At 30.8% G+C, this 72089-nt stretch overlaps 7 protein-coding genes across 9 annotated transcripts in view; 1 reads left to right on the forward strand and 6 right to left on the reverse strand.

The window, feature by feature from the left end:
* LOC108457342 (serine/threonine-protein kinase D6PKL1) overlaps nt 1-2128 on the reverse strand; it is a 4427-nt gene extending 2299 nt beyond the window's left edge. Inside the window, exons 1-2 of one of the 2 annotated variants that reach the window (XM_017756354.2) lie at nt 1878-2128; nt 1-1207 (exon numbers count right to left, since the gene is read on the reverse strand). The exon at nt 1-1207 is cut by the window's left edge and continues 752 nt beyond it. In XM_017756354.2, the coding sequence (XP_017611843.1) occupies nt 1-1026 (1026 nt within the window). In that variant the 5' untranslated portion in view covers nt 1027-1207; nt 1878-2128. The remainder of the gene's footprint in view (nt 1208-1877) is intronic. The other variant, XM_017756355.2, reaches the window with a different exon arrangement.
* A 13543-nt stretch (nt 2129-15671) lies between these two features.
* On the forward strand, nt 15672-19606 carry LOC108457017 (monodehydroascorbate reductase). The gene is made up of 10 exons (XM_017755811.2): nt 15672-15830; nt 16428-16499; nt 17255-17306; nt 17462-17542; nt 17699-17817; nt 17900-18119; nt 18227-18345; nt 18439-18564; nt 18794-18934; nt 19037-19606. The coding sequence occupies exons 1-10, from the start codon at nt 15780-15782 to the stop codon at nt 19358-19360; spliced, it is 1305 nt and encodes a 434-aa protein (XP_017611300.1). The 5' UTR covers nt 15672-15779; the 3' UTR covers nt 19361-19606.
* Nucleotides 19607-19780: 174 nt separating this feature from the next.
* LOC108457018 (60S acidic ribosomal protein P2A-like) lies at nt 19781-20958 on the reverse strand. The gene is made up of 4 exons (XM_017755812.2): nt 20812-20958; nt 20605-20718; nt 20160-20386; nt 19781-20028 (listed from the first exon to the last, which is right to left on the reverse strand). Exons 2-4 carry the CDS (start codon nt 20690-20692, stop codon nt 20002-20004), a joined length of 342 nt encoding a protein of 113 aa, XP_017611301.1. The 5' UTR covers nt 20693-20718; nt 20812-20958; the 3' UTR covers nt 19781-20001.
* Nucleotides 20959-21963: 1005 nt separating this feature from the next.
* Nucleotides 21964-24070, reverse strand: LOC108456217 (histidine-containing phosphotransfer protein 1-like). Of its 2 annotated transcripts, XM_017754812.2 has the most exons (6): nt 23756-24062; nt 23510-23640; nt 23332-23400; nt 23057-23128; nt 22792-22864; nt 21964-22677 (listed from the first exon to the last, which is right to left on the reverse strand). In XM_017754812.2, exons 1-6 carry the CDS (start codon nt 23813-23815, stop codon nt 22636-22638), a joined length of 447 nt encoding a protein of 148 aa, XP_017610301.1. In that variant the 5' UTR covers nt 23816-24062; the 3' UTR covers nt 21964-22635. The 2 variants fall into 2 exon arrangements, with proteins under 2 accessions (XP_017610301.1, XP_052875248.1); XM_053019288.1 differs by lacking the exon at nt 22792-22864 and having other exon boundaries at nt 23756-24070.
* A 26357-nt stretch (nt 24071-50427) lies between these two features.
* On the reverse strand, nt 50428-53733 carry LOC108455516 (subtilisin-like protease SBT4.15). The gene is made up of 11 exons (XM_017754065.2): nt 53615-53733; nt 53408-53502; nt 53210-53307; nt 52956-53099; nt 52774-52879; nt 52157-52667; nt 51963-52063; nt 51665-51889; nt 51477-51585; nt 51179-51392; nt 50428-51077 (listed from the first exon to the last, which is right to left on the reverse strand). Exons 1-11 carry the CDS (start codon nt 53693-53695, stop codon nt 50530-50532), a joined length of 2232 nt encoding a protein of 743 aa, XP_017609554.1. The 5' UTR covers nt 53696-53733; the 3' UTR covers nt 50428-50529.
* A 7664-nt stretch (nt 53734-61397) lies between these two features.
* On the reverse strand, nt 61398-63462 carry LOC108454817 (cytochrome P450 94C1-like). The gene has a single exon (XM_017753398.2). The coding sequence runs from the start codon at nt 63318-63320 to the stop codon at nt 61782-61784; it is 1539 nt and encodes a 512-aa protein (XP_017608887.1). The 5' UTR covers nt 63321-63462; the 3' UTR covers nt 61398-61781.
* A 4618-nt stretch (nt 63463-68080) lies between these two features.
* LOC108454717 (uridine nucleosidase 1) lies at nt 68081-71311 on the reverse strand. Its single transcript, XM_017753265.2, has 9 exons — nt 70969-71311; nt 70267-70382; nt 70106-70165; nt 69576-69758; nt 69386-69490; nt 68939-69035; nt 68732-68839; nt 68477-68612; nt 68081-68391 (listed from the first exon to the last, which is right to left on the reverse strand). Exons 1-9 carry the CDS (start codon nt 71087-71089, stop codon nt 68283-68285), a joined length of 1035 nt encoding a protein of 344 aa, XP_017608754.1. The 5' UTR covers nt 71090-71311; the 3' UTR covers nt 68081-68282.
* Between the last annotated feature and the right edge of the window lie 778 nt (nt 71312-72089).

A 72089-nucleotide genomic window follows, 5' to 3' on the forward strand; every position in this document is an offset into this window, starting at 1 on the left:
AGAAGAGGAGCCCTGCTTTATTTTCTTCTTGCCAGAACTACTTTTGTTCCTAACAACTATTTTGGCCACCCGTGGTACATTTCTTGTCATCCTGCTTACTCTTTTGCCACTAATTGAGCTAGAAGAAGAAACAATTTGCGACCTGCCTTTTCGTACCGACTTTGGCGTTGATGCTCTTTCTGGCAACTTGTTTGAACCAGGCAGAGTATTTTCAGGTTCTAACATATCATCATCACCATAAGAACAAGATGGAAAAGATGCAGATGAATGCTTCTCTTTCTGATGCAACTCTGCCTTTGGTGCTTGACTTTCAACTTCTAGTGGTGCAGAAACATCAGTTGGAGTTGATACAGAAGTGTCAGTGCTAATTTCTGGTCTTGCACGAGCAAATCGAGGAGAAGAATTAGCACTTTGACTCAATGACTTATTCTGGGAAGCTTCATGTGACACAGCAGTCATTCTAGAAGTTGATTTGCTTTCTTCAGGCACCAAAGATACTTCAACCATGTCCCTCTTGTTTTCATCTCTGTGAAGACCAGATCCACCAGCAGGTTCAACTACAACTGAATTGAACCAATTTTTTATCCTTCCAGCTTCAGACGCCACAGGAGAACTAGTTGACATTGATAACCGTTTCATAGCAGCCATTTCCGATGCCTTAGAAATGCAAAGATCCCTAAGTGCCTGCTTCAGAGACAACGAATCTGAACCACCAATTCTAGGAGAGCGGGGCATCCCCACTGCAATTGGCTTCTTCATTGCATTTTTCTTTAAAGAGCTTGAGCTTGCACCTCCTTGGTATGAAACACTTAAACCTTTGGGACCTTTCAGATTGATAGCCTCAAAAAGCTGATTAATATCATCTTCTAGAGATTCCTTATACCCTATTTTCAGCGCATTAGGCTTTCTATCTTTGTCACGTGCACCCAATCCTGAATTTGGTCGGTACTGCCATCGAGATTGTTGTACTGGTTCCGACTCTTCGCTTGCTTCAACTATTTCGCAAGTACCAGAATATGAACCCATCTAACTGTTACACAGGATAAATTATTCTCAGCAGTATCCTAAAAGAAAAGGTACGGATATCACCCTCAAAATTTATACTAATTCATGTTTCTGTATCAACCAACTTCAAGGACCCAAATTCATAGCTACTTGTCACTTTAATTTCATCAAATCAATTCTGAAGCTCATACATCCCAACAACCTAAAAAGACATCCAATTAGAAAACCATTAAAACAAGAAGTATATAGAAAGGCCAAAAAAATAACAGTTAAGAAATATATATATAAATATATACTATATCTAATATGTTTATATGACTACATTGAACTATAAGCACAAAAAATCACATAAGAATCTCGTGATGTTTAAATTTAAAATTTCACAATGAAGGAAGCCAAATTAGCTAGAATAATTAAAGACTACTGCCGTTTTCACAGCTTTAATGTATCATGACTAGTTACAGGACCACATGCTATATTTAAACTAACATTAAATGGTTAACAAAAAGGGATTCAGACTAAAAGTCAAGCACAAATGTTAGCTCTATTTTTCATGTTCTTTTACATTAGTTTTTTTTTTCTTCCAGGAATTTTTTCTAAGAAACAAGTGAAGCTAAATCCAAGTGCAACTAAACTTTGGTCCATTCCCAGCTTATTAAAAAATAAAATAAAATCACTGATCCAACAAGGATACCAAGAATAAAAACACTATTAACTGTCAATCAAAGCCGAACACGAAAAAGAAAAACGAAAAACACAAACAAAATTAAAAATCAAACCCAAACACTCTAAGAGCTCCAACATACTTCAAAACGTGTTGCAATTTATCAAATCCAACCCCAAAACTTGAATTAAGAGAAGAAAAACAGTACCTTGAGGAAGATGAAGAGAAATGAAAGCACTTCAGAACGGATTCCCCGAGTAAAAGGGTGAAATGAGAACGTTTTTAGGGATCGGAAACCCTAAAACCAAAGACGATTTGAAGACACAGGAACAGAGAGAGAGAAAGTAAAATGGAACTTTTGTTTTATTTTATTTTTATTTTTTTTTAGATTTTACTGTTTGGGCTCTGATTTTTTTGAAGGACGAAAATGGGGCCACCATATATTGAAGTGGGTCCCCCGTAGCAGATTGGATGTGATACTGTTATATAGATTTAATAACCGAATATTTTATTATTATTTTTACTTTACACAACGTGTATATTAAATGAAGTCTCCTGTTAATAATTACAATTTGGTGGTGTTGTAAATATTTTCATTACAGTTTTAAACATTCAATATCTAAAATTACTTACATCCCCTGCCCCTTGAAAATCAACTATAAATAGAATTAAATGAGATGAAGAAAATAGATCCACTTGAAAAGCGGCATTATAGTTTTCATTTTAGAATACATTTTTTTGTTGAATCAACTTCACATTCAGATTTAAAATACAATAATTAAATAAGAATAAGAAAAAAACTCTACTTCAACACTCACAATATGGCTCATAATTTAGAGTACCCTAATAAATGCCTTTGTTAATTCTAAAAACAAACATAATGAGGGATTGGTATTCAAATAAAATAATAATTTAATCTGCTTGATTATGCAATTGAGTTGACGAGTCCTATTATATTATCTTAATTCGATTTGAAATTTTTTTGAATCGAATCGAGTTAAGTGAAATTATTCTAGTTAAATTTAAAAATTAAACATCTCAAATTAAAATCTTTTACAATATAATTAATTCTATGTTAGATCACATAAATTTGAAACTATATATATTTGAATTTTTTTAAAGCAAAATAAAATAATAAATACTCTAGTATGATAAACTTAAATCATTAATTAACTGATTATTATTCTAGACAAGTTTTAATTTTTAACTTTCTTTATATATTTTTAGAGTTATTAGAATTTCTTAAAAATATAAATTTTAGAATTTTTATAAATATTTTGAATTTATGAAAATTATTTTGAATTATTTTTTTCAAGAGAGGCCAATTTACTCATTTTCAAACTTGCTAGGGGCCAAAAGGGTATTTCCAATAATTTGATATTCGAACTATTTAAATTATAAAATTCGACTCGATTCAAATTCGAAACTCAAATTTTCTTATTTGAATTGGCTCGAATAATTCTAATAACTTATTTTAATTAACTCAAAGTTTGAATTTATTTATTTATTTTTCTAATCAAATCGCTTAAGTTGAATGATATTAACTTATCAACTACATCTTGACATAACAAAATAAAACTACATTTATACACCAATATTCAAAGAAATTTAAAAATTCATAATTTTTCTTGCAAAATATAAGATCTTTTATATATATATATATATATATATATAAAGAGATGGTAACCTTAAAAAAAAATAAACCACACTAAAATTGGTTCTAACCTTAAGAAATCAAAAGACACTAAAATGTAAAATCATTTACTTAACAATAAAACAAAAACGTAACTCTCAAGAATTAAAAATATTAATTTGATATAAATAAAAATCAATTTCTTAATAATAAAATAACATTAATTAAAATATATAATATAATTGAACCTAAAGTTAAAATTTTAAAGTTTAATCATATTTAAAAAAATAAAACTAATAATTTTTTATTGTAAACCATTTTGACATTTTACCATTTGTTAATTTCATTTATATTTTTGTATGAGCCTTAAATTGATAAATACTTTTTTATGAATTAATTTAAAAGAATGTTAATTTAGATATCTGTAATGTCTTTATTAACTCCTAACGGCTCATTTAAGAGTTGAAAATATATATTTCATATAAGTATTTAGAATAAATATTTATAATTACCTTAAAAATTATAATTAAAGCATTATAAAATCTAGTTAAGAAAAATACTAAATTAATATGTTCAACAATAAATTTTGAAAACTATTCATATTTCAACCTTAAAAAATTTCAATTTAACTTTTGCATGCACAAACTTTGTATAAAAATTAATTTTTTTAAAAATAAAATAGAAAAGCTAATAAAAATAATTTAATAATAAATGTGATATTTAAAATACAATTAATTCTAATAAATACTATAAAAGTAACTTCCAGCAAATTAAAAAAATCAAAAACACAAATAATTAAAATAATTAACTAGCTTTTTCAAAATATCTAAATTGTCATTAACTTTTAATATCTAAATTACTCCTACTCCTAACTTTTGATACCTAAATTACCCATATTTATCCCCAATAACTCTCAAAAGAGTTGGTTTTATATTATATATAGATTTATTTGAAAAAATTGACTTAAATAATTTTATAAATACATTTAAAAATAATGTTATAAACTTTTGATATTTTTCTACTTAAATCATTGTTACTAAGGTCACATTTGGTATTTTAAAAGTAAAATATGAATGTTGTGCTAAATTTATATACTTTTTTTCATTCTTTAATTATAAAATTATAAAAATATTATTTTTTAAACTATAATTAATGTTATTACCACACTTCAATCCTTTTACAACTCCATCAACTATTTTAATATGTTCTCCATTACCAAATGGGGACTTTAACTAGTTATTCTCCTCATCCATTGTCATCTCAACATTTTTAGTTCCATTTAAGTTGATTTCTCTTACACTGATACCATTTTCATTATTTTTAATTCCACCATTATTATCATTAGATCTGTCCAAAAGTTGACTAGCCCGCCCATCCTGATATGTTGGGTCTAAATTTAATTTAAATAATAAAAATATTTTTTAATTTAATTTAAATTTAATTATAAAATATATAATATCATTTCTAAAAAATATTTTTTTTATTTTTGTAATAGTGAAATGCACTTTTTGGACAGGCTAAGCTAGCCCGAAAATGGATATAGGCTTGAAAAAAAAATGGAATCGAGCCTCGACCTAACCCAACCTAAAGACATCTCTAATCATCATCCTCCCCTAACTCTTTAATAATGTCAACGGATCTTTGGGCATCCTTCCCGTTGACACAATCTTTCTCATATCTCATACTAAAATCTTCAAAATATGACATTGTCATGTTCTTCAATGAGATTGCATTCTTATGGCTATGTATACAAATTAAATTAATCAATAAATACGATCAAATATAAAGACAAAAAATTCACTTAAATCAGGTACACATTTATTGAAAGATTCTTGCAACTAATTTAGTTTAGTTGATTCCATTATTTCACCTCCCTAATTAAGTAGCCTTTTCGCTCATTAAACATATCAATAGCAAGTTATTGTCGCCACATGATCCACTCATTACAAAACTCAATTCCAGAAATTAATATGTCATTCGTATCATCTCTAACTTTCGCACTACTTGAAACTTCATTATTCTATTCCAATGAATCATAAAACATTTCTTTGCAAATATAATTATGAAGCAAGCATCATACAAGGATAATTTAGTTTTGTGTCCTAGTTCAATAAAAAGATGGGCTTCTAAATACATACTTCCTTATCTTTAAGAGATCACACCTTTCAACTACAATTCTTATAAAATGAATTGATTCATGTTGAGAAACTCTTCAGCGTTAATGGGTTGATTGCCATGTCTCTACTTGTTTAAGTGATATCGTTGCCCCATAAAAAGGATGAATCTAGCATCAGTAAGATAACAACAACCAATAAGCTTTCAAGTTATTTCCTTTACTCAAAGCATCTCGAAGAACTCTCCCATCAATATTTGGTCATTCCCAACCAAATCGTGCATATGTAAATTGCATGTCAAGGGTACATGTTGCTAAAACATTAGTGGCTACATCATTTTTTTTTATATGATACTTAATTCTTTCTTCAAGTACTGCTTGGACTTTGATATGAGTTTTGACTAATGACCTAAGACAATTCTAAGAATTTATAAGAAAAATTATTTTCAAATTAACCTAATTGATTTCAGTAATATGTATAACAAATAGACAATATTATTTTCAAATAATTACCTTGAACTATTTCCACCTGTCATTGGTTGAAGCACTGAGAATACGCTCGAGCTTCCCAAATAGTAGGTCTTGAATTTTTATGACACTAGTAAAGATTTTATTGAAGTACAAACTAAATATTTTGTCTGACCTTAAAACGTATCACTACAAGTTTTATTTTAATCTTATAAGAAAGCATGAAAAGAAAATTTTCTACTTATTAACAAGATTTTGCATTCCTTAACTCTTTTTTTTTTCATACTAATTGGAACAATTTTTTTAAAAAAAAGCAATTTTAAATATTCTTTAACTTATCAATACAAATTTGTTCACCATGGACAAAAGCTATAATCTTATATTGTTTAGTAAAAAAAAATCCAAAGTATATAGGACTTTATTTTCGGCTTATAAAAGATACGCTTTTTTAACAATTAGGTGTAGACAATATCAATTTATTAATGTCATCATCTTAATCCAATGATTTGACACACCTAAAAGCTTGGTGACTAATTTTAGTGTTTTGTTTCAGGTTGAAAGTTTTCAAGTCTTTTTTGAACTCCTTTCTTATGTTGTTTTTTTTTTTTTGGGGGGTAGTTAAGTTTGCTCTTTCATAGTGAATGCTAACATATTGAAAAATAAAACATGAATAGTTGTCGGCACCATTAAAACCATTTCCTCAATAATTGCAATATCTTTTGATAAAACTATCTGTCAAACCTTTCTCTCCCTCACAAAGAGAAAATCAAACTAGTCATTGTTTAATTTGCTGCAACAGAACCCTCAATGAATCAAATTTATTTATAATTAAAATACTTTATAAATACTAATATTTATGAACAAGGAAATAAAAATATTTATATGTGAAAGAATAAATGACGATGATTGAAAATTTATCCTATTTATGACGGAGCAAAGAGCCATTTGACAAGGCGGTTGAAGCTATAGGAGAGATCTTATAAGAGAAAAATGTGGAGTGGCATAGAATGGGTTGACTCTAGTTCCAAGCTTTAAGCCCTGCATATCTTTAGCCCTTTTTTCAAGTTACCACATGTTAAGTTATGCTTGATGCATTAAGGAAAGTGGTCTATTATTATAGGTCTAGATAGAGTTGCATTATGATATGCTCTAGGTCAACTTGAATAAGACACTTTAGTTGAAGCCTGGTGTGATAAGTAATGCGTATGACCTACTTAATCATCAAGTTGAGGGGTTTCTATAAAGGATTTAACTCGAAAGGTTTGCTCGCACTATTTATAGTGATGATTCTTTAAATTGTTCACGCTATCTATAAAATTTATACTCAGGCTGACTTAACGGGTGTGTTATCTATTTTTTGATATTGGCGATAAATCAACACAAATAAAAGATGAAAATAAAAATTTTGATTGCCACAATCCTACATGTATACACATATGCTGGCCATGTTATCTATCCATGGACGATGCCGAGCAACCAAGGAATACAAGGAAGATTAAAAAAAGTGTTAATTTTTTCAGTATAAAGAATGATCTGCTTTAGCATATTTTTAGTTGAATTAATTATATTATTTTAAGATGTATCACCTCGTTTTAGATCCTCTTCCAATGATACCTTCTATTATTTATGCAAACGTAGTTTCTTTTCGTTTTCTCTATTTTGTTTTTTTATTTGTAAGTCAGTCATTTCAAACAATGTTTCAAGAACTAAAGATATTTTAGTAGCATTTAGACATTTATTAAGGTAATGCATGTGAATTATTATTATTTTATAGGTTTAAGTTTTCATTTATGATATTAATTTTTCAAAATACATGTGGCAATTCTTTAATTTTGTAAGCGAATTTTATTTCGTTAAAATGTGTTAAATCGATTTATATAAATAATTTAAGTATAGTTCTTTTATTTAAATTTAGAAAATGTTTAAATAAAAAACTCAAGAATGAAATTAATAATTTAAGTATAATTTTTTTTATTAAAAGAAGTTTAAATATCATCCTAACAAAAAGTATATAATTTAAGTTCAACTTACATGTCAATTTTAAAAATAAATAAATAAAATGATTAAATATATATAATAATTGGACCACAAATAAATCTAAGTAATAAACAAAATATTAAATAAAGTAGCAGAGCCATCGTTCTCACATGGTATCAGCAGCTCCCAAGAAAAGGATTGTTTGGGTGTTTTGTCTTTGCCTCAAAGCGGAAGGTATGTACATCACTTTTTCACACCAAATTCATTTAAAAATATCCCTTAAAAAACGGTGCTACACTATGTCCCTAAATGATGAAAAATATTTAATAAATAAGCACATAGGATCCTGTTCTTTTCCATGGATTTATAGCTTTGTTTTCTTCTTTCCCTCGGACAAATTTGCCCCACTTAACCAATATACCATTAATCAACTTACTCTATATTTTGTTTGGTAGGAAGACTCATTATATTATTTGCTCAATAATAGCTTGTAATCCAAAATTGTTAAATATGGACTTTGTCTATTGAATTTGTTTAAAAGTATATAATTAATACTTAAATTTTTTTGGACTTGAACTTATATTTCATCACTTAAATTAGTGGTACCTTTACATTAACACCATTAATTTAGGCTGACGTGGCATTAATAGCCAATTTAGTGGTGACACGTAGTAGCTTTTCAATATGCCATGTAACGAGCATAAATTAAAAAAATAAAAATATCTTTAAAAATAAATAAATTTATAAAAAGTATAAATTTTTGTCTAAGTTCATTCTCAATGTGGGAAAATTATACTTTTTTTATTAATTTATATTTTTGTAATTTATATTTGTCACATGGCATGCTGAGAGGTTGACACGCATCATTAATGAATTGGCTAGCAATGCCACGTCGACATAAACTAACGGTGTTAAAGTGAAGGTACCAACCTAGGTGAGGAATACAAGTTCTGTTGGATTTGATGCCCTAAGTGTAGTATTTTAGTCTATGTACACTTGTATTTTTTTCAAACAGATTGGTCAATTAAATTATTCATGAATTATATTAATACTTTTTGTATATTGTCATCACGTGGTTTTTGCATGTAAAGCAAAATAGAAACAAATATTGGCTCACTAGTTGTCTAATGTTTAAACTAATACTATATGGTATTACGTGGTTAGATCATAATACAGAAATATAACTTATATTAGTAGACAAACCTAAATATGTCCTTAGTCTAATCGGAAATGAGCAAACTAATTGAAAGACTAATATGTCGTTTATCAAGTCTAATTGGGGAGATGTCTTATCTTGAGCATCGGAATGGATGACTCCCAGAAGATAAAAATATAGAGGTGATTGACTGGACTGACAATACATCGGACTGAACCCAAGAAAAATAGATCTTGAATCTATTTACGGATTTATTCACTTGTGACGTTCAAAGTGTGATACCTTAATCCTGAATGGATGATGGACTATGTATACGTAACTCGTATATTTTGATGTAAGTAAAAGCCTGAGTTCAAATAAATAATAAACTAAAAGCTGGTGCATTAGGTATACAACTTCTGCAGTATGTAGCGTCATTCACAACAGTAGAATTCATAGCCCAAGACTCGTAAGATTCGTAAATGATATCCTCTCATTGGCATTACATGGTAAATGAAAAGTAAACGTGGTCACCAGTCGTTCGTCTTTGTGATGGATGACTTGATTACTATTTGATAGTAATTGACTTTTCATGAAGGAAGATGTATTGGTTACTGTGAGATAGGATAGGATCATATTGGGAGAATGAGTTTATCCTAGATAGATTAATGATATCCTATGAGGGTAACATACTTATGACAAGATCATTGGACGAGCATTGATTAAGTTGCTTTCGTAATGGTATGTTATTTGGGAGAGCTAATTCACGATACTATAATGAATGACTTCGTGACTAAATAAGTTTAGAATTAATAGGTGAAAAGCTGAAACTTAATTTTAAGTCATTTGAACCCTATTTACATATGTCCAATCGATTCATTCGCTAGCTTGTCAAAACTAGAAATGAATTGTGCGTTGAATCAAATGAACAAAAATAGATAGAAATGGTAAAGTTAGAGAAATGAGAAACATTTGGAAAATGAACGTGGTTTCCTAAATGGAAATGACCTAGAGAATAAATTTGTGGTTTTCAAATTATTATTTAATTAAGTGATTAAATAATTGAAATTCAAAAATTGAAATAAATTTATTGGTCGGATAAATCCTTTGAATGTAAATATATTGAATATATTTTCTCAAAGATTCTTTTACTGATAAAATTGTCATGATTTTAATGAAATTAGAATTGAGTTGAGAAAATTATTTAATTAGAAAACTAATTTATTTAAGATGTTTATTTTGGGAAATAGAAAAATAAATATCAGGTTAGATTGAATTATAAAGTACTAGGCTAAAAGTCCAGGAAAAACTTGTAATTGGGCCCGATATGGGAGAGGCCCAAAAGCCTCTCATGTTTAATGATAGGGACGACAAACCTTAGTTTGTTTAACTAGGGTTGTGATCGTCTCTCTTCGTTCTCGCAAACGAAGAGAGAAATAAACATTAAAACAAATATAACTATAGTGACTTACTGCAAGTGTGATTGGTTAGTTGTAATATTTGTAGTGTTACAATGGAACACTAGAGTATTACAAGGATCAAACCCAAGAGAGTTAGTGATTTAGTGATTTCCATTTAAGAATGCATGCAAGAAAGGAGTTTAACTAGCTACTCATTATTTTCTATATTACGGCAGAGCATAAATTGAAGTTGAATTAAACTAATTAATCAACTACAACAAAGAATGACTAAATTGTAAATAAAGAAAAATATAAAACTACCAAAATAACAGATCGTGGTTGGTTAATTTACATGTTGTTAATTAACTCTCAAATTAGGGATCTAAATCACTCGCACTCCTAAATTGGCTCCCTTTTACCTTCCGTTCTCAGCTTTACCAACTTAGACAAATTAGTCTATTTTATCTCTCGATCTCACTGGCTAACCCGAGACTAAAGAATTAGTGCTCAACAAGATCTCCTCTCGGTCTCACTTGCCTAGATGTTCCCTTAGGGGCATCAATCCTAAGTTTTGAGATTTATTTGATTTAGTCTAGTTTATTACTATTTGGTCCTTAATCCAAAAATTAACTGAACAACATTTCCAACAACCACTCACCTAGGGTTTAGTTACTCATTGTCATATTAAAGCTAACAAACATGACAGAAACAACTCTTGAAGCCATCAACATAAAACTCAATAAAAAGATGAAAGATCGAATTTTTACTTGAGAAATGTAAATGCAAGTAAACTAACTGCAAGGTAAACAACAGAAAGCAATAAAGTTAAGATTTTTGGCAAATGAAAATAAAGAAAACTAATGTAACGATTAAAGAGTGATTACAACTAAGTTTAAGGTCCTTAACATGTAAATAAAACTAAGCTATAGTAAAATTTAACTTAACTAGCTAAGAAAATACAAAGGAAATAAAGAAACAAACAAAGGATTAAAACCCAAGAAGAAAACCACCCTAAACCTAAACTAAAAGATGGAGAGAATCCTTAAACTACAACTCCCTTTTTTTCTTTATCCAATAGTGGCTTTTAATAATTGATTTCTGACCCAAATGTTGCCTAAAGTGCCTTTGAACATTGGCTTTTGGTTGGTGTTTCGAATGGACAAACCCTACTCTGATGTCATTTTTTGTCCTTACACGACAGTGATATGCGATACCCAGGGTAGAATATCGTAATATTTTTAGCAGTCTCCAAAACGGGACGCTTCAAGTGGATGTTGCAATACCCAGGGTTGGGAATCATGACATCACTATAGATGGTCCCTTTTCTTCTTCAATTTGAGCCTGCTGAAGGTGTTGTGACTTCCATGAATCGATGTTGCAATACCCCCTTTCTAGTGTTTTTGCTCATGTTGGGCTTCTGATGGCTTTCTACAACACTCAATCAACCATTAAGTTCTCGATGACACATTTGGCCATATTGAGTCTCAAAAATAGCGTAAAACACACAAAAACCATTTATTAATATGAAATCTGAAAATAACTAAAAAGTAAATAAATGACATTTAAATTGCTTGAGAATAAACTCATTAAGTATAATGGAGAGCCTAATTTGACATATCAAATTACAACAGATCAGGTTGTCACCCCACCTAATCCTAGTTAGACTAGGAGTTCGTTTTTCTATTGAAATAAACTTCTACAATTAAATAAGGGTTTCACCATTTCTCCCTATAAATAGATGGCGCCGGTAAGGCTAAATATAAAACTTTAAGATATTGTTATTCTACTTGAAAATAATGAGAGTTTATTCTTTAAATATTAATTATAATTTCCTGAATAACAATTTTATTGGTTTCTATTCAAAGAGAGTTTTGTTTTCTCACTGAAAGTAAAGTAAACTATTTCATGTTTTGTGTTTGATTCGAATCGTTCAAGCCCACGCTCGAAGTAATTCATGGTATGAGAATAGCAGAGAAGGTCATTCGGTTGAAAGCCAAGAACAATAAGGATTTGTCTAGCCGAGAACACATGTGTGATTTCAGTAAATGGTTTATTACTATAAATATCACAAGTAGGCTTGATTTTCAATTTTTTATTTTTCGCTGTGTAATAACACCATTTTCGAATTGAATTTTTTTCCAACAAGTTCAGGGATCAATTAGGACTAAAGAAATTCAGGTACCAACTATATACGTTTGGACAAGTTTAGGGGACAAACTACATATTAACCCTAATATCTAATGTTTCAACTTAAATTTATTCAACACAAACTGCTATATGATTTTATAAATTAATTAAATTAGATTTCAAAATTTTATTTTAATAAACTTTGTGATTAAATATTAATTTCAATATACACTTTTATCGGTTAAAGTACATGGCAAAACTTTGTATTATAGAAACTGGATCAAATTAGTCGCCCTATTATTAAATGGATCGGTTTAGTCACTATACTATTAAAAGAATCATATAAGTCCAAAATGTATCGAACTAACATTTACTATATAAAAATAAAGATTGATTTTATTTTTAATTATATCTTAATTAGTGTTAGAGTTAATCAATTTAAATTTAAATTTAGCTCTATTAATAATATCCATTAGCAGCATTAAAGAAAATCATCAGTAAAAAGAATGATGGTTGGTAGTATTAGTACCTTAGAAGTATCATTTTAATTGATGATGAAGTAATGTGGTAAGTTGCTTATATAATGCAAAATAAACATTGTTTTATTCTTTCTTCTTTTTATTGTTATTGTTATTTCACGCCAAGTTGTTAACCAATGAGAGAAAAAAACAAAATAGATTTACCTTATAAGATTTTAATAATTTTTAATAATTACTATTTAATGTGTTTACTAATTTTATGTAAATATTTTTCGTATTTATTATGAATCATCATTATAATTGTTGGATGTTGTTTTATCTAAATTTTTTATTTTTAATTTAATATTACAATTTATTCTCTAATATAATTCTAAAATTTTATATTATTTTCAATAATTTTATATATTAATTCAATGTTTAATTAATTTTTTGATAAATATTGATTTTACAATGACATTCAATGGTGTTGTGATAAAATTCAAAGTTAAATTATTTTGAAAGAGCATATGGATAAGTAAATAGGTATAAATTTATCATTAACTACAATATATTGGTTTTTTTACTTTCTATATTATATAATATTGTATTCTTTTACTTGGTATTTTATTTTGGAATTAACTTGAATAATGATTCCAATTTTATTTATAAAACATTATTTACATTTTATATTATTAAATTTTAATTTATAATAGATAATTGTGTATATTTATCTGCCACGAGAAAGAAAATTAATATAAAAGAAATACAATTTTTAAATTTTGCTTGTGGAGTTAAAAACACACTATTAGTGTACTAAATAAAAAAAAAAACATATTTGCATATCTAGGGTTTTGTTATAGATCAAAATTTTCTATTAGATCTTGTACCTTATGTAAGTTGTGAATTTAGTACTTGTACTTTAATTTGGTCATTTTAGTTCTTGTATTTCTAGAATTTGAAAATTTTAGTCCTAATGAAATGATAACTATTAAATTCATTAAGTTAAGTTCTTATTTTTAAATTTTAATGTGTCAAATATATTATTATATGTGTAATATTATATGCATCATTATTTTCACATATTACTCATAAAAAATCATTTAATAGATTCAATGATTGTTATTTGCATTAAGACAAATTTTGAAATTAAAAATATATATATATATAGTCACTAAGAATGATCCAATTGGTAAAGCGTAGTCTAAATCTATAACTTTACGCATAATATATGACTAATGACATAATTTAACCAAACAGATTCATAATTTAACCAAACAGATTTAATCGTTATTGTTGGGCTAGATTTAAAATTTAAAATTTCGATTAAAAATGATCAAATTAAATTATAAATACTAAATCCACAATTTACACGAAGTACAAGGTCTAATAAAAAATTGACCTTTTTTATATATACTAAAAATAAAAATAAAAAAGAGAATACTATAAATTATACAAAATGGAAATAATAATCAGTTTTCTAGATAGGGATCAAACATGTCATTCACATAATATTGACAATACAAGCATATCAGCCCAAAAGCCCAATACCCCCACACAGAAACCCTAGCCACCCTAACTTTTCATCTGCCGCCTCGGAGGGAGGAGAGTGACCGGAGAGTCAAAATCCGCCATGACTGACTAAACAACAACCAGCAAATCCAGTGCCGAGAGTGAAATAATAATCTAAAATATTGGATGGATGGGAAAAGGGCGAGCATTTATCATAGTTACCTCGATTCACCCCGTGCATGCTAACTTGAACTGAAAAAATTCCTATCAAAGGCTGGCCCAAATCTGTCTGTGGGACGTGAAAACAATATACTCTTTGGACCCAACTCAAAGTAGGAAAATAATTTTGGGTTTAAGCCCATGTGACCATGTCTCGCGTGAGGGCTGTTTTGTTGGAGCACGTTGACGTGTATGAACATAAAAAGATCCCTTGCCACATCATCAATGACGTCAACTTCAACTCCCTGCAATTAAAGATCCTGAAAGCAAAAGAAAACACATAGGATTAAATTTAAAATTTCTTTTGATATGAATATGAATTTAAAAGGAGTCTACGTTCATAGAAAGACAAAGTACGACAAGATTCTGTACATATTTCACCATTCACACTTGTGTTTTGGAAGAAAATTCTAAAGATGTATTTCTTTATACATAAAAATAAATTTCATTTTCATTTTAAAATTCATAATGATAGAAGTTTCTTTATACATTAAAGTTTTCATTATCTATTAAAAATTAAGCTTCAGAAATAAAACTGTTATATGCGTATGTCTTTCTTTAATTTAAACATTTACTAGTTTTGTAGAATTAAGGTTTTTTTTTACCATTTATTTAAGATTCATAATTTTCAAAATTTGGAAAAAATAGTAGGGATTATGCCCATCCATTGGATTGAGTTTAAATTCTGTTTTAAAATATTTCTAAGTTTAAGCTCGTTTTTGGGTAAAATCGCCCAAAAATACTTGTTTTATTATTTAAAAGTTAATAAAATATTAAAAATTATTTTAATTAAATTTTAATTTAAAAATATTTTTTTTATTCTTTAAATTGAATTAGAATGGGGTTAGTGGTGGAAGAAGCATTGCCAGCAGTGATGAACGGCAGCCTTGATGCCACGTGGCTAAATCACGTTTACTTCTAAAGATCAGCCAATGAGAAGGGCAGCCTAGCCCTTTCCTATAAATTAATCTGACCAACCCACTTTCACGAACCTGCTTTACAAAAACTTGTTTAATTACCAAAAAGTTAAGAGCAAAAGAAAGAGCAGAGTAAGCTAAGCTTTGATCATCAATGGCGGAGAAGAGTTTCAAGTACGTGATCCTTGGCGGTGGTGTAGCTGCTGTAAGTTCCGTCGATCACTTCTCGCTCTTTGATTCTCCTTTCTTTTCTTTTCTTTTTTTGTTATTTTCTTGAATTTTGTTTGACTTTTTCTCTTGTTTATCGATGCCTTTGCTTTTTTATTTTCACAATCTTGTCCTCAATGTGTATCATCTATCGCTTAATTTTATAATAATACAAATCCAGTTTTCCTGTATTTCCTGCTAAGATGATAAGTGGAAGAAAAAGTGAAAACGAATTGAAAGCAAATCTGAAGCTTTAGATCGGTTGCTATTCGTTTAGTCATTGAATTTTCATTGTTATGGTTTTTGAGAATGGATTTATACCGAGGCATTTAAACATGGTTACGACTTTTTACATCATGTAATGCATCTTTTGCTGTTTTAATCGTATGGAGCGTCGTGTGTGTATCGGAACGATGGCTAGATTTTATTTTGCAATGATTTGAAGTTTTGAACCCTTTAATGTGGAAAGTTAAAGCTTCTTTCATTTTATGTAGCATTCACACTATTAAAAGGCTTATGTTGTACTTTGTTTTGACTGATTTATTTTACTTTTTTACGTCTTTTTCCTGAAAACTCTTCTCTTCTGACTTTATAGGGATATGCGGCGAGAGAGTTTGCCAAGCAGGGAGTGCATCCTGGTGAGCTAGCAATTATTTCCAAGGAGGCGGTATGATTTTCAATTATATATAACTTTATGAAACCTAAACTGATTACATGAGTGATAGACATTTAGCTTTTCCTTCGATTGAACTTTTCTTAAAAATAGTTAGTTTCTTAAAATGAAGCTTGTGGGGGGAAAAAATAAACAAAAAAAATCTATTTGAAGTTGTTTGGTAAACACTACTAAGTTTTTCTTTTATAGGGTTGTCGTCTTGTGATTTTTTAATACTATGTAATTGCCATTAAAAAAAATGTAAGTAAATTATTTCAAGTTGTTGAAGAACTCTTCTCTCATTTTAGTATAATATTTGCTCCTGCAGCAATGCGAGGGCAAATTCATAATATTCAATCAACACTTTAAGCATCGCGTCCGAATGGAATTTGTTGTTGTATTAAGCAGAATGTATCTTGCATTTTTACATTTTAGATCACTATATGCATTATTTTATTCATATCACTTACAATTGTTTTGTTCTAATTATCGGTTCTGCTTAGAAAAAGCAAAATAGTCCATCAAATAATTTCAGCGTGCAGTTTAGCATTATTTTGTTCTCTCGTTCTGCTGTCTTCATGGGGACTCCCTCCTCTGGATGCTCCCTATTTCTGATTTTGTTAAAGTTAAATTCTACTGTAATAGTGGCCAGTTCCAGTGGCATTTACATCACATAACTCATCATAGCTGCTATTGTTGTCATTTATTGATGCCTTAATAGGTAAATTTGTATTGCATATGACCTGATTTTTGCTTTCTTATACATGTAGGTGGCTCCATATGAACGACCTGCCCTGAGCAAAGCATATCTCTTCCCTGAGGGTAAGCTATAACCCTAATACGTTTTTATGTACTTATTTGAAAATTTTAAATAAACTCTAAACTCGCATAAGTGCAATAATAACTACGCTTCTGTTTGCCACATCAACATTGGTTGCTTTGTTTCCTGTATCAATTTGTTGATTTGTTCTTCACAGGAGCTGCAAGACTTCCTGGTTTCCATGTCTGTGTTGGAAGTGGCGGAGAGAGATTGCTTCCTGAGTGGTACAAGGAAAAAGGTTAGCGACATGTTTGTGTGAATTTGTTTAATGTGAAATTTAATTGCTGTAGTAATAGATGATGATATGCGAAAAGGGAATTTAACTATTTGTCTTTGTTTATTCAATAATTTGTACTATTCTCATCAATATGCTTTTCGTGTACGCATGCTTCAGGAATTGAATTGATCCTTAGCACAGAAATAGTGAAAGCAGATCTTCCTGCCAATACTCTAGTAAGCGCCACTGGAGAAACATTCAAGTATCAAATCTTGATCATTGCAACTGGTTCAACGGTGAGTTGCAGTTTCTAGGGATCTCAACTTAAACATTCCTTGTATTGCCTACCATACATGGTTTAACACATCTTTCCTGCAGGTTATCAAATTGACAGATTTTGGAGTGCAAGGAGCTGATGCTAAAAACATCTTCTATTTGAGAGAAATTGATGATGCTGATAAGTTGGTAGAAGCAATCAAAGCAAAGAAGAATGGAAAGGCTGTTATCGTTGGTGGAGGTTATATTGGTCTTGAGCTTGGTGCAGCCTTGAAAATTAACAATCTTGATGTCAGCATGGTGTACCCGGAACCATGGTGCAGTAAGTAGATGCCTACTGTTGAAATATGGGCATGAGGACATATGATAAACTAACTAAATTAATTTCTGGTGGATTCTTGTTTTCTAATTTTATGATTGTTCTTGTAGTGCCCCGGCTTTTCACCTCTGGCATAGCTGCTTTTTATGAGGGTTATTATGCTAATAAAGGGATCAAAATTATAAAGGGGACAGTTGCGGTTGGATTCACATCTAACTCCAATGGAGAGGTAAGTGGTCATCTTTCAGAAGGCTGATAATTTAGTATTCTTTTAGAGGGTTCAAATCATTTTAATGCTGTGATACCTTCATCCTCTGTTCAGGTGAAGGAAGTTCAACTTAAGGATGGCAGAGTTCTGGAAGCTGACATTGTTGTGGTTGGTGTTGGTGGAAGGCCTCTTACAACACTATTTAAAGGGCAGGTTGAAGAGGAGAAGGGCGGAATAAAGGTTGGTTTGATCTATATATAACATAATCTAAAATGCCTTTTTCATCTACAAATGTCACCTTGAAATGCTTATTGAACTTTATTAAAGAAATGATCACTCAATCATTCTGTTGATATTGCATAAATCTGCAGTCTAAATGGGCAGGACCTAATTCTGAATAATATTCATTAAGAATAAACTCTAATCAAGACTGATATTTTAATTGTATAACACAATTGTTTGACTGCAGACTGATGCTTTTTTCAAAACAAGTGTTCCCACGGTATATGCTGTGGGTGATGTAGCCACTTTCCCTCTGAAGTTATACAATGAGTTGAGAAGGGTTGAACATGTTGACCATGCCCGGAAATCTGCCGAACAGGCTGTAAAGGTGTGTTACCTGACTTACGTATCTTTATACTTGGATGTTGTCTAAACGTTACTTTCCAATAGACGAATATAAACTGTTGAACCATTCATACAATTTTTGCAGGCCATCAAGGGGCTCGAGAAGGGGCAATCAGTCGACGAATATGACTACTTACCGTACTTCTATTCCCGTTCCTTTGACCTAGCATGGCAATTCTATGGTGACAGTGTTGGGGATACAGTGCTTTTTGGAGACAACAACCCACAATCACCGAAGCCAAAGTTCGGATCTTATTGGATCAAAGATGGCAAGGTGGTAGGGGCATTCCTAGAAGGTGGTAGTGCCGAAGAAAACCAGGCAATCGCTAAAGTTGCTAAGCTTCAGCCTAAAGCTGAGAATTTGGATGCGCTGACCAAAGAAGGTCTTGCCTTTGCCTGTAAGATATGAAGAGTAGTAACAGCTGCCATGCCTTACAAAAAAGGAAGAACACTGTTGCAATAGGACTGCGTAGGGGAAGGGTTGGATCTGTGTTTTTTCATTGGGTTGTTATTTCTCTTTGCATTTAGTACATAGATTCTGGAGTTTGCTTTGTTTATCTTGCTTTTCTTTTGAATGATGAATAATAACAAACAATATTCAACCGTATGTTGTGCAGTACGAAAAATAAAACCTATGATCTTGCTGGTACTGAAATCAACTAATTATTCCATCCAATATGTAGATTAGATTATTAGAACTCGAAATTCAAGGAAACGATTGACATCAAATTAATGGTTATTCCATGCAACTATAGGATGATTTTGGCTGTGCACATGATTACGGGGAAATAATCTCCTTTACGTTCAATCTTCGGCATTGGGAATGAAATTTGAGAAGATAATTAAAATTAAGTCGGAAGAAAATTCCATTGCAACAAAAGGGTTCAGCAAAACAAATATATGAATCCAAAAAGAAAGAACTAAATGGCACTGGATAACTAACTTCAAAAACCTATGGCAGCCTTAAATTCAAAAGAAATCCTCTGTAGAAACCAAAAACCATCCGTATTTCATTCATAGGTTGCTGGCGGTGCGCGGTGCGCGGTGCTTTTAGTCGAAGAGACTGAAGCCCATATCCTGCAAAATGGTGAAAAAAGAATTAAGATAAAAATGCATTTGTGAATTGTGATAGTAACAGCACGCCAGGCCAAGATTGCAACAAAAACAAATGAAAAAAAAAAGAAGAAATAATGTTTCAGAGTTAGTACATCATCGGATTCCTCTTTCTCCTCAACTTTCTCTTCCTTCTTAGTCTCAGCTGCAGCAGGAGCGGCGGCGGCGGCTCCTCCGGGTGCAGATGCCGCCACAGCAACACCACCACCGCTGGGAACAGAGGCAAGCTTTTCCCTCCCAGATGCAATAAGCTCGGTTATATCTTTGCCCTTCACTTCAGATAAAAGAAGCTGGAGCCTTTCCTCTTCAGCGTCAGCTCCAACTATATAAGACCATTATTTGAAACCAACAATCAACATTTCTTCCTCAATCCCACGATTATGCAAAAAAGGACAACATATTTATGCACATAACAAGAAGCAAGCTAAACATTCATATTCATGTAAATCTCAAACTAAAAATACGATCTTACTACTACCAAGTAAGATAGATAAAAAGAAACAATCATTGTAATCCTGATTTGGAAAAGAAAAAGCGTACCGCTGGCAAGAATGTTCTTAAGATCATCAGCTGAAGGAGAGGCATTGCCTCCAAGTACAGCCAACAAATAAGCAGCAACAACCTTCATTTTCTCTCTTTTTTGATTACAGGAAACTGAGATAAAAAGAGAAAAAAAGACGAATGTCAAAAACCCAAAGAGAGAAGCAGGTGTAAATATAGAGAATAAGAGTGGGAGAGAGAAGGAACCAGGGAAGCAATGGATCCGCAGCTGTTGTGGATGCAAATGGAGGTAACAGGTCGGACATCAGTAGGCAGCTGTTATATATATTTTGCAAAACTAGGGTTTTAGTTAGAGAAATGGATCAAAATGTGTTGGGGCTTGGGTTTTTGAAGCCCAATGTTATGTTAGTTATACAGTTAACTGCCGGTAAGTAACTTATCTATTTATCATATATTCATTTTGTTGGTACAATTTTGCCAGAATTTGGTCACTAAAATTTGCTTTTATAAATTATATAATAAATAGTAAAAATTAGATAATTCATGTATAGCTATATATATTTATTGAAAGTCGTATAAATACATGCTTGAAGAATCGTAAATATCAAATAATTACAAAAATAAAATCAAACTATTACAGCATGAGACTGAAGTAAAAAAATAGGTAATTAAATTTAAAATCACATGTGACAGTCGCACATAGTGGTACTTCGGGACTCACACATATAATTACAAATGGTGAATCTCAACCTTAAGTACTCAAGACCCAAGGTCTCCACCCACGTATATATTACTAGTCATAATTGTACTTATATTGGTTTAATATTTTTAATAAAAATTATCTATTTATTATTAATAAAATTATTGATTGAGTCGGTGTCATGAGTCAGTCAGGTCAATATTACTTTAGTTTTTTTAATTTAAAAAAAGAATAAAAAGTATACAAAAGATGATATTTAGATTACATTAAAAATAATATTAAATTTACTATTTAACCAAAATTTTATTTTAATATATTTATACATTATAATTTTATTATGTACATTTTATAACTTCTGTTAATTTTATATATATTAATAATGTTATTGATTGAGTTAAATTTGAGAAATCTATGAGAGTTGCACTGCGACTAGTTAGTAGCTCAGGAAGTGAGGCAGTAGCTGTAAGTCCATTAGAGGAGGTGTTAAGTGGTTCAGCCTTTATCACAAGGGAGCTACATAACCAGGCTTTTGATGCTGGGGTGCCAAACCCAACAGAGCTCAAACAGCCTAGCAAAATCTATATTGCAAAGGGATAGCACAAAGAGAGGGCGTTGACAAACGTACTCATAGTAATACTGCCACTCAAACAGATTGTCAACTCAAATACCAATTATCTAGTGGAGAAAAGAGAGTTCCGTTTTGTGAAAGAAAAGAAATATTCTAAAATAATTAAACCCAATATAGCTTTCAAAGCCAAGGATTGGGTGCGTTGTTGACTAGTGACTACCCACCTTCTATAAGCACTAAAGTTCCTTAACCTGTCTTACATCAACTACAGCTTAGCCGACATCAAATGACTCGACCAATCTCACAACCCATGCTTGCCTGCCTGCCTCTTCAAAACATATGGATTTTTTTTTCCTTTTTCCCTTTTCCAATTCAGCTTCTTTACTGGTGGCTTGTATTTAAAGCCTATATGCTTAGAGATAAGAAGGTTTTTGGATGTTCCTCACCCTCAAAATTCTACTTTTGCTTGGTCAAAAATTGCTGAGCTGATTTTTGATGGTTCATGTAATTACAAAGATGCAAACAAACCATCAATAAAAAAGAAGACCAATTTTTTTTATCGTCTATCTTCATGAAATGCAGACATTCTTATCTTATATAACCATAACCATACTTTGAGCTTAAGTTTTGATTTCTTTACAATAATTAAACAGAAAAAAAAGAAGAAGCACTAATTTATTCCTTAATGGCTTATTGTAAAATGAAGATTAACTCAATATCATAGCGCCATTGATGAAGTTGAAGCAAAATGAAGAAACAAATGTCCATCCAACTGTTCCTCCAAATGCACACTCCATTTTATTCATTTTTGGTTGGTCTCAAGCTCAACAATACTCCTCTCTAACTGCATCATCAGAAATGGGGAAATATATTAGAAACAAGAAAATATCACGTTCAATTTTGCCAAAAATTAGAATAAGAGTGCAGTAAAACAGAGTTTGAAGAGAAGAAGCGGTACATGCAACAGGGCCTGAAATTTTCTGCGTAAAAGACAGTATTCGCATGTGATTAATTGTAAAGCTTGCAAACACCTGACATAGACCACGGATTTATATGTTATATAAGAGATGAGCAGTTTAGTTATTAATGGGGAATGAAGCAGTGTTAGCAGTTTCTACATGGGTGTACATATGCCAACGATTGCATCTACATGAATGTAAGTATTTGTATGGTATCTTTAGTATTCAAGAATGAATAGGAAAAGAGGATTCCCAAACTCTCACCCTTCCTTATTCCGCTCATCGGAAGCTTGACGGAGGTTAGCACAAGCAAGTTTCAAGCGATTGGCACCAATGCTGGGAGACCAAATACAGGGACAAAAAAAGTTTTGAAGGGTCATTAACCTCAAAAGTAACATAAATCTGTTCTTCCCCTGGTATAGCTTAATCGCAGAAAATCTCATAATAAGCATCAATATTCACATATAGACACCAGGATTTGATGAAAGGTTAGAAAAAGAAGAAAGAAGAGAAGCAAAAAAGGTGAAGAGGTATATGACCTAGAGCTACTTCCTTTAAGTTGATGAACATAAGAATCCAGGTTGCTAAAATCAACATTCTGATAACCCCTGCAGTGTAGAGACATAAATTAGTGTTAGGATCAGGAAAAGAAAGATGAAGTCAGAAACTAAGGTTAAATAGTAACATCATACAGTAGCATCTGAGGTTTGAGATTACAAATTTCTGTTGATTTCATTTATGATCCTCTCTGCATCATTGCAAAACAAAGTGATGACTTCCTCCACGAAGTTGGGATTTGTTGAATCCTGCAAAGCTTGAATTTGACTGAACTGGTTGTCAAGCACTCCCTACGAATAACATCCAAACAAATGAAAACTTCCATATCTCCAATGGAATGGCATCATAAGTTGGTAGAATTGAAATCATGAAAACTAAAAAAAGGGAAGGGAACTAAGAAGGTACCTCTTCAAACATGGATTGAACAAAATTCTTGAGCTGTGTTTTGAGTGCGGCTAAATCCATAAAATAAGGGTAGAAGATTGAAGACCAAAACCCTACTTAAATTGCTCAAAGAGAAACCAGGCAAGTTGATTTATATAGTGAAAAATAACAAAGAGGCCTACAAAGAAGGGGTGGAATTGGATTCATCTGTTTTCTTTACTTAATAAATTTGCTCAATAGAAGTCAAAGTCAAATAGTTTAGTTTCTCCAAATAAAGATTTGGTGCGTGCAGTTGCCCACCTTCCCTCCCTCGTGTGCTTCATCATTGTTTGGCAATTTGTCATATCACTTTTAATTCCTATTTCATTAAAATAATTTTACACCAGAGTTGACATTTCCCTTACCTTTTTCATTCAGCATTTATTTTTGATTTGAAATCATTAATACATTGAATTCTTTCTATTTAATTTAGGTTTTGGAAATTTTTTTTTTAAATAACCAGACTGAAAAACTTTTTTTTATTTTACCTTTTATATGTATTTTACATAATATCTCTCCTTTTTAAAAAAAAATTATGGCTAAAGGAAAGTGGATTATTGATTAAAATTATAGGCTTGAGGACTCAAACTTAAAAAAAAATAAGCCTTTTTTTTACTCAATTGAGCACTTAAATTGTCAAAATGCATAAAAAGGCCTTCAAACTTCTTCAATAAAAACAATTAAGCCTATGCTCTTATTAAAAATTATAAATAAATTTATAATAAATTTTAGAAAAATTATTAAATTTAAAAAATATATAAAAATTAAGTTTTATTAAATTTTTATAAAAATCGTAAAAAATTCGAAAATTTTATGAAAATAAAAAAATTAACGACCTCTAGTTTTTTAATTAAAGTAATCACATGTAGCAACACAACGTGACATGTGGCGAAAATGATAAAAAATCAATAAAAGTTATAGAAAAATTATAAAATGCTTCTTTTGGTACAATAATTTTTATAAATTCTTTTCTGAAATTTATATTTCTTTACATTTTATATAATTTTCTTATGACTTTATAAAATTTTATATTTCTATATATTTTATATTTTTTACAACTTTTATAAAATTTTATAATTTTATAATTTTTAACAATTTTATATTTTTCTAATTTTTAATATTTAAATTTTATTAAAATTTTAATAATATTTATAACTTTTGTTGATTTTTATTTTCTATAATTTTTAATAAAAGCGGGGGCTTAATTGTTTTTCTGTTTTAAAAGTTTGAGAGTCTTTTGATGCATTTTGAAAGTTTATGTACCCAATTGAATGCAAAAAAGAAAAAGAAAAAGAAAAAAGAAGTAGGGACTTAATTGCTTTTTAAAAAGTTTAAGGACTTTTTCTACCATTAAGCCAAAATTATATGGTTGTGAATAGTTTTAGAGCAGTAAATTATTGTTTTTAAGAAATAGATTTTTAACTAAAATATTATATAAAAATAAATTACATTACAACTCATGTTCTTTTTATTTAATAATTTTGTTATTTTATCAATTAAGTTGGTATTAATTACCAACAAATATTTGGAAGAAGTAACAGTGGACATCCTTTAGGCATTTGGATCAAGTTTGAATCTTGAAGTCATTGTTGGGATAGCTTTACTAAAATACCAACCTCGACTCAAATAAGATTATAGTCAGATCATAACATAGATAAAGACACCTATAGTTATATAAAAAAGTTAATATTAATTGACACGTATATACTATAAAGCTAAATAACACAAGTTTAGATTTTTAAATCAATTAACTTAATTCATTTTATTTTTCCCATTAATCAATTCAATTTGTTTTATAAACTAATTAGTATGTGACTCATAAGATGCATGGATTAATCTTATTTATTTAATTTATATGTTGTGATTTTTAATTTAATTTAATAAATATATGATAATTTTACATATTGTAACACCCAAAAATTACTACAAGAAGAAAGTGAGATATTGCCTTTCATATAGTAAAATAAGGAAATAAAGTGACAAAAATGAAATTTTGAGTTATGTCAACAAAATCTATTTGGGAAGTATATTATAATATATATTCAAGAAAGGACTAAATCAAAAAGTGAGAAACATTTTGTGGCCTAAGAGTAAATATTCAAAATTTGAGGGGTTACAGTGTAAATATGAAAAAGATGAAGGACCAATAGTAAAAATATTTTAAGGGTGGAAGGATCTAGAAACTAAGGAGAATGGATGATTATGACCAAATTGAATAAGTGGAAAAATTATGAGGGGTTAAATCACAATTTTACTAAAATGAGTGATGATTCAATGGAGAAATTTTAAAAGATCATGAGGGGCAAAATGGTCATTTAGAAAGGAAGATAATTTTGAAGAGTAATGAAGATGTTGGTGATATTTTAGATTAATTAAATAAATATTAGTTTATTGATATTTTGATTTGACATTTAATTATATTTAATTATTATTTTATTTAGTATATAAGGAAAGAAAGATGAAGAATTCTCTTCATCTTTCCCAATGTGAGAAGAAGAAGAAAGAAAGAAAATTTTCTTTTCTTTACAATTTGATCCTTTTATAAAAAAATTCACCATTTTCACTTAGAAATTAAATGAATTTCCATAGCCATCAAGAGAGAAAAATAATATGGAGACTTTGGGGAGCTAGAATATCAAGTTAGATTCAAGATAATAGAAGTTGGAGGAGAGAGAAAGTCAAGTTAAAGTTTGGTTTGAAGATAATAAAGGATGAATGTTAAGTTTTTATGTTATTTTTAAGTTTAGTAGTGATAGAAAAGCATAAAACTAGTGTTAAAGTAAAGATTTCTCATGAGGAAAATATTGTGTTTTGACATGTTGATTGTAGAAGCCCAAATTGCCCGGGCCCGATTACATCAAAACCCAACCAAACCTCTAAACCCACTAAAACCCTTAACCCATGACCCATTTACATCTACCCAAACCCATTACAAAACCCAAATATTAAACCCAATTCAAAAGCCCATTAAGCCCCCCCAAAAAAAACTTAACCCCAAAAAAAAAAAACCTAACCCCCAAAAAAAACCAAGAAACCCTAGCCACCTAGCCACTTTCCCACTTGCCCCATTTTTCCTCCCATTTTTGATATCCATTGTCTGCCACCATCATCTACAAAATAGAAAAAAGATAATAGAAAATCATGTAAAAGATGGCTATAAAAAGCCATTCAAAAATCATGTAAAGGGGAGAATTTTGATCAATACAAAGAATTTATCTTCATTTTTGCATCAATATTAGCAGATTAAAACCAAGAAAGAAAGTGGATAGCGTAGAATAAGAACCAAAAATCTCAAAAATCGAAAGCTAAAAAATACCTAAAGGTGATTTTATCTTCTTTATTATTTTACTCTTATTTTTATTTTTATTTTTTTCCATTTTATCTTCTTTATTATTTTACTCTTATTTTTATTTTTATTTTTTTCCCTTTTGAATCTATTAATCTATATATATACATCATAATAAAAATATAATAAAATATATATATACAAAACAAATATTAAAAAAATTTACCTTTTCCACCACAGCGTGTTGTGTGGTGGCCGACGACGGACGGTTGCGACGATCGGCCGGTGATCGACCCTGGCGGATTCTCCTTCCCCTCCTTCTCTCTCCTTCTCTCTTTCCTCTCTCTTTTTTTTTTCTTTCCCTCTCACCCAATGAATTTTTTTGGTTATTTTAGGCCTTATATAGCCCTCCAAAACGACGTCGTTTTGAGCCTGTCCGACCCGACCCGATCCAAACCCACTCAGGATCCGCGTGTTTTTGATGGAGGGGTTATTTGCGCGTTTGACCCCTCCGTCTTTTAATACGTTGTAATTAAATCTTTCATGGTTCTTTTAATTTGGCCCCAAAGTATGTAGCGCTTTGCGATTTAGTCCCTCTTGCCATGTTATGTTTTGAGGGGAGGATTAATTGTGTTTTTGGTCCCCCATAGTTCTATGCGCGTTCTAATAGGTCCTTTCTCCTTTATATTTTTTAAAAAATTAGCCCCAAAATTTTGATTTTAATCCAATTTTGGTCCTTTTTCATTATTTTCATATTTACCTTGGATTTCATATTATTTTGCTATTTAATTTAGCTTTAAATATTAATCATGTTATATATGTAATATTGTTATCACTATTATTTTTATATATTGTTATTATTATATTATATTTAGCTATATATATATATATATATTCTTTATGTTCCGTTTCTTACTATTACATGCATATATATCTATTTTTATTTTTTTATTATTAATATTGTTAGTATTAGTACTTTTACTTAATGTGTATGTAGATATACATGTACATATTGATAGTTTTTATCATATGTGTATATTGTATATATTATATTTATATTGTATATATATTCTTAATGTTATTAGTTGTATACTTCTTGTATATTTCCATGTATATATTTTATATTGTCTCATGTACATACTCCAAAATACTATTATACATATACGTATTTTAAATACCATATTGAGTATATATTATTGTATTTATTTTATTCGATTATACTTATTATTAATATTAGTACATATATTTCACCATAAGTGTATATATACATTTTGTGTATATAATATTATTTTCGTATATTTAATTATTATTCTAAAAAGGGTTATAATATGTATATATTTGTGAATATCATACTATTCATATATTTTTATGTTATTTCATACATATATCTTTATGTTATTTGTTATGTATTTCTTTTACTATTTCATGTATATGTTTTTTAATCCCATAATATTTATATATTTTTGTACTATCTTATGTTTGTATTTTATCCTTGTTATTATAATTACTAATATATGTTTTATTATTTATGTATATAGCTTCTTATTATTACAATTATTACTATTATTATTAGTGGGTGTCTATTATATATGTATGTTGTATATGTTCATTTTAAATATATTATATATATGTGTATATATTATTATTACAAATTATTACTATTGCTAGTATTATTATAACTATTATTATATTAGTGTATATTTTATGTACATATATATATATATATATATATATATATATTTTGTACATATCATTATTTTATATTATTGTTGTAAATTTTTATGTATATATTTTTTATATACGTTTCCTAATATTTTCTTTTATTGTAGATATTATTATTATTACATACTTTTATTATATGCATATATATATATATGTATTTTTTGTACATATTATTATTTTATATTATTATTACCAAATATATCATTTTTCCTATTTTATTATTAGTACATGATTTGTTTTTATTTTATTTTTTTGTAAATATCATTATTATTGTTATTCTAATATTCTAGTATTCCATGTTAATATTTTTCATTAATGATATCATTTTTTTTTGCGTCCTTTATCTATTTTTAATTTCTCACTTTAGGAATATTTTTTCTCATGTTTTAATTAATTTCAAAAATAAGGCAATGTACCGATTTAATATTAAGCCATTGATTTCATCGCTATGTTGGGTGAAATTTGTCGGCTTGTGTTAAAAAACGGGACACCCTTTCTAATAAAAAAAATCGAAAACTAAAAATTCTCATTTTTCAATTGGATCACGAGTAAATGTCAAATTGAATTCGTATTTTTGAAAATCAAGTCAACACATGTTTATGAGATACCAATTTTGGGCGTCGCGAGGGTGCTAATACCTTCCTCGCGCGTAACTGACTCCCGAACCCCAATTTTTCTCTGGACTTTCACGTAGACCTAAATTTGACCTTCTTTTTGTTTTAAAATAATTTCATTAGGTGTCCGATCACACCTACAAAAAAGGATCGGTGGCGACTCCCTTTGTTAATAAAATCGAAAGTTGGTTTTCAAATGTTTAATAAATCGCCCCAATTAGCGACCAACCGAAAGAGAAATTTTTTTACGTCGCTACATTGATGAAGAGAGAAGTTGAGTAAGTGAATCAAGTGGTAGGAGAAGAGTAAAACAAGAGATTTTGATAGAAAATAAGTAAGTACCCATGAACTTCCTTGTCATTTAAGGATTAAAATGTGATCTTTGTAAAGTAAGTGATAATTAAGTAAAAGATATATATAGTGTGAAATAATTTCTTAAGTGAAGGAGGAAATTATAATAAAAGTATAATAGTTGGGTTATGTGTTAGCGAAAAATATACAAAATATTAGATAAGTGAAATTATGAAAATGTGAAATTTTATGGAAACAAGGACTAAATTGAAAGACTTGAGAAATATATGTGGTGGAAATAATACAAGTGAAATACATAGAAATTGATGTGGAAAATCAGATAGTGGGATTAATTATGTGAATTAAGTAAGATGTCAAAGAAAAATTGTGTAATAATGAATAAAGAACTTTTATGAAAAATGGTGATTAAATTGGAAAGTTATAAAAGTTTTCAAGGAAATATTGATAATAAAGCACATAGTGGAAAATAAAAGAATATATGAATTTTGTAATCCAAACTACAATTATTTCTTAAGTTGTGGAAATTAATGGTTAAATCGAAAATTTGGGAAATTTTATATTAGAAATAAAAAGTGAAGTGCATAATACTTAGAATGAGAAAAATTGATGTTGTAGTGAATTTTGGAATATTAATAAGTATTGAATAATTTTAGAATATTAATAAGTATTGAATTATGTTATATATGTTATTAAAAGTAAAATATATTGCTACGAAATATTGTGCTAATAACTAAATTACAAAAACGATATGTGAAATACATTATAAGGATTATTAGTGAATTATGAATGAATAATGAATTTAGAAATATATTACACGTATTAAAGATATATAAGTATCTGATTATTGGTATAAGGATTAAATTGTAAAGTATGTAAAAGCATTATGCGAAAAGTGTAAAAGTGATATGTGTGCATGATATAATTCGCCCAAGTAGACGAGATTAGAACTATTAGGATATTAGTGACATGCCATTAAGGAACCTTAGCGCGCTCTCTGATTATTAGCACGTTAGTGCTATCTGATTATTAGCACATTAGTGCTCTCCTTTAGCACATTTGTGCTCTCTGTATAGCACATTAGTGCTCTCTGTTTAATAGTGCATAATAATACACCTCTGTATCAGTTCCGTATATCTTAAGTATTCTATTTAGTCTACTGGGCCTCTGCAAAAAAGGCAAATAATTTTCGTTACAAGGTAAAGGTTTATCTCTAATTAATGTTCAAAATATTGAATTAGTAAAGTGAAAACGTAAGTGATTTGAATGTATTTGAGGACGTATAAGAAAGACAATGACTAGTAAGTTAAATATGTAAAAATAAATTGTGAAAGAAATAGTGAGGAAATCATGAAAATTTACACTAAATGGTGAAATATGATACATGTATAAAAAGATTAGTAATTTTGTAAGTTGATTTGAGGACTTAAGGACTAAATTATGAAATAAGTAAAAAGTTACAAATGAATATGATAAATAAACAAAGAAACAAGATATTGGGAATTAAGAAATTTACTAGAATTTAAATATCATGGGTCCTTACTAAGTTTTCACTGACTTAACGCGTTTAGTTTCAATGCGTAGGTAAAGTGATTTTGAAGAGTCGTAGTTGAGGCCGTGGACATCCATCTCATCACATCTCCAAGTGCCAAGAGGGTATGTTTCAAAATTCTGAATAGAATGACATGTACTTAGGAAGATCAAGTGTGTTCCAAGTAATAGGAACTAATATATAAGTTAATTTAGTGATTTTTTTTTAATGTTCAAATATATTAGTGATTAGCCAAAATCACTTTGGCACCAAATGTAATATTCCTATATCAGGTTCCTTAGGTTGAACCGGATATAGGGGTGTTACACATATATATATTTTAAAAATCATCTTTAAAAGCTACCCTCTTTGAAAAAAATTATCCTTACTTCATTCTTAAAAAAAGAAACAATCATTTATACTATTGACATGGATGTTTTTGATGAAGAAATCTAGAAGACTCTCTTCGATATGGCACTTCTTAAAGCCCTGGGTGGGATGAGCTTCATGTTATGTTCTTTTAGAATTAATGGCATAACATTGGACCATCAATGTGTAATTGGGTCAAGGAAGTGTTCTTGAGATACCTAATGGATCCGTCACTCAATCATGCTCTTTTGGTATTAATTCCTAAAATTTTGAGTCTATAAAAGCTTTTACAATTCTAATCCAAAAGTCTTTGTACAGTTCTCTACAAGTTGGTGATGAAGATCACTAATCGCTTCAAGCTTGTTTTTTTAAATGGTAATGTAAATGATAATATTGTGATAGCCTAGGAGGTTATTCACTCTATGCACTTAGCCTGTAGGAAGACATGTTGGATGGTGATTAAGGTAGACCTTAAGAAAGCTTATGATTGGGTAAGATGGACTTTGTTAAGGACTTTGTGGAAGATGTTGTGATTCTGATTAAACTACTGCGACCTATTATGTCTTTCATCTCATTTTCATCTATGCGAATCCTTTGGAACGGGGGGCTTGTGGACCATTTTAAACCTATGAGAGGCATACGCCAGGGATGCCCCTTGTCTCGTTATCATTTTGTGCTCTATATAGAAAGGCTTGGTCACAATATTCAAAATGCATGGAGGAAGGCAATTGGCTCCCTATAAGATTAGTGAAGAATGGATCGCTTTTGTTGCACTTATTTTTTGCAAACAATCTTGTTTTACTATGTGAGGCCTTTTTGGAATAAGCATTTATGGTGAAAATAATTTTGGATCATTTCAGTGAGTTTGCAAGGCACTGAGTTAACCCAGATAAGACTACGATTTATTTCTCAGCTAATATTGATAGTGTTGTAGCTGAGGCTATTAGTCTCAATGCAGGGTTCCAAAAAGCTTAAGACCTGGGTAAATATCTTGGTATACCGTTTTTTCACAAACAAGTAACAACGAGCACATTCATATTTATTCTCAAGAAGGTCCAAAGTAGGTTTAATAGTTGGGAAGCTAGTAAATTATCTTTGGCGGGGCGAGTTACTTAGGCAAGGTCAATACTTTTAGCTATATCAAACTATTTTATGCAATCTGTCATGATTCCTTGGGGGTTCGAGATGAGATTGAGAAGTTGGCATAAGAGTTTATCTAGGGGTCTGTTGGGCCAAAAAAGGAAGTTAGATTTGGTGATATGGCAAACTATTTGTCAACCTATTTCCAATGTTGGTTTTAGTCTTCGGATCATGCAGGTCAGTTCTATTGGATCATGCGGGTTGGTTGGTTTGAAATGGGGAACGAATAATAATAAGGCTATATCTTTGGATTACGAGCATGGAGTCTTTAGTGGCTCTTGGAGTTTCACCACCACCGGGTGACCGTGGCATGCTATTAAAGGCGATAGTGAAAACATATGGTGAATGGAATTTGAATTATTTTACTAAATATCTTAGCGAAACTCTAATTCATATAATTGCTTGTATCGCCCTTCAAGATCAAACGTTGGACCAGATAAACTCATATGGCGAAAAAGGGGAGAATGGTGAATTCTCTATTGAGAACGTTTATACTGAGATGACCAAGCATTCATGAGACCATCACAACCCCTTGTGGTCATTGGCATGGGACTTTGCTAGCTCGAATAAGGTATGCCATTTTTTGTGGCTTGCGTTAAAAGATAGAGCATTAACAAATGGTGAGAGGCATAAATGAGGCTTATCTTACTATGCTCAATGTTAAGCATGTGACCACATAATTGATGACACATTACTATTGTGCTCAAATAGTGTGGGAACAACTCATACTAGGCGAGTGTTTGAATACGTTCTATAATAGTTCTTTATTAGCTCGGTTAACTAATAATCTCAAAATTAAGTTGCATTTGAAGTGTGTTAGTGTCGATTAGAAGACATTGTTTTAGGGGAGAGCAAAACTCGATTTGATTCAAAAAAATTGAAAAAAATTCAAATTTCAAGTTCATCTAATTGAGTTATTTGAGTCAACTCAAATAAGTAATTCGAGCTTCGAGTTTGAATCAAGTTGAATTTTACAATTCGAATAACTTGAATAATAGATTGGTGTAAATACCCCTTTGGTCCCTATCAATTTTGAAAAGGAGCAAATTGGTCTCTTTCAATAAAAATTACAAAAAATCAACATAAATTTCAAAAATTCCAAATATTTATAAAAATTCCAAATTTTATATTTTTTAAAAAATATAAAGAATATATAAAGAAAGTTAAATTTTAAATTTTTCTAGAATAATAATTTGGGGACCTAAATAAGTTAATTAATGATTAAGTTTATCATACTAAAGTATTTTTTATTTAACTTTAAAAAGTTTTCAAATATATATGATTTTAAATTTATGTGTTCTAACATGGAATTAATTATACTGTAACAAGATTTTAATTTGACATGTTTAAAATTTTAATTTAACTCAAACAATTTCACTCTATTCGACTCGAATTTCATTTCACTCAATTTAATTCGAAAAAAATTCGATTCTAATTCAGATGATAAAATAAGACTCGTCAACTCAATTAACTCAATTTTTTTTCACTCGATTCAATTAAACACTCACTCCTACATTATTTGACATCATTATCTGGAGACTATGAACAATGGGGAATATGCTGGTTTTCAAGGCCATTATTGGGATGCCCGTGAGGTAATAAGATTGAGCTGGGCATGGGCTCAAGTATTAACGGTAAATGGGAACCGACAAAAGGATTCTAGTAATACAAGAACTAGGCATGTGAGATGGCGAGCTCTAAATAAGAGTTGGGTTAAGTTAAACACAGATGGGACAGTTAAAACAGGCATAGGCCAAAGCTCGGTTGGTGGAATCTTATGTGACAAGCATGGACACTGGGTTTGGGGCTATGCAGAAGCATGAGATGCTCTTTGGTATTAGAAGTTGAACTGTGGGCTATGTAGGATGGATTAAGGCTGTTGTGGGAACATGGATATCGAAGAGCCATAGTGGAAATAGATAGCCTGAGTGCGTCAAAGCAGCTCACGGGAAAACCAAAGATCGAGAATGAATCGACCTTAGTCTGCAGAATTAAACTTTTATTGCTACAGTCATGGGAGATTAAGGTGGTTCTTGCCTTTTGAGAGGCAAACCTAATTGCATTTTTCTCAATGCTTTAACTACTTTACTGAGTTTGGTGTCTTCAGTCAAGTGACACCAACTTAATAAAATAAAATACTAATTAACTTAAATAACATGACAAAATAAAAATAAAACATCAAGTATTTTAATAAAGAAATAATATTTGATGTATCACTTCTACATAAGTCTCATGCACTATTAATACATAATAAGATTAATTTAAGAATTTTAGATGTTAAAATTTGATCTCAGAGTTACTTGTATTTATTTATTCAACTTGAAAAATACATTTATCAAATGGTATCTCTCTACACAAAATAATAATTTATTTCCTCAAATGGCATATGATATTGCTTTACTCAATTACAAAAAAAATTATTTCCTTGAGAAAAAAAAAGTGAATAGAAAACAATATGAAATAGATTTGTGTTGGTTTACTTTTGTAGTTATTGTTGGACAAATCCATGAACCATTAGCACCCTATGTTCTCAAATGCAAACCCCACCATTAAATTTTCATTGTCGATGTCACTTTTCTCCATCCTAATCTCGTCAATTTGTCAATATCCTCTTAGGGTTCATATATATTATTTTTAATTAAAAAAAGTTATATATATAATTACAATTTTTCAAAAGTTAAAACCGCTTGATAATATACTATTTTGGAATAATTCTAACGTTTGATTTTTTCTTTTTAAAATACCTTCAACTTAAAAATAAGAATAAAATTTATACATGATCATTATAGGTAAAAGTATCATGAAAGTCTTTGTTCTTAGAGTCAGATTGTATTTTACTTTCTCTATTCAAAAAATGAGTAATTTAATCCCTATACGTTAAATCACAGAGCAAGTTGGTCCTTTTATTAACAATTTCATCCTTTTTTTTTTAGTAAATGGGGCAAAAAACAATCTGACTCCTAGTACAAGAGTCTCTATAGTACTTTTACCAACAATTGTATAAGGTGGGACTCAAACCTAAATACTTATTTAACCTCAACCTTTGCAAATAATGTCAAGGCCTTAATGACTCTTATCATTATTTTTTTAAAAGGTTTAATACATATTTCAGTACATGAGTTTGGCATGTTTTCTAATATGATACCTATTTTTTTTGGTCCGATGTAGTACATATATTTGGCAAAGTTATACGATTTGGTATTTGAAGGTAACGTTATCAACTTTTTAGTGTTTAATTTGAGTTTAGGGTTAGTTTGATGAAAACTCATAACTAACTAATAATAATTAGTAATTGACTTTTATTAAATAAATCCTAAAATCATAAAAAAAATCACAACCATTATATTGTATTTAACAAATTAAATACAAAATAAACAAATTCAATATTAAAATTAAAATTATTCTAATAAAAATTATGAAAATTCAAACCTAAAAATAATAACAATTAAATTTCATATAATTAACTTTAAAATTGAATTAAATATTAAAAAGTTAATGTTATTACCTTTAAGTACAAATGTATAACTTTTACCAAATACATATACTATATTAAGAAAAAAACACATATAGCACATTAAAAAAAATTAAAACTAAATTACCGAATAATATATTAAATCTTTTAAACTCATTACATGAAGTATAAAATTCACCTATAACAGTTTTCAAAATATACAAATCTCTATTTTAATTAGAATATTTTTAATTGATATAAAAATTTACTTATACTGATTTTTGAAATACATAAAACTGTTTTAAAACATGTTATTTAATTTTTAAAAATACATTATTTATTTACTATATTTAAAATTGTAAATACTTCCTATATTTTGTCATGCTAATTTTTTATCAAGTGAGATGTGAACATATCCATTAAAAGAATTCCAATACCATTTTAAGCTTCCATGGGGAAGAAAGAAACCAGAACTGAATACACATTAACTTAAAATAAAATTTTATTTAAAAATTTTAAAAAGTTAAAATTAAAATTAAGAATTCATAAATTCATGCTAAATAAAACATTATGAATGTTGTTTAGAATTTTAAAGTTTCAATAATTAATTTAATATATTATTTAAAATTTTAAATAAAAAAACATATTCACATTTTTACTCATATAAAAAATTACACAACTTTTAGAAAATAGAACTAAATGGTGTTTTAAAATAGAAAATATTTTTCAGGTTATAAAATTTTAAAATAAAAATTTATATGAAATTTAAATTAATTACTTAATTGCAATTAAATCATTCAAAAACTTATTAAATTTGGAAGTATTAAAATATAACCATAAAACTAATATTTGTTTAAAAATATTATTTAAAAGAAAAGGGTTGAATTATTGATCATAAAATGGTTGAGACATATTTAACATGGGTTCAATGCATAGCCGGCCCTAAGATGGTTTCTAGTAACATATGCAATGAACAAGATTTTTGTCAATATCAGAATTTGATTTTTTTTTTTTATTGAGGATTTTGAAATTTTATTTTAGATAATTGATGTGTGTTTTTGAATTAAAATTGGGCATATATTAGTAAAGCGGATTTCCAAAGAAATTATAGTTGGGGGGATGGGGTATTTTGAGCATTCAAAATAAGCAACAACCATATCCTCATATTACTTTCATGTCTCCAACTTAATCCTTTCAATGTTAATTGTGCGCCGTGACAAGGCCTCTTTCCCATTCTTTCTCTTTTAATAACATAAATCACTTCAATCCTCTTTCTTTAAAACCCACCTCAATCTTAATTCATCGCACTTCACTGATACTTTATATTTTTATTTTATTAAAAATAACCCTTAATTTTGAATCTAAATAAATTTTTTATTTTTAAAATTTAATTAATTAATTTCTTTTTTACTATTATCCATACTCTCCAACCTTTAAATTTTGAGATAATAGGTGCTTAAATATGTTCAAACTTACATTTTTTTTAACAACGATATTCAAACATAAACTATTCATAAAGTAGGTGAACATCTAGGCCATAAGGCATAACTTGGTGTTCAAAACTATGTCCTCTTTATTTTTAAATGTTTAAACACCAAAGAGTTCACTTTATGCAAGTTTTTGTTTCTTTTACTCACATAATAGGATTAGATCTATTCATGAGATGAGCTACTCGTCTAAGCCTAATGGTCTACCGAATTTTGAGAAGGTTTGGATAAAAATATTAGACCTGTAAAATAGACTCAAACAAAAAAAAATAGACCCATATAAAATATGGGTCACGTTTGATATCAAACACTCAAGGCCCAAGATTGACCCAACCTATATTAAGTATTTTATTACATATAAAAATTAAATCTATAGTAATATATAATTCTATAATGTAAACATTAAAAAGTGTTAAAATGTCTTTATATATATTTTAATAAATGAATAAAATATATAAATTTATTAAGTATTAAATTAAATAATATAAATATGTTTTAAATAAAAATAATATGTGCAATCTTAAAATAGGCTTAGGTTGGTTATTTATAACTATGAGTGAGTTTGGACAAAATTTTAAACTCGTATTTTGAGTTAGGTCGGGCTTGGATAAGCATAAAGTGTGTTAATACCATGCTTCAATTCAGCTTGAAACTCACCTGACCTATGGAAATTTTGTTATTTTTAATGTATTTTTTGAAAAAAATTATATATATTTAGATTAAAAATAGTGAAGGAAAATAAAAGAAAGTAAAAGATGGTAAAAGAGAGGAAAACAAATGAAAGTAAATGATTACTCTTGAGGTAGTTATAGGAGGATTAAGGTTGACAATGAAGTGGGACAGGGATGGATATTGCTAAATCTATTATCACTCCACAATTGGCATGCCCTACTCTATTATTTGCTCTATTTCACTATGAATATATAATCTTGAAAGGTACTACCACCTCCATGGATGTTGGATGCATATATCTCTACCTCACCCCACTCCGCTTTAATTTAATTTTTGCTACTTATCTTTAATTTTTTTTAATCGTTTTAAAGTCAAGTAAATATTTAAACATAACTCTTCAAAAAAAATATTTAAATATGGATTTTTTTCTATATTATGTTATTACTGTCGAAAACATTTTTTTTGAAAAAACAGGGTTGTCGACTTTTTATTTTGAAAATGAAAATGGGGAGTCGCCACCAATCTTTTTTGTTTAAGTGTGATCGGATTACCTCGTAATTTGATTGTTTTAATAAAATGTATTGTTTTACTAAAATAACGATTTTGGACTACGAAATTCGAGAAAACGAGTTAGGGAGTCGGTTACGTACGAGAAAGGATTAGCACCCTCGTAACGCCCAAAATTGGTACCTAATTGATTAATTAATGTCTTAATGTCGAAAGTTGAAAACCTATAAAGAATTTAAAAATACGATCCTTCTTTTTTATTAATGTTAATTTTACAAAAAATGTTTGGATAACCTTCTTGTCCTGAAGTAATAAAATGTCACATCCAGTACGTTAGGACACGACATTTTACCCTCGAGAATAAGCTTGCCTTTTGATTTTCAAAACTCATGCATTTTAATTTTAAATTGATATTCGGTTATTTGGGTCAAATGAGAAAAAATCGAAACCCAGGGCACGATCCCTCGAATTTCCAAACATGAAATATTACCTTTATTAAAGAATTTTTTTTATGAATTTAGGGTGAAAATTGATATAATATTTAAAAGAAGTATGTGAATAAATGATGCATAGTACGTAATGACACTAATAACAAAGTAATAAATAAACATAAATACAAGGAAAAGAGTTCATAAAATATTGGAAGTAAAAACTAAATTAAAACATGAATGAAATTTAAGGTGCGATTTGTAATGAAAATGTAAATAAAACATATAAATAAATAATAACAATAATGACAGATAATAATAAAAGCAAGTAAGAAAGAAATGAAATATGAGATGCATAATAAAAGGACGTAAATTAATTCGAAATATTCAAAGGTAATGAAATAAATAAGTAGATGACATGATATAAATAATATAAAATTTAAATATTTTTAAAGTAAAGAATTATAAAATAATAAATGAATTGATAAATCAAGTCTAAACATAAAAATAAGTAATGAATAAATAGATATATAAATATATCATAAATATTATTTAAATTTTAGTATTTGAAAGGAAACAGACAAATAAAAATAAACAAATAATGAAATTAATCAAACTAGGATTAAATCGAAATCAAAACAAAATTGAAAGAAAAAAAAAGATTAAAATAAAATGTCGAGCCAAAATTGTAACACGCGAATGAGATGGGGGACCGAATGGGGTAATATCCATGTCCCCCAAAATGCATAGCTTCAATATGGACCAAAATGAAACACTACTAAAATTACAGGGTGAAATTGAAAGAAAAAAAAAGGGAAATAGGATCGAATTGCGACTGGCCATAAAAGTGAAGGGACTTGTAGCGCAATAAGACCATTGTTTAGAAAACACGCGGATCCTGCTTACGGGTCAAGTCAAAGCGTGGGTCATAGCCTAAAACGACGTCGTTTTGGGGTGTTTTGCAGCTGATTGAAACGACGCCATTTTAGTAGTGTTATAAAAGGCAAAATTTTTACAAAAAATTTCATTTTCCCCTCCTCACTTAAATAAATAAATAAATAAGGCTAAGAACCTTTAAAACTCTTCCCTCATTCTAAGTATCCGGCATGGGAACCGTCGTCGGCCACTGTATCGACCGTCGACCACTAGCGACGGCACCGCCGTCCGTAGTGGCCGGAGAGCCCAAAAGTCCCCATTTTTGAAACCTTTTGTATGGTTCACCATTTATTTCAAAGAAAATGAAAAAAATAAAATAAAAAATGACCCCAAAAGTGCCCGATTTCTTTCAAAAATCGTCGTACCATCAAACCCCAAACCGAAACCTAAGGATTCTGGGCTTTCGGCGCTGGAGAGAAATCCAAATTGGAGGGATCTGGTAAGTTTTCTTCGTTTTGTTTTTCTTTACAAAAATAATAAAATATCAAAAAAATAGATCACCTTTTTCGGCTTTGAATTTGGGTTTTTGATTGCTATTGTGTGCATAAAAAAATACATGTGTGTTCTTGCGACTTTTATAGCCGAAAAGAAAGAAAAATACATTTTGTTCCTATTTTTTTTTTTTTTTTTTGCTATGATTTCTGTTGTTCTTGTCGTTCTTGCAGGTACGGAGGACGTGGAGGGGCGACGTGGCGCGCAATGGTGCGTGGAGGCAGCTGAAGCGTACGGAGGTGAGGGCAGCAGCGCAAAGGGGAAGTTAGGGTTCTAAGACTGATAAACATGTTAATTTGCATATTTTTTGTGTTTAATTTGGTTTGTTTTTGAACTGACCCTTGCTAATTAAGTGCTTTTATGATTTAATATTATTAGGGATGCAATTAGTCAAAAAATAAGCTAAAAAGGGCCAATTTAAAAGGCAATCATTGAAATAGGGCCAAATAAAAAAGGTAGAGGAAGCCAAGGACACATCAAATATTTTGACTTTGTAAAAGCCAAAAATAAGAAAATCTTATTTTATTTTATTTTATTTATTTTTATTTATTTTTATTTTATTTTTTATATTAAATTAGTCTAGGCTAAATTTAGTAAATCTCATGTATATAAATAGGGACTTTATGTTCTTAGAAAAGCATCCACTACTTTTGTATTCCTACTTCAGTTTGGAATTGGATTATTCTCTCTTTTCCTATTTCCATTTGGAATTGAATTATTTTCTTTTCTCTTTCAATTTGATGTGGGAATTTTGTCCATTTCATTTCAATTTCTTTGTTTTTCTCTAAATTCGTCCAATTGCTTTCCAAGCCTTTTTTATCCCCCAATTTCTTCCATTATCATACAGATTCAATCACCTTTCATGTAATGAACCGAAAGTTACGGTATCGGAAATTGAGTCTTGAGTATTGTTTCCGTGAAATTTATTCATGAATATTTATTAGAAATATTTATGAATTATAGTTGAATGGTTATTTAGTGTTTAATTAAGTGAAGTAGCTTGAATTTAGTTTAAAGGATTAAATTGCATAAGGAATAAAAGTTTAATTATAGATTAAAGAAGTAAAAGGGACTAATCTAGCAATTAGACCCTAAGTGCCATGTGTGTGAATGTATGATATAACATGTGTAATAGTTGGTATATATGTGTAATAGCTATAAGATATTTTATGTTATAGCTATTACACATATTAATTTTATATTTATTATAGGTTAATAATAATAATATAATATAGTATTATGAATAAAGAATAATGAGTAAAGAAACATAAAGTTACAGAGAGCAAACGTGAGAAAGAAAGAAAGAAAGAAAGAAAGAAATAGAAAAGGGAAATTTGAGGATTAAGGCCCTAAAGCTTGATTGGTAAGTTGTTTTAGCTCATTTTCTTATGATTTTTATGTTTATGGATGCCTAATTCAAAGTTCTACATGTATGAGGTTAAAATGAAGAAAATAGAAAATTTTTAGATATTGATTTAGTTGAATAAATTGAGGTTTTATGGGTTAAATTGATAGGAATTGAAGTTAGAAGTGAAAATTGAGTGATTTATTAAAAGAATTCTAAGTTAGGTTTAAATAGGGATTAAGTTGAATAGAGCTCAAAATTTATGTTTTATAATGAATTTTATGAGTTAGAAATTGTTAATGAGTTGATTAAAGAGAATATGAAGCTTAAGTTAAAGAAAAAAAGATTAGTAATGGAAAAAGGACGAAATTGGAATTTTTGTAAAAGTTTGATAGAAAGTGAAAATGTGTTTTATGAATTAGTATATTGATGATTTTAATTGTATGATTGTTAGTAGCAAACGTAGCACGGATCGTCATCAAAGAAGGAAAAGAGAAAGTGAACGAAGATATCGATTAAATTCGATAAATAGTGGTTTGTATATCTATAAACCGAGCTTAATCGTTATTGCTATATTTAATATTGATATTGTATGAAAATGTGAATGAGGTAAGTATTTTTACCATATTGAAATGAATGTGATTTTGAATACCCTATTAACAGTGTCGGGCTAGTCGGATATAGTTGACATGTCATAGGAATTGGAAGTATTGGGATATTCCGACATTGAGTCGATGAGACACTATGTGTCGACTACTGTTAAAGTTCCGGATTTGTTCCGATGAAGCACTACGTGCTTATCCCGGAGTGTGGGTTGGATCCGTGTATCCGTTAGTATCTGAGTTATGTTAATAAGGGTAAATAAAGTAAAGGTTATTAAAGTACTGATTGATATTGAATAATAGCAATAATGTGTTTGAATTACCATGTTTTAAAGTTGATTAAGCTATTGTTTATAGAAATACCACTGAGAGTATTCTCAGCGTACGGTTTGTTTCCGTGCGCCGGCTAGGTACGAAAGTATAAGGACTTAGCATACAAGCCGATCCCCAAACTCAAATTGGTGAAGTTTCTATCTTTTTAGAAAATGGCATTGTACCTAGGATGTCTTTTGGTTATTTTGAAAGTATCTAAGTTGTTAAGTGATATTTTGGTATGTTTTGTAAATGTTACCAAAACCTTAAGTATGGTATGTTTTGATATGATAGTGAAGAGTAATAAGAGGAATTGTTGGTAAATGTTGTAGAGAGAAGAAATGAAGATGTTATAAACTTAGTTATCAACATTTTATACTAAAACAGATTTGGACAGTAACATTAGTCTAACTTTGAAAATATACCAAAAATAGTATAAAGTGAATTAGATGATGAATAAAATATGTAATTGAAGCTTAATGAATCTATTTTTATATGGAAGAAACAAAATAGGTAAAAGAGTTGTGTTTTATGAGATATTTACGTTTTGGTGAAACAGAGTTAGAGCAATTTCTGGATTCCCTGTTCTGAATTTAGAAATTCACCATAAATTGTGTATTAAGAATTAGGACTCAAACTTTATTTGTATGGATTCCTTATTGAGTCTATTTTTAATTTAAACAAATGACATAGTCATTGGATTTCTGTACAGGAAGAAATTTGATTCGTAGTGCACAAGGGTCAGAGTAGCCAAACCCTGAAATAGGGGAGAATTTTTCTAATAAACTGTACTAATTGGCCTGATCAAAAAATTCTAGAAAATAATTAGTAAGTATATATATGAGTCTAGTTTCAGGAAAAATTTACGGAATTGGATTTCGAGTTTCGTAACTTGAGATATGATTTTTTTAGCGACCGTGACACAGATGGATAGTTTACTACGAAAACTGTTTAAGTGCTAAGATAAGTTTTGTAATGTCTCCTGCTTGACTCCGGCAACGGTCTCGGGTAGGGGGATGTTACAGTATTGATTGGTATCAGAGCTAATTAGGTTTAGTCGGTTTTAGGACTAAATCGAATGTCAATGTGAATCTAGAGGTACATGCCATTACTGAGTCAAATTTGAGTTGGGATTGGATGCTGATATGTTTGTTGAATATTTTTGTATTATAGCATTAAGAATGTCTGATAAAAGCATTGAGGATACTGATCAAGAGATGTATAGTGAAGATGATGAACCGTATAATGTGAATGAATCGGAGTCTGCAACTCCAAGTGTGAATCCAGTGGGAAATCAACCGAATGTTGGAAGTGATAATACTGAAGTCTTTAGAATAATCGCCGATGCCCTTCAAAAAGCGGTAGGAACTATGCTTGCTACGTCCTCTATCCCTACTACCCGAAGAGCTCCAATTAAAGAATTGAGAAAATATGGAGCTACAGAATTTTTGGGTGCAAAGGGAATTGATTCGACTACTGCTGAAAATTGGTTAAAGACTACAAAGAGAGTTCTGAAGCAACTTGAATGTACACCACAAGAAAGCTTAGTGTGTGTTGTCTCATTACTACAAGAGGAAGCTTTAGTATGGTGGGAATCAGTGATTCAGAATGTACTTGAGGAACAGATAAGTTGGGACTTCTTTCAAAAAGAGTTTCAAAATAAGTATTTGGGAGAAATGTACATAGAGGACAAAAGACAAGAGTTCTTAACACTGAAACAAGGTGAGATGCTCATAGTGGATTATGAACGAGAATTTCTGAGATTGAGCAGATATGCAACTGAGTTTGTACCGACTGAAGCTGACCGATGTAAAAGATTTTTAAGAGGATTACGTGATGAATTTAGACTACAGTTGATGCCTCTTAGAATCACTGAATTTGCGGATTTAATGGAAAGAGCTAAGATGATTGAACAAATTCTCGGAAGGGATAAAAAGTCTGAAGTTGCTCATTCGACTGAAAAACGTCCCGGAATGGTTAGTTCAAGTCCGCAGCCTAAGCGGTCAAAGGAATCACGAGGTAATTGGAGATTTAGTTCTCGATCGAAAAGGAGTGATCGAGGTCGGAAAAGACAGATTACTGTGTCTACTGGCAGTATCCGAAGTCCAGTTCAGAATACTGAAATTCCAATATGTGAGCATTGTGGAAACCGACACAAAGAGGAGTGTAGAAAGTTGACTGGAGGTTGTTTCCGTTGTAGAGCTACCGATCATTTTATTAAAGATTGCCCAAAGATATCTGGAACAACACCGACAGTAGTGCAAAGATCTGAATTTGCTTCCAGAGGCCGGGGATCAGGCCGAAGTAGTTCGTTTGCTAGAGGTGGTACTAGAAGAACTAGTGAGAGTGCTACACAATAATCTGAAGCTAGAGCTCCAACTCGAGCGTATGTTGTGAGGACTCGAGAAGAGAAAGATGCTCACGATGTGGTGACAGGTATATTCTTATTGAATTCAACACCCGTTTATGCTTTAATAGACCCTGGGTCATCACATTCATATGTTAATACGAAAGTAGTTGAGACAAAAAAATTAGAGTTTGAATTGTCTAAAGTTATGATAGAAGTGTCTAGTCCACTGGGACAAACTACTTTAGTGAACCATATATGTCGAAGATGTTCGTTAATGATTCAAGATAGAATATTCCCTGTTGATCTGTTGATTATGCCATTTGGCGACTTTGATGTTATTTTGGGAATGGACTGGTTATCAGAACATGGAGTGATTTTAGACTGTTATAAGAAGAAGTTTATTGTTCAGAATGAAAGTGAAGATATAATTGAAGTAAATGGTATTCGGACTAGTGGATCAATTCGTATTGTTTCGGCCATTAAAGCTAGCAAGCTTCTTCATCGAGGTTGTAATGCTTTCTTAGCATATGTGATTAATTCGGATTCGGTTGAAAGTCGATGTAGTAAAATTGATTGTATGTGAATTTTCGATGTATTCCCGAGGAATTACCGGATTACCCCCTGATCGAGAGGTAGAATTTGTGATTGAAGTCTACCCAGGTACAGATCTGGTATCGATACCTCCGTACCGTATGGCACCTACTGAGCTAAAGGAATTAAAAGTACAGTTGCAAGACTTATTGGACAGAGGTTTTATACGACCTAGTACATCACTATGGGGAGCTCCAATGTTATTTGTTAAGAAGAAAGATGGGTCGATGCGGTTGTGCATTGATTATCGACAACTCAACAAATTGACTGTCAAGAACAAGTATCCACTTCCCCGAATAAATGATTTGTTTGATCAACTGAAAGGAGCTTCCGTATTTTCAAAGATTGATCTAAGGTCGGGATACTATCAGTTGAAAGTAAAAGAGTGCGACATATTGAAGACGGCATTCGCATGCGAGGTATGGGCATTATGAATTTTAGTGATGCCATTTGACCGACAAATGCCCTGCGCTTTTATGGATCTTATGAATCGGATTTTTCAGCCATACTTGGATCAGTTAGTAGTAGTTTTTATCGATGATATTTTGGTGTATTCCAAGTCAGAAAAAGATCATGAGCAACATCTCCAGATTGTTTTGCAAATACTACGAGAAAAGCAATTGTACGGAAAATTGAGCAAGTGTGAATTCTGGTTATCAGAAGTTGTGTTTCTTGGTCATGTCGTATCAGCAGATGGAATTAGAGTGGATCCAAAGAAGATTGAAGCAGTTATTCAGTGGAAAGTTCCTAAGAATGTATCAGAGGTACGAAGTTTTCTTGGATTGGCTGGTTACTATCGAAGATTCGTCAACGGATTTTCAAAGATAGCCTTACCGATGACCAAGCTACTACAGAAGAATATTCCATTTGTTTGGAATGAGCAATGTCAGAAAAGTTTTGAAGCATTGAAACGAATGTTAACAGAGGCACCGGTATTGACTTTACCAGAATCAGAAAGAGATTTTGTAGTGTACAGTGATGCTTCATTGAGTGGACTGGGATGTGTACTGATGCTTCATTGAGTGAAGAGTAATAAGAGGAATTGTTGGTAAATGTTGTAGAGAGAAGAAATGAAGATGTTATAAACTTAGTTATCAACATTTTATACTAAAACAGATTTGGACAGTAACAGTAGTCTAAATTTGAAAATATACCAAAAATAGTATAAAGTGAATTAGATGATGAATAAAATATGTAATTGAAGCTTAATGAATCTATTTTTATATGGAAGAAACCAAATAGGTAAAAGAGTTGTGTTTTATGAGATATTTACGTTTTAGTGAAACAGAGTTAGAGTAATTTCTGGATTCCCTGTTCTGACTTTATAAATTCACCATAAATTGTGTATTAAGAATTAGGATTCAAACTTTATTTTTATGGATTCCTTATTGAGTCTATTTTTAATTGAAACAAATGGCATAGTCATTGGATTTCTGTACAGGAAGAAATTTGATTCGTAGTGCACAAGGGTCAGAGTAGCCAAACCCTGAAACAGGGGAGACTTTTTCTAATAAACTGTACTAATTGGCCTGACCAAAAAATTCTAGAAAATAATTAGTAAGTAGATATATGAGTCTAGTTTTAGGGAAAATTTACGGAATTGGATTTCGAGTTTCGTAACTTGAGATATGATTTTTTTAGCGACCGTGACGCAGATGGATAGTTTACTACGAAAACTGTTTAAGTGCTAAGATAAGTTTTGTAATGTCTCCTGCTTGACTCCGGCAACGGTCTCGGGTAGGGGGACGTTACATTTCACAACTTTCAAGCATGAATAATTTCATGCTTCACTAAATTTCATCTTAGCTTTAGGCCGGTGTTCTTTCCGGTCGAGAATCGTGAGATACGAATTCGTGTTAAAAATTCGTCCCATCAGTATTCATTTTTTTCCTAAGTATCGGGATAGAACAATCATCCCTTAAAGTTAAATTCAATTTCAAGTCAAAGTGCACGTTTGGTTGGATTCGTATTTTCTTACAATTGGAGATTCGAGTCGGTCGTGCTATATTTGGACTTTTGATAACAAATCGAGGAAGAAGTGATCGGGTTCAAACGACCCACGCAGTTGAGGTCGTTAATTCGAGTTGGGTTCTTCAGAACACAAGGCTGCCGGAATCTTGAATCAGAACCCGTGTATCTCAGTTAGATAATTGGTAAGGGTTGGTTTGCAGGTCGTACAGGAACAAACTACTAGAGGAAGAATTGGTGGTTAGGACGTTATTAACTGCTATAACTAGCTTATCGATCGGAGGAGAAGATTAATTTTCAAGGATTAATTCTTGATACGAAATTTACCGAGTCTAAGGCTAAGGCTTATTTTATTTGTTTACACAAGTCTGAATTTATTTCCAGTTTACATTTATTTTCAATAGTATTCAATCGTTTATTTAAGTTGATTAGATTATTTTACTTTCTTAAACATTCTCATACTCCCTTAATTTAATTGTTTATTTTTGTTGCAGGTACGTTTGGAGTCGTGGGCACGATTTTTGACATGACGTTTGACGCGACGAATATTCTGTTCATAAGTAAACACAGAAGTTGATTACGATATTCAATCCCTGTGGACTCGACCCTACTACTACTCTTTACTACAATTTAAAGTTGTTTTTGTAGGAGTTATTTTTTGTGGTTTTGACACCCATCAAAGACATTTTTTGATTTTGGGCCAATGACAGTTACAATTTGGGTTAGGGTTTGTTTGGGTTTAGGGTTAATGATTTGGGCCTGTGGGGTACTTGGACATTTGTTTTGGTCTGTTTTGTAATATTTGGATTTAGTCTTGGGCCATTGTAATTTGGGCTTTGTTGTAAATGGACTTTGACTTGGACTTAATAATTATTTTATTTATTCTGGGCCCAGGTCAAAATTGGCCTATAACAATTATATTTTTACCTTTATTAGTTTATTTATACAATGATAAAATGATAATTTTATATAGTGGATTGGGTGGGGGGCAAGCAATTACCATAATTGCTTTATACCAACTATCCTAAAAAAAATCCACCCGTCCCATCCTGACTACCCCGTATTCACTTTTCAAACAAAAAAATCTACTACACTTAAAGTGGATTGGTTCAAAATCTATTGAGTGGTTCAGGTTTTACCATCCCTACAAGCAGTGCCTACTAGCAAGGCTAGAACTTGTCATTTTTATGGTTGGCAACTTTTATAAACATTATCTTTAAGCTACAATCTTTGTTGATATTTTAGATGTGTGCACACATATCTCTAAAGACCAAATCTTTTATAGAAACATATCTTGAGTTTTGGTTTGGATTGGATCATTGAGGAGATTGGATTGGGTAACTTGTTTAGATTTGAGGACTTATTCTGGACTTACTTGTTGGAAAATTTTCAAAATATATATAGTGTTCCAATAGCTACAAATGAAAAGGTACAAGTGATCCGAAAATAATGTCATTTGGTTATTAAGCAAAAGTTGTGACTATTCATAGTGACCAATTATATCTGTTGTCACCAAAAGTTATACCATTTAATTAATAACAAAAGGTCATCATTATTCAAGTAGATATTTATTGAATAATGATGTTTATGACTAAAGATATAACTATTTATTTTGGTGAAAAAACATGAGATCTCCTATAAATAGGAGAGAAATTTCATTTGTAGGATAAACATAGAAAAAAGTTTCTTTCTGATCTCTCACCATCTTATATATTCTTAGATTTTTATATAAAAATTATAAAATTGATATCCTTGTTATCCTTTACTCATTACTTATTGGACTATTTCATTAGTACAAAACATAGATAATTATTAGATTTTATTGTTTCCTAAATTCATTTACCAATAACTCATTTACACACTATAATATTAGGATGAATTAATTTATTGCTAATATTACCCTTTGTAATACAAGCACAAGAAAGCAGCTCCACTAAAGCCATAAACAGCATGGGATTTAAGCTACTATAAGATTTGGAATTTGGACCACCTATTAAAATAAAAACAAAATGGGATTTTTGGCCTTAAAATTTTAGCCTCTCTACTGGACCTCCAACAACAGTCCTAACTCAACAACCAATACATGCATTAATTATACCATTTAAGAATATATTTTGAGTTGATTCAATATTACATCTCGTCATAATGATTCTTTTGGCTCATTACTCGTTCGTTACACAATTTTTGAAGAAAAGAATCACAAAGTTGCAGCTCCCACTAATTATTTTATTTAAGTGGGATTAATCACATAAAAAAAATGAGGTGGTCCACTTGAATTGTACTCCAGTAAAGCCTCTGCCAGATGGAGGTGGTCAATGTCTAAGATTTCACATCAAAGAGGAGGTCCTTGCACTTACACCTTTGAGTTCAGCAGGGACTCTGCATTTCTTGCTGAACCAGAGAATAGAACAGATCATGTCGTCACTTTGGCCCCTCTACTATAGTGAAAATTTCTAGTTGATTTTATATCTTCCATCATTTTTATTTTTGTTCTCTTTACTCTTGCTCAATGAATGCCATATTTTGATTTGTTGCTTTTTATGAAATATTGCTATGCTGACCGATTTATGAAAGAACTGATTTTTGATATACAAAAATGGATAAATGGGAATCGACTGAGAACTATTTAATGCCAACATCAAAACTATGGCTGTTGTTTAAAGATAACAATAGGGCTTTTAACACTGTGCCCTTTGTTACTCCTCCAATCAAGCGTAGCTGATAGGATATCTGTCCCATTCTTCATTGAACCGCCCTTCACCGAAACTCGGAAAGATTTCTTCTGATGTTTCCTAGTAAATTTCAATGTTTCCGGGATAACTGTGATGGAAAGTTCCTTGGGAGATGTCACTTTTGCCGTGAACTTGGTATTCCGGAATCCAACATAAGTTACAATCCTGTAAAACACTGCTAAAATTCTCGATTCGGTACTGTTCAGTTGGATGTGCATGGATGGATAATTGAGCCCGTCAAACCCTAATGCAGGTTTAAAGCTTGAGCAGTTATATTTTTGCTTGCCTCGAATGAGTAGGTCAATGGTGGTGCTATTGAACCCTTCTTTGCAAAGGAAACTTATATAAGAACTTTCGCTAATGTCATAGATGAGCCCAGCGTGTACAGCTCTAGCTGGATTTATCTGACCCGATCCTGAGCTTAGCTCCCCATATTTGTCTTTGATTTTCATGGGTGTTGCTAAAGTAAGAAAATGATATGGTGATTGAATTAGAAAAATGAATATCTTGTCTTTCATTTGATAACCAATCTATTTGGTTGATGTGATTTGGAAGTTTTACCAGTAGTCATGAGAGCAGACTTGATTGCAGCAGGCGACCAGTCTGGATGGAATGACTTGACATATGCTGCAGCAGCTGAAGCATGAGGGCAAGCCATTGATGTGCCGGACATAAAGTTAAACGCCGAATAGCGTTGGTCAATTGTTTCGTCAGTTACAGTGTTCAGTTTTGTGTAGGCAGCCAATATGTTTAATCCTGGAGCAGTAATGTCGGGCTGGCCAGCCATGGGAAGTCTCGACTCAAGTTAGAAATGAAAATAAAGAGCAATAGGAGAGGGTGGCGAGAAGATTGATTTTACCTTGAGAATGTTGAGGTTTGTTAGTTGAGGCCCTCTAGATGAGAAAGATGCTACAAAGGGAGCTTTCATGTGAACAGTTCTAGTCTTATATATGACAGCTTGAGGGTTCCTGAGATCATCCAGTTCTTTTCACATTGTTGAATGAAAGCTTCTGAAAATGAAAAGAATTAATCAAAAAGAAGGCTTACTTGGTAGAGTTTATATATCGATCAAGCCTATCGCCGGTCTTGTTACGAAGCACAATGGTTGCAGGTATAAGAGTGAGGAAGTAATAGTCTGTTGGTTCATCAACTGCCAGTATGGTTCCTGCCCCGTCCAGCATTCTGATCGTATAATCTTGTCCTGAATTCCCTAGGCAATACACGATCTTTCCTTTCACATTGTTCTCGCCCAGTGTTCCGGTATCGCATGCACTTTAATCATGTTTAAACACGATGTGATTAGAGCCTAATGCAATTAGAGAAACGCACGAGGCCTAATTTATACCTGACATTTCCGTAGTAATTTCCAGAAACATTGGTTGCATGGGCTCCATTCGTGAAAGGGTACATCTTGGTTTTCATCGAAAATGTGTTGATTCCATTGCCCTATATTGATGTAGGACATCGGATTTAGTATGATTATTATTATGCAATATATAAGCTGACTGCAGGAATTCATAAGAGAATTCAGAAACATACAGAAGTCATCATTCCATTGCCGAGCTTAATAAGCGAGGTGAATTGCCTATCAATACTGCTAGCAGCGACGGTTAAGATCCATGGTGCAACATTTTCAACAGTTGTGAGCATTGGGCCGTCGTTTCCTCCGGCACAGGATGTTAAGATCCCTTTCCTCATCGCATGGAAAGCTCCTATAGCGACAGAATCATTGAAAAAATCCCTGGAAGCACCGCCTAAGGAAAGGGATATCACGTCTACTCCATCGACGATGGCATCATCAAATGCAGCCAGTACATCCATATCGCTACACCCATCGCTCCAGCAAACTTTGTACATGGCTATACGGGCGGATGGCACGCCACCTCGAGCCGTTCCTTTGGCTATGCCATATAGGCTGGAGTTCTTTACAGCTATGCCAGCAGCAGTGGAGGCTGTATGGGTGCCATGGCCGTCGGTATCAACAGGTGTTGGCTCATCGGGATTAGGACCGTAGTTGTCTATATGATAGTATCTTGCACCAATGACTTTACTGCCAATGTTACAAAAGCTTCAACATCAAAATCTTATGCACTAAGATGTTAAAAAAAAATCACAATTGTTATGTAAATTTTCCCGTTTTAAGTTGGAGAAATTACTTGTTGCAACCAGTAAAGTTGGCCCCTTTGTCACATTTACCCTTCCATTTAGCTGGTGGAGGTCCATAACCCGTATCGTTAAAACTAGGAGATCCTGACCAAATACCTGTAACAACATTAAACAAATAAATACAATTTCAAAGATAAAAAAAAAAAGAAGAACTTGTTTTTCCCACATTTACCAGTGTCCAATAAACCAACTATGATTTTGCCTTCAACAATGGCGTTCCTGTTAGAACTTTCAGGCATTCCTAGAAAATCCCATGATCTTGTTGTAAGAAGTTTGCGCTTTGAGCTTTCAAATACTGACACTACACCATCTTCATCTGTTAAGCAATGCCAACATTAACATTAATCTTTGAAATAGGAGATTCCAGCATAAAAATATACACATCAAATATAAATCCAAATATATATATTGATATTTCTTATAGACCTGATAATCTCTTTGCTTCATCTGGCAAAAGCCTTGCTGCAAAAGCATTGATGCTCTTTCCATAGCTATGTATTTTGGATTCTCTTACTATATTCTCACTACAAGAAAAATAACAGTAAAGATGTATCATTTAAAAACAGTCTTAATGAGACAATTTATTAGTACAAATCAACTTTATTTTACAAAAGTATGCATTACTCTCCAATTGCCTTCGAAAGCAGCTTATCATGTTCATCCATGACCGAAATCCTGACTCCATATTCAGGTACTTCACCCATGTATACGATATATGGCTGTTGTCAAACAGTGTATATATATATCAAATTAACATCGAGAGAGTAAAAGAAACCAAATAATTATGAAAAAAATTGGTGAAATAGGATATCAGAAAGAGATTATATACACCTTTCGTTCATTTTCTATTGATCCCTGGACAAAGTTAGCTGTTGCAAGACATAAAAGGCAAGAAGCAAAAGATAGAATCATTGTTACAGAGCACTAATGTTAAAAAGAACAACGTGAGTGAAGAGTGTCTATTTTGTGTGCTATAAATAGATCATATCACAAGGAAAAAAAATCATGAGAGATCTTGTTTAGTAGCGCTGCCATTTCCACGCATGCATGCAACAGATGAGCTCCGAGCGTAAAGCACGGTGAGTGATGTTTTGACTAATTAATTCATAAGAATGAGAATGAATTTGAAAAGTCTGATTTTTAATGGCCCTTTTTGTGGATCTTCGTATTAGTTAGAGTTGCTCGTTCCAAGTCATTGTTCTTGCATGCAATGAATAGTTTACTATTAGTTTTTATTTCCATTAGAGGTTTTAATTTTATTATTAGTTTGTATGGTAATTTATAATGATTAAGTTTAATCCTGAATTAACGGATAAGATATTGTTCACTTTATATTGGGACATTTGATCTTAAACTTCATTGGGTGAGCTAAAATCCTACAAAACTATCTCAGCTTTTTCTAAAAATCGCAAAGCCAAGAAACAACAAAATTGAGCAAATGGTGCATCAAGTATTTTAACGAAATTGCAGCAACAAATTCTTGATTGAAGCAAGACACCAACATATTAAAGAGCCACGGTGAAAACAATCACCTAAATGTTGTTGCATCTTCACATGAAATTACAGCACACCAAGAAGGATAGAGAGAGACCATGGTGATTAGCTCTCACAAATGAGTGCATCAAGTATTTTAACGAAATTGCAGCAACAAATTATCGATTGAAGCAAGACACCAACATATTAGAGAGCCACGATGAAAACAATCACCCAAATGTTGTTACATCTTCACATGAAATTACAGCACACCCAAGAAGGATAAAGAGACCATGGTGATTAGCTCTCACAAATGAAGCAAATTGCACATTGTATTTATTCATAAGATAAATTGTGGTGAAAATCTTTGCATGTTTCTTTACCCTGAGAATGAATCTTGATAATTTTTTTAATCTTCTATCACCATCAAGATCTATATGATGGTAAAAGTCTCCATCTTTCCTTCGCATTTTGCAAAACAACAACAACTTGGCATCTCTCTTCAACAGAATTAGCCTCTTGCTATTAATAACTTTTTGCAATCCTTTGGTAAACACTATTTCATCTGTTTTACTTAATTGAATTCGGGTTAATTTAATGTTCTTACAAATTCAAAGGCCAACCATATCTTTTACCTCAAGAGTTCTCTTTAATTGATTCGAAACATGCTTATGTATAATCTTAAATCTAGACATGCCCAAAAGTAATTCATGAGAATGTTCTATCTTAACTTGAGTTACACGTCACATTTTACCATTTTCTAATACAACATTTACCCTTGTAAGACAACTACTTCTCTTGCTACTATTATTTTCACCGATTTTGTCACCTTTATCACAAGTTAAGAAATCATTTTTGAGGACTTCACAACCTTTTTTGCACACTAATCTCTTCACGATTCTAAACTTTTTCAACTTGGCATGCTATTGATAATAAGAGAACAATGTATTAATGTTTATGAATCACATACGTACTAGTGGTTGGGCCTGATTCTAACTCTAAATAGAGTCATCACTTCTTCATTAAAAGAGTAACACCCTTAACCCGTATCCGTTGGCGGAAAGGGGTTACGAGGTATTACCAAACGAATCACACCTTTTGGACATTCATGGATATATATAGAAATTAATTATCTTAATACATCACATTTGAATAAATACTAAATCAAACTAAATTTTACATGTTACACATAAATTAAATAACATTCCACCATAATCGTTATTAAAAGGCCGAATATAAGCATAAGGATTAAAACATCTCATTACACATTATTTAAGACCATACATACATGCAACCTTATTATAAGTTTTATCTCAATCAACTTACTCATTAAAAACCTAAGTTATTATTCATATGGTCATTTATTAAAACTATAGCCGAATATATGTATAACATGCAAAAATACATATGCCTTATATGATGTCAACTTCCATTATACTCTATCACTTTACACGCATAAAACATTTCCAAGAACTAAACCAAATAATCACACATATTATTATCACTTATTAAGCAAAGTAACAGTAGGCATGTTCCAAAACTAATTCAACATTCACATATTCGGCTAAATATGTATATATATATGTATCCATATATTCAAAACAATCGACTTTTAATATCAAATACATGTTATCCCAATTTGTCCAACATCCACCAAAAACTAATTCACCTTATTGCCGAATCAAAACATGTTGTTTCACATGCTATTCACACACCTAAAGTCATATTTAAAATCAATGATCAAAGACATATATATATTATCCTTACCTACTTCATCACATAACCAAATATCAACACTTCAAATCATAGCCATTTACCTGATATATATCATTTATATATCAAGCGTATCATTCAACAAAATATCTAACCACAATTTCACATCAAACCAATTATATCAATCACATATACTTTGGCATAACTTTATCAACATTAACAATATTTTAACCATGGTTCACATATAAACACATATAATAGCCGCAGCATCAAAACCACAATCAAACATGTCTATAGCATATTCAAAACTTAAAACCAAAATTACAATGAATAAACAAGCCATTTTCGCATGACTTATATACATACAAACCAAAGTCCAACATTTAAAAAGTATATTCCAACCTATACATGCCATAGTTCAGGTTCAACTATAAAAATACCGAAGCAGTGGATAGTGTGATGAACTTTTCTGACGATCCCCGAGCTTGTAACTTGAATCCAAAATCTATAAAACAGGGTAAACGAAAATACACAGAGTAAGCTAACTTAGCTTAGTAAGCCTTAAGAAAATTAAACAATTAATGCATAATATCATCTCAATACTAAATCATTTCAATCAAATAATTCAACTTATACATTTGTAATCACATTTAATTTCAAGCTTTTAATTCCATACATATGTAACATATAATTTCATTGAACAATTCCTCCTTGACCAAATGCTCATATAATTAAAATAATTAATTATCATCCAACCTTTAAAATCAAGTTGTCAATATATAACTAAATGTACATACACTCATATACACAAGCTCAAAAATCGTAATATAACATCACGTACACGAACTATCCATATGGCCGAATATACTTGGTCTTGTATACACATATTCAAAGACCAAATCCATAATATTCATATCATTCGATCATAAGACCGAATACACATACCATAATCACATACATATTTCATTTGCATCACACATGATTTGTAACAAATAATTAAGTTACTTACTTACATTATTTTAAGTAGGTAACAAGTTAATTCATACCTGGCCATTTAGCTCGTTTAACGTATTCAAATACCACATTAGCATGAAGTCTTTTAGGCATAAACTTATAAGTAATTACCGGCATAAAGCCTGCTAAGCATAAGCCTGTATTTTACACCGGCACAAGGCCTGCTAAACTCAAGGTTTGATTTTATACACCAGCAATAAGCCTGCTAGGCATAAAACCCGATTTAATTCACCAACACAAGGCTTGCTAGGCTTAAAGTCTGAATATCACTATTAAAAGTTATCTCATAAACAATTTATATATATCAAAAATTCCAAATATACCATATAGTTCATACAGATTTTCAGATGTAATAACTCAGTCAAATTAGCTCAAATGCATTATAGACTTACCTCAGCATACTAACTCAGCATGCTAACTTTACTATAAATCTATAAATTCCAAATCATCATACTAACTCATACATAATCAGAATTAATAATATCTATTTGCTTATAGACTTACCTCGGACGATGAAAAACTGGTAGGGATCGGCTAGTCGACAACTTTATTTTTCCCTCGATCTAAATCTGATTTTCTCTTTTCTTGATCTAAATTAATATAAATTAAACTTATTAAATCAAATATTCAACCAAATTCATCCAAAAACACACAAATGGGCAAATTACACTTTTACCCCTGATATTTTACATTTTTCACAATTTAGTCTATATTGCATAAAACACAAAAAATCTCACAACAACATAGTTAGGCCGAATATTCCTTATACTCATACTAGTCTATATATTTCATTTATTTCACATTTTAGTCCCTCAATTTATTATTTATACAATTTAGTCCTAATTACTCAAAATCATCAAAAACTTCAATACAAAACATGTTAATCTAAAACATATGTTTAATATTTCATCATCAAATATCACAAGACACAAATATTCATCAATGGAACAACTCAAAACATTCATTAAAATCAGAAATTCTAGCATGGGTCGGATAGTATTCAAAGCAACGATCTTAAAAACGTAAAAACTATCAAAAACCGAACACAAAACATACCTAAATCACTTTATGCAAGTGCCGAAACTAAGGAAGCTTCAATGGCTTTCTTTTTCTCATCAATATTCGGCCAAAAGATCAATTTGCATGGCCATTTTTTGTTTTGTTTTTATTAATTACATTTTAACATACCATTTATCTTTTTATCCTTTATAATAATACATAATTTCATATATGCCAAACCACCAATCTCCACTATCATAAAATAATAGTTTAATTAATTAATAGGGACTTCTATTTTAGTAGAACATAGCAAATAAACACTTGAACAATTAGAATGTAACTTTTGTATTTTACGCAATTTAGTCATTTTATTAAATCGAGTACTCAAACGATAAAATTTTCATATGAAAATTTCACACATATCAATTCACATATTTTAAACACGGAAAATAATATTAAAATATTTTTCTGACTCGGATTTGTGGTCCTGAAACCATCGTTCCGACTAGGGTTTAAATCGGGTTGTTACAAAAAGACTCAACATCAACCTCATCCCTTAAATTAACGCCTACTATAATTGTATGTGTTTGAATCAAAACTTGCTACATAAAAAGAATCATCGCTTTCTTCTTGTTCTAATAAATATCTTCATCACATAATCCGAATAAATCATTCAAGGTTTGTCTTATATTATGGTTAATATCTAAATTGCTTCTAGAATGTGATCTTTTTTCTCCACTTCTAATGTGTGAAAATTCGTTATACAAATGCATTCCCGAATCAAGTAATAAAGTGATAAAACGATATCGTTCCCACGAGAACTAAATTCTAAGTTGCTAAGTGTCAACTATTCAATTGTATCTAATCCAAATCAAGAAAATTAATTCTAATTACTACTAAAACTAAACTAATAAAGCATGAAAATTTTATTAAACTAAAACATTGAAAATCTCTAAATTTCTCAATCAATTTTAAGATCTTGGAACTCTAACTTCACATATTGTAGTTAATCAATTATCTATCATTTAATTGTCAACATATGTAATTACTAACTCGGGATTCAATGATAGTAACTAGACGCTTCCAGTATCCAGCTAAGGTAATCCCCCTTCCACACTAGCTATATTATTATGTTAGGCAAGTTAAGCGAAGTCACCAGGATGAAACTTGGGTTGGTTAGGACATTAGGTATATTCTTATCCTAGCCGCAAATTGATTTATTCATCGACGCTACAAAAGTTAATCCTAATTTATTCAGCTGAGATCGCAACCTTAATTTTCTTTTCCAAGATAAATTAAGATTATCAAATTAATACAACTTAGTGATCAGGAAAGCAGATTAAATAAGCATAGGACTGAATAAATTTAGCAAAGATCAAAACAATTGAAGAGAAAATTAATTAATTAATTAATTAAGAAATAGTACGATTCATCATTGTTCCAAGAAAATATAGTTTAGTTCATGTGGAATTGAGAAAACCACACAAGAAGAAATTCAAAACAAACTTGGATTGATAAAAGGTAAAAAGAAATAATCTAGAGAAAAAAACAGTTATCAAATTCTTTAAAAAAAACAGTTATCGAATTAATGTCGAGCACTCCGAGTCTCTTTTTCTTCTCATCTTTGCAAGCTTGAAGTTCCCTTTTATATGAGAAAATTGTTCCTTAGCCTCCAAGTTGATTTCTTACTCTTTTCTTCTTCTTTTTCTCTTTTAATCATGTCACCCTTGCTTTTAGGACCTTAATTGCATCGCTCCATTAGGAGTAGAAATTGTGATGGAGATGACTGCTTGTTGACAAAATTTTTAAATTAAAGATTATATTCCATAGCACTAAATTAAATCCGGTGGATTGGAAGACTTCTCTTTATTACATTTTATTCTATGCTCTAAAATTTTCATCCTTCATCCAAAACCTACAATATAAAGAGAAAAAAATCTAAACTAACTTTAAAAATAATAAAATCTAAATAAAATATAATTAATCTGAAAAATTATAAAATATAATAAAAATGAGGTCCTCAAATGTTACAAAATCTAGACTAAAATAAAAGTCATCAGTTTTTAGGATCGTTTGATTTTTTTGTTTGTTTGTAATACATAAAGAAGGGAGCGTTAAGTGATTTTAACTTGGTACATAACAAGGGAGATTGTTCATATGCTTCTAAGGGTAATTATGTTAAACTTTGAAAGTAAAAATTTATTAAAACATTTGTGGGTAAACTCGTCATTATAGCCGCCAATTGCATGGATAATAGTGCTAATATTGAAAGTGTAAAATTTACTTAAAGGTAGGACAACAACTGATAGCCACCGACATTTGCATTAAGATAAATGTTTATATTAATAACAGTTACATATACATACAGCCAAAAACGTGTATTTGTTTATAGTAAATTCTTAAATTGATGTCCAGGTCTAATAATAGTAGTGTAGACATTTTAATATTAGATGATTGCACTCATAAGTGAATTATTTAACATATCCTTTCCAATCCAATGACCGCCATGTTTTATGTATCTTCTGCTTCGAAGGAAGAGCTTGGAAATTCAACTAAAGCATCCATTGGACCGACACCACTATTCCACAATTTTTCAAGCTTTACCCTTGAATATCGGTTTTCGTAATCTAATTAAAACACAAATACCCATACTCTTTCCCAGATTATCCAATGCATGAGTAATTTGAGGTCAAAGTATCCTTCTTGAGGCATTATAAAATGTGATGCTTAGGAAAACATATGGAACCAGCAGATTTATTCATAGTTTTTTCCAATGAATCACTTTCTATTATTATGCATGAGAATAATGTCCTACATTTTGTATTGGAACCAACCCATAATTAAAATGTCTTAAATTCAAAGCCAGATCGTATTAAATTTCTCTATAGAGATCAATTTTCCCAGTAAGCTTTAATAGTGTCCTATAAAGAAGTATCACAAAAGGGCGGGCAGAGATCTATAATATACCCGACATTGAAGACTGCAACCGCATTGGCACCCACAACAAAACCCCTTGCCAGAAACCGATAAAGGACGCACGTGAAGACCCTGTAGGAAAAAGTTTTCTCTCTTTCGATGTTGCACCATTATTTGTCTATACTTTTGCCATTGTGGTGGGATATACATCAAATTTTATGTCATAATCAAGGTATATAAATTAATCATTTCATATTACGTAAAATTTGTCTATTCATATTGTATCATCTCAGTCCAATATTACGAGGGGGTGCCTTTTCGGGCTTCCCAACTACCTCACCAGTTCTGTCTCTTTCTTTGGTTTCCCCCGTTATTAATGAACTGCCTATCCACTTCTCAAAAGTAAGCTATATATAGATATTTGCTCATTTATACTCTAACGTCTCAATCACCAAAGCATCATTTGCATTTATTGTATTTGTATATTGATGTATAATCGTTTAATTTCAACTGTAAAACTTTCATGCCAAGTGTAAAAGCATTAATAACTAATAGTGAAATAAGGTAGATGAAAAGATAGTACTTCTCTAGATAGTTTCCTGGTATGAGCTTGACGGAAACTGATCGACAGAAACAAATCCATCTGTTTTTACAGTTAAAAAAAAAACACGGCAGCCACCATAACTTATCTTTTGTACAAGAATAAGATCTAATGCCCTATAGCACACTAGTCATCGGATAGATATTATAATGACTGATCAATAATACTGATAATCAGAGACACTTTTCATTAACACTAATCATAGATAGGTCACTTTCTGTCTGGAGGTTGTAGTATCACTTCAGCCATACAACTGGTAATTATTAGTTTTTGGAGAGGCTTTTACGCAGGTGCTACTTCTCTTTCACGAATCAGGACAGGGAGTCCGCCACTAAGAGTGGCGGTAAGTCCGGGAGAGAATCGTAACGTTGGATGCGGTCTTGTCGCTAACTGGATTTGGAATCTTCGGAGGAGTGAGAGTGCGACGCTTTTGAGCTCAAGTAGAGCAATCTCTTTCCCCAGACACACCCTGAATCCTGCTTGGAAAACTGGGTACTTAAAAGGGTTTTCAGGAGAGAAGTCGCCGTCGTCTTTCAGCCACCTTTCAGGCTTGAACTCCAAGCAATCTGGACCCCATATCTCTTCAATCCGTCCCATGGCGTAAGGATGATAAGTAACCCTAGTACCTCTTCTCAACAACGACCCATCTGGTAATATGTCGTCGTCAACACAAAACTTGGAATCGAATTGGATGGGTGGGTAGAGTCTCATACTTTCATAAACTGCTGCTTGCAAATAATGGAGTTCTTTCATCTCCCCGAAGCTTGTAAGCTCCTGGTTTTTTCCAAGGACTCGGTCTGCCTCTCGTCTGATTTCTGACTCTACGTTTGGATGTTTTGCCAATAGCCAGAACAAGCTTGTCAAACCTGATGCCACCGTGTCACGACCAGCCAACAAAAAGCTTATCACAACATCTCTTAGGTAAGTTTCATCGTTTACGGTACACATGAAACGGGAGAGAAGATCATTGTGGGTTAAAAATCCCATTTTGCGCCTTTGCCTTATCACCTCTTTGGCTAGAATATGGATAATCTTGATGGCCTTCTTCAATTGCTTCTCACTGCCTAAATTCAAAGCCCGTTTGAGCTTCCATACAAGTGGGAAAGCGGTCATTGCTCTCTCAGCTGATAATTTGGAGGCCAGGTCGAAGGCCTTAGCGAATTTCGACATGGGTAAGGAAAGCTCCAGGCATTTAGGGTCTAACCCGAAAGAGAACCTGCATATGGTATCAAATGAAAACCTTCTAAACACATCTTGTAAATCCAGAACCCGATGTTGTTCTTTTTGGCTAGCTGCAAAGGATGACAATAAAGGGATAAGCCTGTCTTTGATCTCACAGTTGATGATCTCAAAAGCGAAAGATTTAATGGAGTGTTTCCCAAGCTCCAGGCTTGCCATCTTCTTCTGAAGCCTCCAGGAATCGCCGTCCACATTGAATATGCCTCGACCAAGAAAGTCACCCAATATCAAGGAGAAAGGTTTCCCTTTTGGGAAATTCTCAAATCTGGTTTTGAGCATGTACTCCACGTTGTCAGGGTTGGCTGTGATTGTATTGCCCAGAACATGGATATGGATGGTGTTCCCTGGCGAGTTCTTTAGCAGGTGAGTGTACCAATCACAAAGATTTTCAAATTTTTTTGACCAACTCATATTCAGATATGTGTGACAAATCTCACAGGTGCACCACAGCTTTGGTCTGGGTAACAAACTAAACAAGAGAGACAAAAGTGGAAGAATTTTAATCAAGGTGAAGATAAGGAAGAAGCAAAAATAAGCATGAAGACATTGTAAGAACCAGGAAGTTTCAAGTTCCAGTTCCATAGGAGAAGAATCATTCAATTAAAACAAAACAAAACATGAAAAAGATAGAGAAGAGATAGCAGAACTGAAGGTCTTATTAATCGGTTTCTGAAAATTTAATGTTGTTGAAGACAGCTTTCACACAATGTTGTAGTCGTAGTTTAATATTTTTAAAAAATCGAGAAATTTTATGAAAACTACTAATTTAAAATAGGTTTTAAAATAATATATAATAAATAATTAAAAATAGAATAAATTGGACATATAAATATAATAATACTAAATGAATATAATTGTTTATCATGATATTGTTATTGATGTTGAACAGGTGTCGAGTTTATTTATGATACAAACTCAATTAATAATATTATTAATAAAATAATTTATCACATATGTATTCATGTAAAAATCAGTATATGTAATTTGAAATTAATTAATAATAATATATAAAATATCAACAATATTAAAATAAATTATAAATAAAATTAAATTTAAATAGATAAATATATCAAATTAAAAACACTAAATAAAAATTATTTATCATTATATATCATAATCCTAAATTAAAAGTTAAATTTTTTAAAAAATAATGAAAACAACCTCGTGCACTAAATAACAAAGTCAGTTAGTGGGCAGTACTTCTTGCGTCAACTCATGCAATTTAATGATGAAATTATGCTATCAGTGCATGTACTTTAAGTAAGTTTAAATTTACTCTTTACACTTTGATCTATTTTAGTTTTCATAACTTTCAAAATCTGAATTTTTGTCCCAATTCAAATGATAATAGAGTAGTTGACCTAATCATGGGTTAGTCCACCTTCAACCTCGAAGGTATGCTCAAAAAATAAAAAAATTTAGACAAAAATATAGGTTCGTAAAATGGTTTTGGGCAAAAAAATAAGACCTATTTTCTAAACAAGTTGAGCCTCAAGAAGGATTTTTTGGTCCGGCTAGGCCTGGCTCAAATTAATTTGTTTTGTTGTTTTTTCATTGTTGTTTTACTGCAATTTTGTTGATGTTTTGCTATTATCTCGCTATTATATTGTTACTATTTTATTTTTATTGTTTGAATATTGTATAACTCTTGTTTTATTGTTAATTTTGCTACTATTTAGAGGCATTTGATTGCTAAGTTACAACTATGTTAGTGTTATTTAAACATAAATGCTTTTTTAATGTAATTTCAATTTGTTCAAAAATATTTATTTTAATGTTTTTAGTGTACTTGATGTATTATTTTTTAAATTTATTTTTATAAAAAATTAATATGGGTGGATCGAGTTAGGCTCGAGTTTAGCATTTTTAATCTGAGATAAGCTCGAACAAAATTTTAGGCCCATTTTTCGAGTCGGGCCCAGGCCTAAAATTTTGCATTGATCTTGCCTATGATCAAGCCTATAGAGTAGTTAAATCTTAAACCTATTTGGCTAAATTATGTTATTAGTCATGTAGTACACATAAAATTGTAGATTTAGTTCATGTTCTCTAATCATTTACAGTTCCTATACTTTTGAAATTCAAATTTTAGCCTTGACACAGATGACAGTTATTTAGCAAATTAACAAAATATTACAGACGCATTAAATTTAAAAATAACAAAAAATAATTTAATGAATTTAACTAAGATTGAAATTTTAGATATTGAAACTGAAAATTTTCCATTTGTTTATTTTCCTCCAAAACAAATAGTTGGATAAGACTAAACTTTTAGAAATGTAATTTTGGTTGTTAGCTATTGATAAAAATGTTTTAGGGTTTTAGGTGTCTTGGTTGAAGTCTTTTAAGATAGTGATTTTTTCTTAAAACTAATTAAATTATATATAACTTTGTTAATATATTACTTTTTCGTTATATAACTTTAATTTATTAATATTTTTAATTAATTGATATTTAATTAATTTCTGAATTTTTATTTATAGTGGTAGATTAAAATTAATGTAATATTCCACTAAAAAATGTAATTAATGCATTTCATAGAAAAATTATTGTTAAACAAAAAGGAAGCTCAAAATTGCGGGGCTAAAAAAGTAAAGGGCATCCTAATCTATAAAGTAAGAATATTTTCATGTAAAAGCTTTTCAATGGATTCTCGGAGCATCGCCTGTTTCACCTTTTCTAAACTCGTGGCCATCGTGCTTATTTTTCATAAATACATAACAAAAAAATATGTAATTTGTTTTCTAATTATTTTCAAAAATACTTAATTATTTTTTTGGATTTAATTAGTACTTGAATTTGTATTTTAATTTGACACTTCTACATTAATATTATTAATTTGTGCTTATGTGGCACTAATAAATTATTTATTAACTCTATAGAAAGAAGGTAAGAGTACACTCACTGTCACTAAAATATTACTATTAGTAAATTTATGTTTTAGTTATTCAACTTCAAAACTTAAAAAATGGTTATTAAAGTATTCAAAAACTTTCATTTAAGTCACTGAGTTGTTAAAATTATTGTTGTATATTCTTCTCTTTTATCGCTTTTACCAATAAAAAGCTCACATTTCCCTTCTCTTCTATAAATTTTTTTCATAAAATAGCTTTAAACTTTATAAATTTGCAAACCAAAATCCAAATAGTTTTCTTCTTCGAGCTTCGATACCAACTATCAAATTAACTTGAATCTAAGGCATGTTCTTCTATTTGTCGATAGGTACGGATCCACCATATTGATTATTTAATCAACTTGGATCTATTCATCTCTTTGTTCTTCACTGAAGAATTTTGATAGCAAAAAATTCAAGAACCTGTCGAAAAACTTATCCAAAACCATGTTTTCAGCAACAAAAACTAGATTCTAACGAGCTTCTTTACTATTTTTAAAATCTTGATTTCCATTCATTTTTTACTACAATTCAAAACCTATGTATTATTTTTCTTCAAAGTAACTTCCTCCATTCCTTTTTATATACTTTGCATAAAATATTTAATACTGAATGAACCTCTAGTGAGATCTAAATATTAGGAAGAAGTTGAGTAGGAAAAAAATGGTAAAGGATTGCAAAGAAAAGTTGTTTCATAGTTAAAAAATGCATTAAAAGAGAAGAAAAAGTTGTGAGAGGGAGAGAGTGTAAAAATTTAATTAAATTTGATTTTGATAATTTATTTAAATTCTATTCTTTCGGTTTAAATTTAATTTAAAAGTGTCATGTGTCACAAAATAATTAGCTAACAATTTTTTTTAATGATCATGTAATTTGGATAATAAAGAATTATTTAGATATCACTTTGGGTAACGGAGTATAGTTTATATATCATTTATGATAAAAAAAAAATAGGTACCAACTTGATAAAAATAGTATAGTTTAAATATCATTTTGTGATTTAAGCCAAAATTAATACTAAAATTTATATATATATATATATATTCATGAATCTCTTTTGCTATTTAGTTAGAAAATTGAATTTTTTAATTTGAATTAGATCAATTTTGGGTTAAATCATTAGGTTTGAGCTTTCTTAAATGAAAGTATTTTGAATTTGGAGTTCTTGGATTCAAATTTTTTAGAGTTCAAAATTACTTAAATTTAAAGTTTTAATTTTTTAAATCAATTTAAATTGAATCAGCTTTCGAGTCTGGACCGTATTATTATATACATATCCTTTCAAAGTTCTCTTGTGATAATTGAGGGTAGAGAATAGTATTGCTTAAAATTAAATCCTAACCCTCATGCTTACAACATAATATTCTTTTTACCGCTAAGTCAAGAAGTTGTTTGCACCGTCAAAACACTTATGGGTTTTTTTTACTAGCTCATAATTTTAAATTAATATATACTTGATCATGTCGTTCGTAATGAAAAGTTAGCAGAAATTCTATTTTAAAGGATAAACTTGAAATTGAAACCTTCATTGAAGCATCATTATGCACAGACCATTTTCTTTATAAAGATGTTAAAGTGAGTTTAATATCCATTTTTTTTTTTGAAAAATACAAGATACAATATAAAAAAATTAGACCTTCAAAAGAGGATCCTCAAATAATTTTAAATTTGATTTTCTATCACGAATCATCTTTAACAAGATTATTTACAACTGTGTTTCCCTCTCAGGGGATATTTTGAATCTTCCACAGCTTATCCTTTCACTGGATTTGTTGAATTCTTTTTAAAGGAGTTGAGTTCGAGATTTTAAAAGCAACTTCCTAAATGGCAATAGCAGCCTTGAGACTATCTGTTTGAATTAAGATCCTCTCAAATCTTTTATCTATGAAAAGCTTTAACCGATCCAAGATACTTCAAAATTCAACCTCCATCACTATACAATTTCCAAATTATCTGCTAAACCTAATAATACATCTACCATTTTGATCCCGTATTAAATCTCCTACTGCAACAAATTCTTCAACCTGTCTCACTGAACCATCCGTATTTAAGCACACCCATCTTTTTTTCATCAATAAACTCAAAAAACCTTTGGGTTGTATGTGTCAATGACTTAAAAAGCGGAGGTATATTATCTTGTCCAATTTAAAAGAAACTTTAAAAACTTCGTCAGTGCTCCATGAATTCTTTTAAAAGGTAAATATGATTCAGTTTGGTCATTGGAGTTCGGGAGCAATGGAAGAAAAGGTTTTGCAGATTTTAATGAAGTCCACTGTTCTTGTTTGGTCGTCCACTACCCCACCATATTCATGGCAAGTAAAATCCATTTATTTTAACATTCATATTATATATACAATGTATGGACATATAATCCTTGTTTGGTAAAAAAACTCTGGATTTCCCCTCTAATATTGAAGATGTGATTTATTGTGCTGCAATGCATCAAGAATTAGCAGAAACCCTGACATTAACATAAAATATTTTGGATCAAAGCATTCATATTTCAGTATTTTTCTGACTAGTTGAGGATCATCAAGGTGAATGTTTTTCAGTGAAAGGAGAGATGAAGATCTAGCAACAATTATGAGAAATCAAAGGCAAATTCCCATCTCCGGGAAATCTTCTAAAATGTCAAAGTGGTTCCGAAGCCTTTACGGTTTCATCAACATTCTTTTAACATAATTAAGGACTTCATCCACATCCACCGTCCGCGCAACGGAAACTGGGGAATAGCTTGTCCATGGGTTGCTTCCATTCCATCTGCACCAGATTATGGCATTAACATTAGCTACAATAACAGCGCATCTATTTGAATTCAATCATAAGCATGTTTGTAAACAATTACTTTTTTAATCCTTGATCCAACAATGTATGCCCCACGCATATGCCCTGCGTTTCAACCCTCACAACCCCCTTCTTGTATGTGAAGAGATCTGGCCGAACTAGTGCCACGAAACTGACAGGATCATGGAGGAATATCCCTGGCACCAAATTTTTCTCAGTTTATTCCTTTAAAGTATGGTTTAGAACAGAATTCAGAAGGGAAAGAGAAAAACTGAGATGTAGTTCTCAGTTATTTAAATTTTTTGCAAAAGATTACCGTATACACCATCGGACTTCACGTGCCAATCTCTGTAGAATTTGCACATGTCACTTAGCAGCTGAGCATGCTTCCCATTTGATTGCTTCAATTTGAGGAGGTCATCATCTGACAGAGAAAAGATAATGATCTTTGTCAAGAAATTACCCTCTAAACATGCAAAAAAGAAGCTTGTCTGCAATAAGAAAGGACAATTTACAGTCCTACCTGTCATTTGGACTTGTGTAGTAATGTTTATCCCGACAACAACGATATTTGCTCCCGAAGTAAACACAACATCAGCTGCTTCAGGATCACCATAAATCTGCAGTCCGAGAAAGAATTCTGAATGGTTTCTTGATGGATGGTCAACTATCAACTATTAAACTTCGTTCAATTGCAAACAAATTTTGTCTCCCGTTCAATCAAAATTGCAACTCACTCTTCTAATGAACAATGAGATAACATGGTCATGATGTAAAGGGAGAGATGAAATTATGGCAAAAGAAAAGTCTTCGACTGAGAGGAAGTAATAAATAATAACCAAAAGAGGTTCCATTAGGAAGAGCTCAACTTTAGAAGCTTTCAGTGCCTTAACCGAAACTTTTAAAAATGAAGAATGATGTTACGTACCATATGATTAAGAAACATAAAATTTGAAGCTTTTATACTTACATTTGCTTCAGCTGCAGGATTAACATTTCCTAATGCAAAGAATGAGCCACCAAGTACTACTATTTTTTTAACCTTGCTAGGAAAGGAAGAGTCTCTTTTGATTGCCTGGACATATGACCAAGTTTAGGCACATATTTTTGAAGTCTACAATTAATAACAACATATAAGGAAAAAGCATGCAAAGACTTACCAATGCCACATTTGTCAGTGGTCCAAGTGCAAGTATGGATACTTCACCAGGGTACTGAGAGACCTTTTCAACTAAAAATTCAGAGGCACTCTTATCAGATTTCTCTGTTTTTGGAGGAGGTAGAAATATATTCCCCATTCCATCAGAGCCATGAACAAAGTCAGCAACTCGTGGCCTCCCACCCTTTTCCGGATAAACTAAGGTTAGGCTCAATGATAAATGCACAATAAATCAGAGTAATATATGAAGTCATCATGTAGTAGAGTGCACAAGGGAACTCAGAGAATTAGAATGCTTAGTTTGTCTAAGGCACAAAGCACTTGCCTAAATGAAATGACGGCACAATATCCATATATGTATTTTTGTTCGAGTCATTGTGTATATATCTAAAACAAACTTGCCTAAGTGAAGAAAGGGACAATTTTCTTGCGGTCCCATGTTGGTTTTGCTTTCTTGAATGCAAAATGCAATGTTTTGCAATCAAAGATTATCTAATTCGGGATGTGCTGGGGAAATAACTAGAATTCTACCTTAAGAGGTTCGTGGCTGCCTCCAGCTACAGGAACACTTGGACACCCTGCGATCTCACACTATCCTTTTGCACCTCAAAAAGAGGAAATGATCATGAACATATTCCAAAATGTAACAAAATCGCAAATGAAGATTTCAAGTAAAAAATACAAGCACGTACCAGAAGTAAGGCATTACGAGTGGCATCTTCCGTCCTAACATTTCCAAATACAGTCGACAAACCTAAGATATCCACCTCCGGATTTTGGAATGCCATTAAGATTGCCATGCTATCATCTGTTAATCAAGTAAGAACACATTCATATCTAAGAGTGTCTTCAAAATCATTTCAATCTAACATAGGGTAGAGAAATCTCGCTCTATACATTACACTACCAAATGCTCTAACGCTCACCCAAACTTTCCTATGTCAATTTCACTTCCTTGTATAGCTTTGTATGAATGCTCTCTTGAAAAACGCTATCAAAAACCGAAACTTTCCTCCACAAATATCACAACAGTCCTCCAACTTGAATTCTCAATAATCCAGAGGTTAGATTTTCAACCCTCAGCAATTTAAAAAGAACCCATAAAACAACTTTAACTCTTTTTTTCCCTTTTACCTCTAAGCTCAAGAATCTATGCTTCTATACTAAGTTTTTTTTTCTTTTCCACAAAGTAAACAAATGACCGTGGAGATATAGATAAAATGGCCATTTTTAGAGTCTTTTCTCAAAATAAATTGCAAAGATGACGATGTTTTTTTTTTTTTTTCCTGAAGTAATTCCCAAATTCATTATCTGTGCAACTAAACATTCTAAATTCAGTCCCAACCCAAGCAATGAAAGGGTGGAAAAGAAGAGAGAAATGAGGAGAAACTGACCAATCCCTGGATCGGTATCAATAATGACCTTCTTCTTCTTGGAATGTAGGCCCAACACGCCGTCGTTTCCTCCGTTAACGACAACCCCATCGTGGGAATTTTTCTCCATTTCACAATCCATATTCAACGCAAAAATCAATAGCTCAAATTCCCAGAAAACTACCGATATATATAGCTTAGTGAAAATGGATGTGAAAACAATAATTAAAAATGAAACTGGGACTTGTCGTGAAGCGAGACGAGGAGGCGGCCGGTGCCAACCAACGAGTCCGTTAAAGAATATATTATATACACTATACTACACATCACCCTCAAAAGCCTGAAAGATTATCTTTCTATAAAAAGTTCGTAATTAAATAATAAAATCAAACCTTTAAAAAGTAAGTTTGGATAATTATTTATTTAAATTTAAAAACTTTAAATATTATTATTTGTTTTTTATTTATTTTGATTTAGTTTTTCTACTTTTAATTGAGTTGGTGTAAAATTAATATTTATATATTTATAAAATAAACTATACCAAAATAATAATAATAAATAGAGAAAATTTATATAATTTCTTAGAAGTCTTTTAGAATAATGAAAATAGGAGAAGTGGGTTAATAAGAGCTTTTTATTATTATTTTACTTTAAAACGTAAATTACAAATATAATTTTATAAATAAAAATTATAAAAATTATTTTTAAATCCATATTATATCTATTTATACTATGTTATGAGTAAGCAAATCATCAATTTATTGAAAAATCATTAAAATTATTAGAGTATTTTTTATTTTTTAGATTTCATATAAAATTAATAAAATTTAATCATTTAACTTAAAATCATGATCACTTGTGCTCAAATCTTGTTATAGGTTAAATTAAATTGATTTTTTGTTGTCGGACACTAATAAAATAAAAATTATTTATGAAAATTTTAAAATAATCTACTTAAAAATATAATACTTAAATTTGAACCTTTTAAGCTTTAAGGTGGAAAATCCTCAGCCACTACTCTAAGAAAATGTGATTATTTAAATCTATAATATATATATATATATATATAATAGAACAAAATAGATCAATTAAATTAGTTAAAAAAGTCAATTTTAAAAATATTTAAAAAAATAGGCCGATTT

The sequence above is a fragment of the Gossypium arboreum genome, chromosome 9 (assembly GCF_025698485.1).
Source record: "Gossypium arboreum isolate Shixiya-1 chromosome 9, ASM2569848v2, whole genome shotgun sequence".
Taxonomy (NCBI): Eukaryota; Viridiplantae; Streptophyta; class Magnoliopsida; order Malvales; family Malvaceae; genus Gossypium; species Gossypium arboreum.

Bases quoted from the DNA above. Each gene is read 5' to 3' on its own strand.
- LOC108456217 (XM_017754812.2), bottom strand. From the start codon at position 23,815: ATGGATTTAGCCGCACTCAAAACACAGCTCAAGAATTTTGTTCAATCC. The intron at 23,129-23,331 runs GTCATATACCTC...TTGGTCTCCCAG, and splicing joins CTTAAAGGAAGTAGCTCTAG to CATTGGTGCCAATCGCTTGA. The intron at 22,678-22,791 runs GTACCGCTTCTT...CTGATGATGCAG, and splicing joins AATTTCAGGCCCTGTTGCAT to TTAGAGAGGAGTATTGTTGA.
- LOC108457018 (XM_017755812.2), bottom strand. From the start codon at position 20,692: ATGAAGGTTGTTGCTGCTTATTTGTTGGCTGTACTTGGAGGCAATGCC. The intron at 20,387-20,604 runs GTACGCTTTTTC...GGTCTTATATAG, and splicing joins TAAGAACATTCTTGCCAGCG to TTGGAGCTGACGCTGAAGAG. The intron at 20,029-20,159 runs GTACTAACTCTG...ACCATTTTGCAG, and splicing joins AGAAAGAGGAATCCGATGAT to GATATGGGCTTCAGTCTCTT.
- LOC108457017 (XM_017755811.2), top strand. From the start codon at position 15,780: ATGGCGGAGAAGAGTTTCAAGTACGTGATCCTTGGCGGTGGTGTAGCT. The intron at 15,831-16,427 runs GTAAGTTCCGTC...CTGACTTTATAG, and splicing joins TTGGCGGTGGTGTAGCTGCT to GGATATGCGGCGAGAGAGTT. The intron at 16,500-17,254 runs GTATGATTTTCA...TTATACATGTAG, and splicing joins CAATTATTTCCAAGGAGGCG to GTGGCTCCATATGAACGACC.
- LOC108455516 (XM_017754065.2), bottom strand. From the start codon at position 53,695: ATGATTCTATCTTTTGCTTCTTGCCTTTTATGTCTTGCAACAGCTAAC. The intron at 53,503-53,614 runs GTGTATATAATC...GTTTGACAACAG, and splicing joins CAATAGAAAATGAACGAAAG to CCATATATCGTATACATGGG. The intron at 51,078-51,178 runs GTAAAACTTCCA...TTCTTACTTTAG, and splicing joins GTCTGCTCTCATGACTACTG to CAACACCCATGAAAATCAAA.
- LOC108454817 (XM_017753398.2), bottom strand. From the start codon at position 63,320: ATGGAACTGGAACTTGAAACTTCCTGGTTCTTACAATGTCTTCATGCT.
- LOC108454717 (XM_017753265.2), bottom strand. From the start codon at position 71,089: ATGGATTGTGAAATGGAGAAAAATTCCCACGATGGGGTTGTCGTTAAC. The intron at 70,383-70,968 runs GTCAGTTTCTCC...CTTGATTAACAG, and splicing joins TGATACCGATCCAGGGATTG to ATGATAGCATGGCAATCTTA. The intron at 70,166-70,266 runs GTACGTGCTTGT...GCAAAAGGATAG, and splicing joins CTCGTAATGCCTTACTTCTG to TGTGAGATCGCAGGGTGTCC.